Below are 72,089 nucleotides of genomic sequence, written 5' to 3'. Positions count from 1 at the left end.
AATATTAATGGAAGTAATAATAATAATATTAATATAACATTTACCTTAACTTGTAATTAAATATATTAATATTTTAATTCATTAAATATGTAATATTTAATAGTTATATAACATATATATATATATATATATATATATAATAACATACATTTAATATTTATATGTTTTAATACAATATACATATAATCATTAATTATATAGAAATCATATTCATATATATATATATATATATATATATATATATATATATATATATATATATATATATATATATATATATATATATATATATATATATATATATATTAACTTTAATAATGACTTAATTATTCTGTATATTATTTTACATTTTTAATTAAAGTATAATTTATTAATTCAAAATGTTATATATATATATATATATATATATATATATATATATATATATATATATATATATATATATATATATATATATATATATTACATATTTAATTACACACAATTGTTCGTGAATCGTCGGAAATGGTCGAAGTCAAATGAATGTACGAAAATAGTTCAAAAATTTTGAGACGCAACATAACGGACTTTGCTTATCGTGTCGAAACTATATAAAGATTAAGTTTAAATTTGGTCAGAAATTTCCGGGTCATCACATACTGTGAGTGCATTTGATTCCCTTTTACTCTTTACATTTTTGGGACTGAGAATACATGCGCTGTTTTTACAACTGTTTTATTAAATGCCTTTGAAATCTATATTTTTGAACTGAGAATACATGAGATGCTTTTATAAATGTTTGACGAGATAGACACAAGCAAAACATTCCTCGAATGAATTATTATGCAGACAGAAGTTTTGTGGATTATTATTGAATTAGTTGGACGTTATAATTGCCACTAATTGTTGTGAATATTTTTCCCCTGCTTATTATTGCTTGGTAACCTAAGATTAGAAAACGGGTATGGCCCTAATTCATGCGAATCCTAAAGGTAGCTACCGGGTTTAACACCCCCACCTAGAATGTTCACTAGACGGAAGAGCTAGTGGGCGTGGTGTTTAGTACTTCGAAGTTTATATATTATATAGACGAGATGTTCTGTTTTGGGGATATTATTGATGCGCATTATATGTTAAGGTCGGTTACCAAGCCAAGCAATGAAAGCAAAGTGAATGTTATGTATCGAGAAAATGATTTTTATACACAGGTTATGTGTATTATATTTTGTACACGAGAAATGTGTACGGTTACTAAGATTTATGAAAAATGGTTTCGTACACGAGAAAGGTGTACTGCATTTAAAAGATATCGCATGTACATTACAGGTGGGTATAGGATTTGGGCCCATTTGTACCATGCACATTTAAATCTTGTGGTCTATCAAAATTATGAATTTTATTATTTATGATAAATCTATGAACTCACCAACCTTTTGGTTGACACTTTTAAAACATGTTTATTCTCAGGTTTGAAAGAAATCTTCCGCTGTGCATTTGCTCATTTTAAAGATATTACATGGAGTCGTTCATGGCATATAGAGGTCAGAACCTCGCAATGGGACCATCTGTTGAAGACTTTGTCCAGGTGGATTAGGACAGGTCGTTACATACAAAGTAGATGCAAAATTGATCTAGTCTTCAAGGTCAAAGTCAAAGTTGAAGAAATTGGGTTTGTATATGTTTGATTGAAGATTTTGTTGTGAAATTGTTCAAGTTGAAGTCCTTTGAAGATTGATAAAAGCATTGAGGTAATCCCTTGAATTTGTCAAGTATTTTGAGTTTGTTCAAAGTTTGAAAAGTTGAAATGACCATACTTGAAATTGCAAGTTTGTATTAGTCAAAGTTGGTCAACATTATGAAGATATGGTTGAGTTTAGGCTTGCTTGAGGACAAGCAAGGTTCAAGTGTGGAGGATTTGATATTGCTCAAAATATACATATTTATCTTCGCAATATCTCCCTACATTCGTAGCGTTTCGATACAATTTGTGATGACTAGTGAGCGGTTTATGGTATATGGTCATTTCGGGACAAAAGTGGTGCAAAAGATCGTATTTATGCATGAGAAATTAGCCATTAGGCTTAAGGAATGAATCAAGTAAAGGTTTGGGGTTAAAAGGCCAAGTTTCAAGCAAGAACGACGTTCCAAATGGCCAGAACGTCGTTCCGCAGCACTAGAAAATGGGAAATCGAAGTCAGAAACTTTTCAGACTTTCTAGGGGGTTTCAAGAACGTGGTTCCACTATTAGGAACGTCGTTCCACCTTAGGAACGTCGTTCCACCTTAGGAACGTCGTTCCACCTTCCGGAACGTCGTTCCAGGCCTGTATTCAGCCAAAAACTCAGCTCGACTATAAAATGATTTTAGGGGTTTTTGGTTGAAAGAGCTGCTTCCTTAGGCTGTTTTGAAGCCCTAAAAGGGTTCCAATCATGATTTCATCAAGATGAAGGCTAATTTCAAGCTCTAAACTCCAATTCCATAAAGATTGAAGCTCCATTTTCCATCACCCATTCTCCATTTTAGTGATTCTTCTCCATTTTAGTAGTAGGTTTTCTCCATTTTAGTTATAATGTTTAATACTTCTTATTTCTTTGATTTTGTTCTTGTTTATGCAATGATTATAGCTTAGATTACTTGTGTTCATTCGATTTGTAAACTTAATGCTTGAATTTTGCCCTAATCTATGAATTGGGTGTTTGAATGAGTTGATGATTATTGTGCTTGGTTGAAGATCCATTACTTTGATTTTTGAAAGCTTTACATTGATTATAAAAGTTGCCTAGCTTTTCTTAGGGATTTGATTAGTGAAGCAATTTGAACTTCAACACCTTTGGTGATCTAGATAAACAAATTGGGGATTTCAAAGGATTGGGTTCTTGGTTTGGTTTGGTTTTCAATTGGCTTTTATTCAACATGGTAGTGTTTGATTATCTTAAGGAATTTTGATAACTAAATGATTTTAAGGGATTTTAATCCAAAACCGATGTCTCAATGATTTCACTCAAAACATAGTTTGATTTTTGAAATGAGTCTACGGGAGTTAACGAATTTCATTTGATTGAAGTTTTATGGAAGTTGACGAACGGAAATGAAACTATATGTTTAAACATTGTTGTGTAATGAATGAGTTGGGTAAACCATGATAAAAGGTTGAATAATCAAGTGGACACGTTTTTATCTTATTTGTTAATCTCTTTTAGTTTAAGTTTAGTTTAATCAACACTTAATCAAAACCCCCAACCAACTTAGGATAATTACTAGTGTTTTGAGATTTATGTAAATTGCTCCATGTGAAACGAATCTTGGTTGAATACTTGCTAGTTGCTATAATGATTAGGTTATTGTTGTCCGGGCGTTTGTGTTAATTAGTTAAGTTATTTGATCATTGTTTTTATTATTTATAAGTTGAGAACACAAACGACCGTATCAACCATAATGGAGTGAACTTACAAGTTTTACTTCCGATCTCTCATTGTTGAATGAAGGGGTTGACAAGAACCTTTTAGCTAGTATTATATTCTAAATTTGTCAAATATTGAGGGAAAAGGCGTAATTATCTCTTGTCGTGTTGAATAAAAGCGTAAAAGGTGTGTTTGTATTACCGTGTATAAGAAAATAAAAATAAAAAAGATTTAATTTTTCTGTATATATTTATATACTCCGTAATTATTAGTCGTTCATATTATAAAATCATAAGTGGACTAATTTTGAAGTATTTTTAGTGGTTCATATTATAAAATTTTAAACTTACAAATTATACGGGGTCCTACAATTATATTTAGTGGTGTCAGGTAAAACTTTTAATGATCGTTTTAAACAAATATCTGTAACTAGCGGTGTCGGACTCCATAAATCTATATTTGCCAGTGTTTGAAATTATTGCAACTTCTTCACCACATGTTTTAAGATTCTATTATAATTAGGTGTAATGTAAAAATTGAAAAGGGTAAAAAAAATGTATATATCGCAAAGTTTCATTGAAGTATTCCAGAAGCCCAATATCTTGGTCTTACATATAATCAGGGGCGGACTGTGACGACCCGGAAAATTTCGACTAATTTTAAATTAAACTCTCGATACGATTTATTATTTAAGCAAAGTCTGTTAGGTTGAGTCTCAAAAATTTTGAACTGTTTCATGTATGTAATTACCCTTCGACCATTTCTGACGATTCATGAACAATTATCTATAAATGAATATGGATATATAAATAATTATATATAAAAATTATTAATCATATTAATAAACTATTATATGCAATTGATTATATAGATAAATATGTAAAATAATATACCTTGTAATGAAAACTATTACGTATTATATATATATATATATATATATATATATATATATATATATATATATATATATATGTATATATATATAGTTATGAAAATTGATACATTGAATTTATTATAATATTATTATTATTAATGCCATTGTTATTATAATTAGTAGAAAGAAATTATGATTTTAGTTATCATTATTATTATTTATTATTATTTTCTTAATATTAATATTATTATTTATATTAGTATTTTTATTGTTAAAAGTATTATTATTATTAATATTAATTATTATTATTATTAACTATGTATAGATTAAAATTCAGATCAATGATATTAATTTGTTTAACATCACTATCCAATTTGTTTTCCTGTCTCTAATCTGGTTACCAGTCGAATTTAGATTATCAATACAAACAAATCTTCCACTGCTACTAATTGAATATTGATTGAATGATTAATGAAGTACTGTGTTTAATTGATTGATTCAAACACCCGTGATAATTAAAATGGGATTACGATGTTGAATTTGTCCTTATTGTCTTCATCTTATTAATTATGCATATACATATACATTCGGATGCATTGAATCCACATATATATCTCTCTCTCTCTATCATCCACTTTTCTTCTTCTTGAACTCACCATAGTAATCGCCACCACCCTTGTTTAAACCACCAAGAACACCATGAAACACCAGCTCGATCCTGTTTCTGTCAGACCACCGAAACTACCACAACCACCCTAAACCACCTTTAATCACCCTAAAACCGCCACCATGGTTGCTGTGGACTTCCTGTTCCGGTCAGACCCAAAGCCAAAAAAATCACCTGCTACTCTCTTTTCTCTCTACTACAATAACGAATATTGATGATAAGGTAATGATAAACAATATTGATCGATCACTACATTTTTTTTTCTTTTCTGTTGATGTACAAAGAAGAGAAACGTTATCCAGTTGTTGCTGTTAAACTGTCTATTGCAACCGACCCAAAATCCATCAAACAAACACCACAAACACCACAATTAAAAACAGTGCTGTTTATACCTTCTATTGCTATTATTGTTTACAACGCCAGAACCACCTAAACTGCTGTGTCTTTTTTTGTTGATCGAGCAAAACAAACTGAAAACCACATGTTGTTTAGTTTCTAACGGACATCACTGTTACTGCACCGTTTCTATATTTTTTTTCTCTCCTTTTTCCTTCGAACCAAACAACTGTATCTACTGCGTGTTGTTTGAAACTCAAGCCCATGAACACCCAAGGAAAACACATCTGCAACTTCTAATGTTTTCTGTTTATTTTCGCTGTAAAACAAACCCAAACACGCACATAACAAACCTCCTGCTCGACTTCAAACCCTACAAACTATCACCATAATAAACCCATGCTACCATTACAGCCACTTCTACTCTGTTTCGGTTCGAGCTCAAACCAAAAACCGCTGTATTTACTTCTGTTTCTGTCCAGGAACCCACCATCGAACCTTTCTTAAAATAATGAAGGTACAATAATTTATGATAACTACCTTTACTTTTTTCCTGCTGGCCGATAACTCCTAAAGAGAAAACCCCACTTGTGATTAATTTATACGGCAGCTAAAATCTATCAAATTATTTAAAACGTTCCATGTATTTACCTGTATGGTTGGGTCGAGAGCCTGTATTTTTGTTGGGCCATTTAGTGTTAGAATAACTTGAAACTTAGGGCCGTATTTGTTGTAATGTTGGGCTGTAAATCCAGCTCGCGTTTTCTCTTCTGTTGGATTGAACTAGTGGCCAAAAGGTGATAAAGACGAGTGGATGGTGATGATGCTTAATGATGTTAGAAGATTATAAAGATGATAGTTTAAGATATTAAAATGATGATCGTGATCACCGTTATGATCATGAAAGATGATGAATTACAAAAACGATGGTGATTACAACGATCTGAAGAAGAAAAAGAATACGAACCGAAACCCACCTGCAACCTTCTACTGTTTTGAAGTTCATGTTTCTGTCTCTAATTTTTTTTATAACGATAATGGTGATAGACTTGATAATGATGATGAAGAATGGTGATGAGGATCGATAACCTGTGAATTGTCCCTTCCTTCTCGTTGGTTACAGCTGTGATGTAGTGACCCGAACTTTTCCATGATTATATATTATATGAGATCTATATTTACATGATTAAATGTTTCCAACATGTTAAGCAATCAAACTTGTTAAGACTTGATTAATTGAAACGGTTTTTTGTTAATGTTTGACCACCCAGTTTGTCCGATGATTCACGAACGTTATAACTTGTATATGACATATATATATATATATATATATATATATATATATATATATATATATAATTAAAGTATCTCATTATATATATTAACAATGAACCTTATACAAAAAACAAGACTACTAACTTAAGAAATTCAAAACGATATCTATACGTAACGATTATCGTTGTAATAACGTCCTAATATTTATATATCATATTAAGATATATTAGTACATCATGTTATCATAATAATGTAATAATTTAACATCTCATTAGATATTATAACAATGGGATTAATTACATTTAACAAGATCGTTAACTTAAAGGTTTCGAAACAACACTTAGATGTAACGGCTAACGATGACTTAGCGACTCAGTTAAAATGTATATACATGTAGTGTATTAAGATGTATTGATACACTTTTGAAAGACTTCATGACACATATTAAAGTACTTCTACTTAACAAAAATGCTTACAATTACATTCTCATTCATTTTCATCAACAATCCTACTCGTATGCATCCGTATTCATACTCGTACAATACACAGCTCCTATATGTATATACTATTGGTATATACACTTCAATTATCAACTCTTAGCAGCCTTAATGAGTCACCTAAACATGTGGAAACCATCATTTGGTAACTAGCATGAAATATCTAACAAAAATACAAACTGATGGAGCCTTTATCTTGACTCCAAAATCACCCCTCACATGCACATCACAAACACTTTCATTTTCCAACTTCCATGCATCAAACACACATCTCTCTAGTTCTCTCTTTATGTTCTAAGTGTTCTTCATCATCTTCATCAAAATCTACATCAATCTAGCTCTTAAATCCATACATAAACCAACTTACAAAACAACAACTCAAGAACACATCAAGAACACTTTCAAGTTTACTAGCTTACTTCCAATCTTACAAATCCATTCCAAGTGTTCATACAACCTCAAGAAATATTTGTTATTTATAGTAGGTTATCATTCTAATTCAAGGTAATATTCATATTCAAGCTTTGATTCAGTTTCTATAACTATAACTATCTTAATTCGAGTAATAATCTTACTTGAACTTGTTTTCGTGTCATGATTCTACTTCAAGAACTTCCAAGCTATCAAAGATCCTTTGAAGCTCAAGTTAATTTCTCATCATTTCCAGTAGGTTTACCTACTATACTTGAGGTAGTAATTATATTCATAACATCATTCAATTCATATATATAAAACTATCTTATTCGAAGATTATAACTTGTAATCACTAGAATATAGTTTAATTAATTCTAAACTTGTTCGCAAACAAAGTTAATCCTTCTAACTTAACTTTTAAAATCAACTAAACACATGTTATATATCTTTATGATATGCTAACTTAATGATTTAAAACCTGGAAACATGATGAACACCGTAAAACCAGACATACGCCATCGTAGTGAAATCGGGGGCTGTTTTGGGTTGGATAATTAAAAACTATGATAAAATTTGATTTAAAAGTTGTTCTTCTAGGAAAATTATATTTCTTATGAATGTGAAACTATATCCAAAAATCATGGTTAAACTCAAAGTGAAAGCATGTTTTTCAAAATGGTCATCAAGATGTCGTTCTTTCGACGGAAATGACTACTTCTTTCAAAAATGACTTGTAACATGTATTTCTGACTATAAACTTATACTTTTTCTGTTTAGTTTCATAAATTTCAATTCATTATGAAACCATAGCAATTTGGTTCACTCAAAATGGATTTGTAACGAAGAAATGATGGGTAAAACAAAATTTGATAAATTTGCTAGTTTTAGCTACGAAAATTTTATAACAAATCTATACTAACCATAACTTAACTAACTTATATTGTATTATACATTTAGTCTAATATATATTATGTAATCTTGATATACCATAGACACGTATACAATGTTTTGACATATCATATCGACATCATCTATATATATTATTTGGAATAACCATAGACACTCTATATGCGGTAATGCTCGAGTTAGCTATACAGGGTTGAGGTTGATTCCAAAATAATATATATACTTTGAGTTGTGATCGAGTCTGAGACTTGTATACACTGGGTCGTGGATTGATTCGAGAAAATATATTTATTTATGTACTACTAATTGTGGACTACTAACGATAGACTGCTAACTTGACAACTTAAAACGTCAAAACGTAATAAATATGTTGTGAATATATTTTGATCATATGTTGATATATATGTATATATTTGTTATAGGTTCGTGAATTGACCCGTGGCCAAGTCTTATTCTCGGCGAATTAAAAATCTATGAAAGTGAGTTATAGTCCCATTTTTATTACCAAATATTTTCGGGATGAGAATACATGCAGTTTTATAAATGTTTTACAAAATAGGCACAAGTACATGAAACTACATTCTGTGGTTGGATTATTAAACCAAATATCACCCTTTTTAGTCTGGTAATCTAAGAATTAGGGAACAGAAACCCTAATTGACGCGAATCCTAAAGATAGATCTATTGGGCCTAACAAACCCCATCCGGGTTACGGATGCTTTAGTACTTCAATTTTATCATGTTCGATGAAAGTCCCGGAATGATGGGGATATTCTAGATGCATTTTTGTTAATGTCGGTTACCAGGTGTTCACCATATGAATGATTTTTAATTCGCAGGTTACGCGTATTATTTTGTACACGGGTTACGTGTGCGATTATAATTGAAATCTTGTGGCCTATTATTATTATGATTTATGATAAAGATTAAACCTATAACTCACCAACATTTTTGTTGATGTTTAAAGCATGTTTATTCTCAGGTGATTATTAAGAGCTTCCGCTGTTGCATGCTAAATTAAGGACAAGAATTGGAGTCAGCATGCTTGTAATATTTTGTTTAAAAACTGCATTCGGAGAATTAAGTCGATGTGTAATATTATTGTAAACCATTATGTAATGGTCATGTGTAAAACGTTATCTTTTAGATTATCATTACTTGATAATCTACGTTATGGTTTTAAACCTTTATCAATAAAATAAAGGTTATGGTTTGTTTTAAAAACGAATGCAGTCTTTGAAAAAACGTCTCATATAGAGGTCAAAACCTCGCAACGAAATCAATTAATATGAAACGTTTATAATCGTTATGAACTGGACATTTCATGTGAAGGCCAAGAACCTAATTTTTTTTATTTGAACCGATAAAAAAGGCTGGATCAATTAATCTGTAATGAGATTAGGTCGTTTGATATTGATCCAATTAACATTTAAATGGGTTTCATTTTGTTAGGCCGTAAGATAGTTTTTCTGTTGGGCTTCGGCTTCTCTGTTGGGCTGAAGGATATTTGGACCAGATTATGAAAGTGAAGAAGGAAATGGAAAACAGAAAATGGGTTAAATAAATTAGGCTGTAATTTAAATCAGAAAAGTATCAGATAGTCCATTGGTTATGGGAGTTGTTGGGTTTCGAGAGGTCACGGGTTCAAGCCCTGGCAGAGGCGTTTATTTTTTTAAAGCTTGTTACAATGAGGTAGCTATTTTATTATTTCTATTATTATTATTACTACTATTATTTCTATTATTATTATTATTGTTATTATTACTATCTTTAATAAAATTATTAATATTATTATCATTAATAGTAAAATTATTATTATAGTTATTATTATCAGTAGTATTATTATTATGATCCTTATTACTAAAAGTATTTTATTATTTATCATTTTATTAGTATTATTATTGAAATTAACATTTTATTTAAACTATCATTTTTATTATTAAAAGTATCACTTTTATTATCATTAGAATTATCATAATTAGTATTATTTTTTTATCATTATTATTATTAGTATTATTAATATATCAGATAAAGATTTTCTATATAAAAATATATTTAAGACATAAAACCCAACCATATTAATACTTTTGTAATAAATGTTGATTATCTATATAAAAATAAATATATCTAATTAAGTTATTAATAAAACACATGATATAAAATAACAAATAAAATCACTAATAAAATATATATTTGTTTGATTACCATTAGATGTGTTAATATATATAAATGATATAGGTTCGTGAATCCGAGGCCAACCCTGCATTGTTCAGTTCCGTCGTATGCATATTTTTACTATAAAATATCGTATCGTGAGTTTCATTTGCTCCCTTTTTAAATGCTTTTGCAATATATATTTTTGGGACTGAGAATACATGCGATGCTTTTATAAATGTTTGACGAAATAGACACAAGTACTCAAAACTACATTCTATGGTTGGATTATTATACCGAATATCACCCCTTTTTAGCTTGGTAGCCTAAGAATTTGGGAACAGACCCCCAAATTGACGCGAATCCTAAAGATAGATCTATCGGACCCAACAAGCCCCATCCAGGTTATAGATGCTTTAGTACTTTGAGGTATTATTTAGTATATTAGCTGCGCGCTGTATACTGGGGGATATTCTATATGCATCTTGTTAAGATCGGTTACCAGGTGTTCACCATATGAATGGATTTTATACAGATGAGTGTTCCTGTATGATGATTTTATACAGATGAGTGTTCCTGTATGATGATTTTTTGCAGATGAGTGTTCCTGCAGTTAACTATGAAAATTAAATCTTGTGGTCTATTAAAATTATTGAAATGATTGTTATGATAAACCTATAAACTCACCAACCTTTTGGTTGACACTTTTAAGCATGTTTATTCTCAGGTATGAAAGAAATCTTCCGCTGTGCATTTGCTCATTTTAGCAATATTACTTGGAGTCATTCATGACATATTTCAAAAAATGTTGCATTCAAGTCATTGAGTTCAATAAGACTGTTATAAAAGATTAGTCATTCATATTAGGAGAATCATATATCATTTGTATCGAAAGGTTATATTTTGAAATGAGTTGTCTTTCAACGAATGCAATGTTTGTAAAACATATCATATAGAGGTCAATACCTCGCAATGAAATCAGTTGAGATGAATCGTTTATAATCGATATGAACGGGTCGTTAAACGGACGTACATGCAATAGTATGGTAGCACTTGCCACCATTCCAAAAATCCCATGTAGTGTAAAAAAAACTGGGCCCCTTAATAGTGAACCCAGTAAATTATTGGTGTGCTCCTTCAGCCCATTTAAAAATTACAAGAGTGAAGTATTCTTTTGTTGAATTGTTGGGTTTCAGCTCAAAAGTCTTATAACTTGTTAACTCTTAATTGTACGTAATCACTTGTCACTTTTCAGTCGTCAGTACTCGTCACTCATCCGATCGGCGATAGTCATACTTGATGCTTCTGTCATCCGATTTCAAATTCAATTCCAAAATAACTTCAAGGCATTTTATATAATCTTATTATAATTTTAATTAGCATTTAAAGATGATAAGCTTTATAAAATTTTAATTATCGTGTAGTACTCTGGTACTCAACTAGTCCCATTTAGGGTTTAAAATTGATGTGTCTATTTGTTAATTCATATAAATCAAAGTGAACGGAGTTGAGACTTTTTAAGGTGAGTCAATAGAAATATAAAATACATCGGACTATCGGAGGAAATTTTTTTCTAGCCAATGAGTATAATGATTTGAGTGCTTCCTGTTGGACAACTTATTCATCAGATTTTGAGAAAGCGTAATTGACTTTATTATTGAAACACTCATATAAAATTGAATAGAGAATAGAAGTATGATACACCACCCTTTTTAACAATAAATATAAATAACTTGAGTATTTGACAATAAATAATACTCCGTAGAAAACTGTAAACATGGGCTGCCATTATTTTGTAAACATGGGCCGCAATTATTTTGTAATTGTTCAATTTTTTAGCTTTGTAATTAACTTGGTCGCATTCACATTGTCTTGGATCCTTTGTTTCTGATTTGTGTAGTTATTTATTTTGTATAGTAATTGCGTAACTGAGTTTATGCACTTACTAGAAATTTACATGTTTAAATGAAAAGATATTTTAAAAGAATTATATCATCGGTTGATGGAGAAACTTCAAGTCAGTACATTTCACAACCTAACTTGGCACCTTCAATGCTCAAAAAATCAATATAAATGATCTTCCATGGGATCACACATTTGATTTTTTGTTCTATTTGCACTCGATGTCACGAATTTTAGGCCTAACAAATGCATTGTCCCAAGCACTTAAAAGAAAAGATCAAAATATTGTGGAAGCGATTTCATTGGTGAATGGAACAACAAGTTCATTGCAAAAGTTAAGAGAAGATGGGATTGATGAGATATTGGAGCGTGCATATTGCTTTTGTGAGCAACATAAGCTTGAACGTGTGCATATGGATGAAGTTTATATTACATCAAGAAACCGAAAGACCAACATGACCAATCGCCATTATTTTGCATTTGATATCTTCAATACTGTTTTGTGAGACGACCCGTCCTAATCCATAAGGACGAATACAATAATATATGATTAAATCGGGAGGTATTTGACCTCTATATGATACATTTTACAAACATTGCATTAGTTTTTAAAAGACAATCTTTCATTTCATCGACAGTTGACGGCATGCATACCATTTCATAATATATCCAACTATAATTGACTTAATAATAATCTTGATGAACTCAACGACTTGAATGCAACGTCTTTTGAAATATGTCATGAATGACTCCAAGTAATATCTCTAAAATGAGCAATTTGCACAGCGAAAGGTTTCTTTCATACCTGAGAATAAACATGCTTTCAAGTGTCAACCAAAAGGTTGGTGAGTTCATAGATTTATCGTAAACATTAAAATTCTTCATTTTGATAGACCACAAGATTTCAAATACAGTACACCTATCTCGTGTACGAAATCATTTTTCATAATGCCTAGCAGAGTAGGTTCGTATCCTTTTCTCCCCCGTAGGTTGCCTCGCGATTTTTAAATAATCGTACACATATCTCGTGCACAAAACTAATACACATAACCTGTGTATAAAATCATTCTCTTGATACATAACATTCACTTTTCATTCATTTCTTGGCTTGGTAACCGACCTTAACATATAATGCGCAAAAATAATATCCCCAAAACAGAACATCTCGTCTGTATAATCAATATATAAACCTCGAAGTACTAAACACCACGCCCACTAGCTCTTCCGTATAGTGAACATGCTGGGTGAGGGTGTTAAACCCGGTAGCTACCTTTAGGATTCGTGTGAATTAGGGCCATACCCGATTCTAATTCTTAGGTTACCAAGCAATATTAATCAGGGGAAAAATATTCACATCAATTGGTGACAATTATCATGTCCACATAATTCAATAATAATCCACAGAACTTCTGTCTGCATAATAATTCATTCGAGGAATGTTTTGCTTGTGTCTATCTCGTCAAACATTTATAAAAGCATTTCATGAATTCACAGTTCAAAATATATTTCAAAAGCATTTAATAAAGCAGTTATAAAAACAGCGCATGTATTCTCAGTACCAAAAATTTAAAGAGTAAAAGGGAATCAAATGAACTCACCATACTGTATTTTGTAGTAAAAATACATATGACTAAATTGAACAATGCAGGGTTGACCTCGGATTCACGAACCTATATCAATAATATATCTATTAAAACATTTAATTGAAATCTCATAATTTCATTCATTAGTTGTATAGATTTTTAGATATGTGTAGTTATATAGAATTCATACTAAAATCTATTTAAATATATATACTTTATTTAGGTATAATATATCTTATGTTATATTTGTATATTTTGTATATATATTTAAAATTATTTTTTATCTATACATTTAGTTATATGTAAGTATTTATATAAAAATATTAGTATGTTTGATATATTATTATATGAAATATAATTATAGTATATATAGTAAGTATAATTTTTGTACAAAATACTTATTTGTTAAAAATGTTAGTTTTGATAATAATGATTTACTAATGATAATAACTTTATTAATAATGATAATAATAATAATAATAATAATAATAATAATAATAATAATAATAATAATAATAATAATAATAATAATAATAATAATAATAATAATAATAATAATAATAATAACGATATTATTAATAATGATACTTTGTAAAAATATTAATTTTACTTTTAATGACAGTTATGATACTGACTTTGATAATTACATAACGATAATATTTGTGATAATATAATAATAATACTTATGTTATTATTAACAATTCTATTATTTATAAAAAGATACTAATACTAATATTTATGAAAATAATAATAATTTGTATTATGTTCATAATAATAATAATAATAAACCTATTCATCATAATGATGATAATATTAAAGTTATAAAATTAATAATAAATAACTTTAATACTAACAATGATAATGATGATAATTTCGTTTTATAACAATTATGATAATAAAGTAATACTTATAATTATAAATTGTAATACGTATAATTATGATAATAATAACAATTATGATACTTATAATAATAATCTTAATACTAACAATTGTTATGATACTAGTAATTGTACTAATATTAATACTAAAATTTATAATAATCTCAAAACTATAATACTAGTCATGATAATAATTTATATTCAAGTAATAATAACAATAATAATAATAATAAAAATTTAGTATTGAAAAACTACCTCAAATAAGCTTAAAAAAATTAGTTGCCACTAGCAGGGCTCGAACCTGAGATCTCTCGTATACCCGTCATCACAACAAACCAGCTGGGTTGTTGCCCCTTTTTCCGAAATGTTACAGACCCCTTTGTATTTAACCCATATCTATTTATTCATCTATGTCTCCTTCCTTTTCCCAACACAGATCGACCAGAGGACAACATAATCCTAACAGTTTATTTTTGGTTTCGTTTAGAACAATCATTATGAAACAAAGACAATCTGACCTGGTGATTTTCATTTGTCATACACAAAATAATTAATTTAAAACATCTGCAGCTGTGTTTGAAGAAAAGAAAAAAAAATTAATAACTCAAATCGATCAAACCAAAATTCATCACTACAATTAAGTTAATTGTTTGGTTTTAATACATTCAAGTGAAATAGAAACGTTTATGATTAAATTGAATTGGATTTTTATAATAGGAAAACCGAAAAGAATAAACTAACTGTCACGTTTGAAACTTATGAACTCCAAGATTGAAATTGACTTTTTAATATGTTTTTGACCACACTTACAACATGAAATATGTTTATAATCCCTTCTATAAACTTTATCAATTATCAATTTCAACAAAAGCATTAAAACGAGGACGAATTTTGTGATGAACGCCAGGTTGACTTTTTTTGAAATTAAGTTTGACTTCAAAAATTTGAATTCGATAATTAAAATTGTACCTTGAAACCTTCCAGATAGTTTAAACATCTGATTTGTATCTGAACTTCATTTAAGGATTTTAAAAATTGTTAAGAAATTGAATTTTTGGAGAATGGAAGCAAGAACAGGGGACGGTTGTGTTCTTCCCCTTTTTCTGTTTAAAATTCGATAAAATAAAATAGCTGAGAGTGATATTGATAAAGAGGATGTGCGAATGATTGAATGTGATCATAATTCTGAATAGTTCATTTATTTTATAGCAAATTGGAGTCGACAAGGAGATTGAGAAGCAGACGTTTTTCTAAAAAAAATATATCCTCAGATATTGAAATCTAACAGAATCGTACTAATTTATGGATTAATTTCAGTAATCAGATATTGAGAGTACAAATCAATTACAGTTAAAAAGTGATGGAAATTAGGATTTGATTCATGAAGTCGTGTAAAAGAAAAAAAAATCGACAGAAGGTACAAACATGATGTATCAGTTAAATAAAAAAAATTAACACAGGTAGCTTGATTCCAAATCTGAGTTGGTACGTAAAAGGAAATGTGAAGTCGACTTTTAACAGAATTTTAGACAGGAAAATAAGTTTTGATGTTGATGTTAAACAAAGAGTACGTATTTTCTGTATTTATATATGTATATCATGTATTTATATATTTATATATCTATTTATAATCTGTATATGTATTTATTTATATAGATTATCTATATTCAGAACATGTATATGTATTTAATTATAACTGTATTTATATACATTAATTATATATATATATATATATATATATATATATATATATATATATATATAATTCTTATTTATTTATTTAATTTTTTTTACTTAACTAATATATTGATATATATACTACTAATATTAATAATACTAATAATAATATTACAAATAATATTACTAATAAAGACTAATAATAATAATAATAATACTATAACAATTTACATTCATCACGCTTCATATCTATATAACAAAATAATAATACCCTACTACTGATTTTAATATTAATGGTAATTTTTATAATAATGAGAGTAATAATATTGATATAACAATTTTATTTAACTTGTAATTTTCAATATATTAATATTACATGTTATTGTTTATGTAATTTTATATTTTATATTATGTAATAACTTTTATTGAGTAGTAATTTCTTATATATATAACACAATATACAAATCATAAATATTAATAGAAATCATATATATACATATAGATTCATAATAAAATCATGTATCTATTTATATATAAATAATTAATTGTTTATTATTTTATATGTTTACTTTTAATTGATTAAAGTTTATTTTATTAACTCAGAGTATCATATATATACTTTTATAATTATATGTTTTATTTACAAATTTACTTACGCACAATGGTTCGTGAATCGTCGGGAATAGTTAGAGGTCAAATAGTTTCATAAATTCAAAAATTTTAAAACTCAACATTACAGACTTTGCTTATCGTGTCGAAATCATGTAAGAATAAAGTTTAAATTTGGTCGAAAATTTCCGGGTCGTCACAGTACCTACCCGTTAAAGAAATTTCGTCCCGAAATTTGAGTGAGGTCGTCATGGCTAACAATAAAAATGTTTTTATGACGATTATGAGTTGATAAAAAGAGTTTTTATCATCATTGAGTAATATGGAATAAACAATTCAATGAAACGAAGAGTGTAAGTGAAGTTATCGCAAAATAGTGAAATGAAGAAATAAAGAAATAAAGATTTATCTTAACTATTGACGTAGTCACTGTTGAATTCCAGAATTTAAGGGATTTAGAGAAAATCTTCGTAATAAGATTTGATTCTTCGGTAATTAAAGAAATTAGGATCTTCTTTGGTTAAATACAATAATCTACTTCGATTACTCTGTCGAATATTTCACTATAATTCCACTCCCTTCATTTCATTTATATTTTGGAGATCCATACTTTTATTTTCTTTTTCCGACTTTAAGTCAAACGAATAATGATCCAGAATTTGTAGGTATGAAGTTCCGAATGAACATGACTAATGTTCTAAGAGAGAAATTGGAATAGCACGATCTTGATTGGTTAATTTACCAGAATTCAAAAGAAAAGATAAAATTATCAGGAAGATATGTTCTCTAATGTTTGGAGATTAGGTAGAATGTAAGAGTCGTGTAATATGGCACATGATGACGTTAAGGTCTGTGAATCATCACATTCCATTTAGAAACTCAGCATGACTTACTGTAATATAATCACGTTGATCAAGTGTCATTATATTATACTAACTCATGCATCAATTTCCAACACTACTTCAAAAGCATTCATAATTTAAATTCAAAGATTTACATAATATAGAACTAAAATAGTTTCCTTTTATGAGATAATACAGATAGTGCGGAGAGATAATTAATATCGGATGAGAATATTTATGAAGATATCTTCAGAAATATTGAGGATATTAATAAAGAAAGATACGATGATATCTTAGAATTTCGGAATCAAATTGTGATGAAGAAATTCATTCACGATGATTTAGAGCGATTAAGGAGTAAGGTATTCGTTAAAGATTTCATCAGAAACAGAATCATCAGGATTCTTTATGTACAAGTTTAGTCCTTGTGATTTATTCAGAGTCTCCTTCATGGTTCGCTCAATCCAATATTCAGTTTCAACTTTTCTGAGCATTGCCAACATACTATTCTTTATCATCACTTTCGACTATTAAGGTCGTTTACGGTTGTCTACAGTTTCTGTTGCTTCATTTAGCGTTTTCAGAATTTAGAGTATTGATTCGTTCACTGGGTGCTTTTCAGAATTTCAAAATGGAAGATCATAATTCTAAGAGATAAATGTTATATGTATACATATAACTGTTGATGTAGAAACGCTGCGAGATTCAAAATATTGATTACTGATTCCCGGTAGTTGGTATGGCAATTCTCGTTACAAGATGTGGATGAGTAAATGATAGGGTTTTGATTAACATAATGATTTTTTGGAAAGTCAAGTTCAACAAAGTTATTGGTAAGTTTACTGTAAATAAGGCAGAATGCAAAAGGTTCCCCGATAACGATAAAGGAAAAGGCAATTATATATATCAAAGTTATAATATGGCCAATACGAATGAAAGTCGAAGTTGATTTGCTGGAGCTGTGACAAAATTGGCTAATTTGAAAAGGAATTGTAAAGTTATTTTCGGTAATAACAACGCCAAAGGAATTAGCACAGCTACTCGTTGAACGTTTACTCAGTTTCTGAGAGTTTTTTAGGTGCATAACTATATGCATAAATCTTTTCTTCCGTAGATGAAGTGCGGTTGGTTCATCCTCTCGATTGAGGTGTTTCAAGAATCATGAAAGGTTTGAACATAGATTGTAATTGTCAAGATATAAATGAGGTTTAAGATGAAATCAAGTGGCAAATTTGAAGAATTGTTTAGTTTCATATGTTATAATCAATATTCTAATTCATTTTAATTGTCCAATGTTGGCAGTCCACGGTTAGCAGTCCACAATTAGTAATTCAATAATTCATATATAGTTTAATATATAATATTCGAATTAATTAATATGTGTCGTGACCCATTATATACATGTCTCAGAAACGATCACAACTCAAAGTAAATATATTATTTGAGAAATCAACCTCAACCCTGTATAGAAAACTCGAGCATTACAGCATATAGAGTGTCTATGGTTATTCCAAATAATATATATAGATGCGTCGATATGATATGTCAAAACCTTGTATACGTGTCCCGATATTTAAAGTGCGTAAAATAAATAACAAAAATTAAATGACGATAAATAAAATTGCGAGAATTAAAATTACGATAAATAAATTGCGACAAATAAATGTAATAAGGAATTAACAATTAGCTAGGGACAGTTAGCTAGGATTTTGTTAGCGTGGATTCTTAACAAATTTCTCATATTTAATTTGTTTGTTTCTAAAAATTTTATTTTTATCCAATATTTTCTTCTTTATGCCACTTGTTGGATTCTGATAAGTCAAAATCTAAATATGAAATTGAATGAAAATAGTTATTATGTGGTGAATGGATTCGTATCTGTGGATGTAAGTAGGATAGTAAATGACTTTTGAATCAGATTCGAATAATGTACAGTGTAACTTATTAATGTGAAATTTAAATATTCCTCGGGTATTACATACCCGTTAAAATATTTTCATCATCAATAGTTTGTACAAAAGAATTTTTAATTACAATCATTATGAAAATATATATACATATATATTTTCTTCAGATGTAATCATTGATTTAATGAGTTAATATGATATTAATCTCAGTTGCTTTTCAGTTTGAGCTAGAATAAGTAATCTCTAAAACTATTAGGAACCACATATTCTTCGCAGAATATTTCTTCAATGAGGTTATGGATCAATACTTCATCGTTCATTGTTGTTGGTACTCCTTGGTATCTATAGTGCATATGATGTTGATGTTCGAGGTATAGATTGTGATGTCAAGACGTGTGATGCGGATGTTGCTGTTGGCGGTGGTGATGGTACTATTGGTGTTGTTGTTGGTAGTACTGTTGTTGTTGGTGCTGCTGCTGGTGCTTGTAACCTTTGCACCATATTCTCCAAAGCCACTACCCGAGCGCGAAGTTCGTTGACTTCTTCTATTACACCGGGGTGACTGTCGGTTCGGACGAGCGGATAAATAAAATCTAGAATTTGGTATAGTATATGATCGTGACGAGATACTCTGGAAATGAGAGAGAAAATGGTGTTTCGGACAGGTTCTCTGGTAAGTGCTTCAGGTTCTTCGCCAAGAAGACAATGTGGTGGATAGAAAGGATCGCCTTCTTCTTGTCTCCAATGATTGAGGAGGCTACGAACCCATCAGATGAATTGGGGATGGCTGATTGGTTGATTCATTCTGGTGACGCTGCTTTCGGAGCTCGAGTGAAACTCTATATCGGAATCCGAGGAACTTGAACTAATAACGAATTCCATTTAGTACGATTTAATAAAGGATTTTTCGATATGAAATGATTTTTCCGGCTACCGGGTGGTATTCTAATTACATAGAATATCTATATATATAGAGCAAAAGATTTCGTAGATTATGGAGGAATTTACAAAATATGTCAGGCAAAGTTTACAGTAACAGATATGCTAAGATATGAATTAGCAGATACGCTAAGATATGAATTAGCAGATACGCTAAGATATGAATTTTATCTGTACACTATGCATGCAACCAATACAATAAGATGTGTCTAGACTAAGAATGATAAGCAGGTAATTTCCGACAAAAATGATAAGCAAAACTTTTGACATGCAGACACGGTCGAAGTCCAGACTCACTAATGCATCCTAACGACTATCAGTTAGACACACTAATGCATACCTGATTCGCTAAGACCACCGCTCTGATACCACATGAGACGACCCGTCCTAATCCATAAGGACGAATACAATAGCATATGATTACATCGCGAGGTATTTGACCTCTATATGATACATTTTACAAATATTGCATTCGTTTTTAAAAGACAATATTTCATTTCATCGACAGTTGATGGCATGCATACCATTTCATAATATATCCAACTATAATTGACTTAATAATAATCTTGATGAACTCAATGACTCGAATGCAACGTCTTTTGAAATATGTCATGAATGACTCCAAGTAATATCTCTAAAATGAACAATTTGCACAGCGGAAGGTTTCTTTCATACCTGAGAATAAACATGCTTTCAAGTGTCAACCAAAAGGTTGGTGAGTTCATAAGTTTATCGTAAACATTAAAATTCTTTATTTTGATAGACCACATGATTTCAAATACAGTACACCTATCTCGTGTACGAAATCATTTTTCATAATGCTTAGCAGAGTAGGTTCGTATCCTTTTCTCCCCCGTAAGTTGCCTCGCGATTTTTAATAATCGTACACATATCTCGTGCACAAAACTAATACACATAACCTGTGTATAAAATCATTCTCTCTATACATAACATTCACTTTTCATTCATTGCTTGGCTTGGTAACCGACCTTAACATATAATGCGCAAAAATAATATCCCCAAAACAGAACATCTCGTCTGTATAATCAATATATAAACCTCGAAGTACTAAACACCACGCCCACTAGCTCTTCCGTATAGTGAACATGCTGGGTGGGGGTGTTAAACCCGGTAGCTACCTTTAGGATTCGCGTGAATTAGGGCCATACCCGATTCTAATTCTTAGGTTACCAAGCAATATTAATCAGGGGAAAAATATTCACATCAATTGGTGACAATTATCATGTCCGCATAATTCAATAATAATCCACAGAACTTCTGTCTGCATAATAATTCATTCGAGGAATGTTTTGCTTGTGTCTATCTCGTCAAACATTTATAAAAGCATTTCATGAATTCACAGTTCAAAATATATTTCAAAAGCATTTAATAAAGCAGTTATAAAAACAGCGCATGTATTCTCAGTACCAAAAATTTAAAGAGTAAAAGGGAATCAAATGAACTCACCATACTGTATTTTGTAGTAAAAATACATATGACTAAATTGAACAATGCAGGGTTGACCTCGAATTCACGAACCTATATCAATTATATATCTATTTAAACATTTAATAGAAATCTCATAATTTCATTCATTAGTTGTATAGATTTTTAGATATGTGTAGTTATATAGAATTCATACTAAAATCTATTTAAATATATATACTTTATTTAGGTATAATATATCTTATGTTATATTTGTATATTTTGTATATATATTTAAAATCAATTTTTATCTATACATTTAGTTATATGTAAGTATTTATATAAAAATATTAGTATGTTTGATATATTATTATATGAAATATAATTATAGAATATATAGTAAGTATAATTTTTGTACAAAATACTTATTTGTTAAAAATGTTAGTTTTGATAATAATGATTTACTAATGATAATAACTTTATTAATAATGATAATAATAATAATAATAACGATATTATTAATAATGATACTTTGTAAAAATATTAATTTTACTGTTAATGATAGTTATGATACTGACTTTGATAATTACATAATGATAATATTTGTGATAATACAATAATAATACTTATGTTATTATTAACAATTCTATTATTTATAAAAAGATACTAATACTAATATTTACGAAAATAATAATAATTTGTATTATGTTCATAATAATAATAATAATAAACCTATTCATCATAATGATGATAATATTAAAGTTATAAAATTAATAATAAATAACTTTAATACTAACAATGATAATGATGATAATTTCGTTTTATAACAATTATGATAATAAAGTAATACTTATAATTATAAATTGTAATACGTATAATTATGATAATAATAACAATTATGATACTTATAATAATAATCTTAATACTAACAATTGTTATGATACTAGTAATTATACTAATACTAATACTAAAATTTATAATAATCTCAAAACTATAATACTAGTCATGATAATAATTTATATTCAAGTAATAATAACAATAATAATAATAAAAAAAGTTTAGTATTGAAAAACTACCTCAAATAAGCTTAAAAAAATTAGTTGCCACTAGCAGGGCTCGAACCCGAGACCTCTCGTATACCCGTCATCACAACAAACCAGCTGGGCTGTTGCCCCTTTTTCCGAAATGTTACAGACCCCTTTGTATTTAACCCATATCTATTTATTCATCTATGTCTCCTTCCTTTTCCTAACGCAGATCGACCAGAGGCCAACATAATCCTAACAGTTTATTTTTGGTTTCGTTTAGAACAATCATTATGAAACAAAGACAATCTGACCTGGTGATTTTCATTTGTCATACACAAAATAATTAATTTAAAACATCTGCAGCTGTGTTTGAAGAAAAGAAAAGAAAATTAATAACTCAAATCGATCAAACCAAAATTCATCACTACAATTAAGTTAATTGTTTGGTTTTAATACATTCAAGTGAAACAGAAACATTTATGATTAAATTGAATTGGATTTTTATAATAGGAAAACAGAAAAGAATAAACTAACTGTCACGTTTGAAACTTATGAACTCCAAGATAGAAATCAACTTTTTAGTATGTTTTTGACCACACTTACAACATGAAATATGTTTATAATCCCTTCTATAAACTTTATCAATTATCAATTTCAACAAAAGCATTAAAACGAGGACGAATTTTGTGATGAACGCCAGGTTGACTTTTTTTGAAATTAAGTTTGACTTCAAAAATTTGAATTCGATAATTAAAATTGTACCTTGAAACCTTCCAGATAGTTTAAACATCTGATTTCTAACTGAACTGCATTTAAGGATTTTAAAAATTGTTAAGAAATCGAATTTTTGGAGAATGGAAGCAAGAACAGGGGACGGTTGTGTTCTTCCCCTTTTTCTGTTTAAAATTCGATAAAATAAAATAGCTGAGAGTGATATTGATAAAGAGGATGTGCGAATGATTGAATGTGATCATAATTCTGAATAGTTCATTTGTTTTATAGCAAATTGAAGTCGACAAGGAGATTGAGAAGCAGACGTTTTTAAAAAAAAATATATCCTCAAATACTGAAATCTAACAGAATCGTACTAATTTATGGATTAATTTCAGTAATCAGATATTGAGAGTACAAATCAATTACAGTTAGAAAGTGATGGAAATCAGGATTTGATTCATGAAGTAGTGTAAAAGAAAACAAAATCGACAGAAGGTACAAACATGATGTATCAGTTAAATAAAAAAAAAACACAGGTAGCTTGATTCCAAATATGAGTTGGTACGTAAAAGGAAATGTGTTGTCGACTCTTAACAGATGTTTTAGACAGGAAAATTAGTTTTGATGTTGATGTTAAACAAAGAGTACGTATTTTCTGTATTTATATATGTATATCATGTATTTATATATTTATATATCTATTTATAATCTGTATATGTATTTATTTATATAGATTATCTATATTCAGTATATGTATATGTATTTAATTATAACTGTATTTATATACATTAATTATATATATATATATATATATATATATATATCAAATTCTTATTTATTTATTTATTTATTTTTTTACTTAACTAATATATTGATATATATATACTACTAATATTAATAATACTAATAATAATATTACTAATAATATTACTAATAAAGACTAATAATAATAATACTATAACAATTTACATTCATCACGCTTCATATCTATATAACAAAATAATAATACCCATACTACTGATTTTAATATTAATGGTAATTTTTATAGTAATGAGAGTAATAATATTGATATAACAATTTTATTTAACTTGTAATTTTCAATATATTAATATTACATGTTATTGTTTATGTAATTTTATATTTTATATTATGTAATAACTTTTATTGAGTAGTAATTTCTTATATATATATATATAACACAATATACAAATCATAAATATTAATAGAAATCATATATATACATATAGATTCATAATAAAATCATGTATCTATTTATATATAAAAAAATTAATTGTTTATTATTTTATATGTTTACTTTTAATTGATTACAGTTTATTTTATTAACTCAGAGTATCATATATATACTTTTATAATTATATGTTTTATTTAGAAATTTACTTACGCACAATGGTTCGTGAATCGTCGGGAATAGTTTGAGGTCAAATAGTTTCATAAATTCAAAAATTTTAAAACTCAACATTACAGACTTTGCTTATCGTGTCAAAATCATGTAAGAATAAAGTTTAAATTTGGTCAAAAATTTCCGGGTCGTCACAGTACCTACCCGTTAAAGAAATTTCGTCCCGAAATTTGAGTAAGGTCGTTATGGCTAACAATAAAAATGTTTTTATGACGATTATGAGATGATAAATAGAGTTTTTATCATCATTGAGTAATATGGAATAAACAATTCAATGACACGAAGAGTGTAAGTGAAGTTATCGCAAAATAGTGAAATGAAGAAATAAAGATTTATCTTAACTATTGACGTAGTCACTGTTGAATTCCAGAATTCAAGGGATTTAGAGAAAATCTTTGTAATAAGATTTGATTTTTCAGTAATTAAGGAAATTAGGATCTTCTTTGGTTAAATACAATAATCTACTTCGATTACTCTGTCGAATATTTCACTATAATTCCACTCCCTTCGTTTCATTTATATTTTGGAGATCCATACTTTTGTTTTCTTTTTCCGACTTTAAGTTAAGCGAATAATGATCCAGAATTCGTAAGTATGAACTTCCGAATGAACATGACTAATGTTCTAAGAGAGAAATTGGAATAGCACGATCTTGATTGGTTAATTTACCAGAATTCAAAAGAAAAGATAGAATTATCAGGAAGATATGTTCTCTAATGTTTGGAGATTAGGTAGAATGTAAGAGTCGTGTAATATGGCACATGATGACGTTAAGGTCTGTGAATTATCACATTCCATTTAGAAACTCAGCATGACTTACTGTAATATAATCACGTTGATCAAGTGTCATTATATTATACTAACTCATGCATCAATTTCCAACACCACTTCAAAAACATTCATAATTTAAATTCAAAGATTTACAGAATATAGAACTAAAATAGTTTCCTTTTATGAGATAATACAGATAGTGCGGAGAGATAATTAATATCGGACGAGAATATTTATGAAGATATCTTCAGAAATATTGAGGATATTAATAAAGAAAGATACGATGATATCTTAGAATTTCGGAATCAAATTGTGATAAAGAAATTCATTTACGACAATTTAGAGTGATTAAGGAGTAAGGTATTCGTTAAAGATTTCATCAGAAACAGAATCATCAGGATTCTTTATGTACAAGTTTAGTCCTTGTGATTTACTCAGAGTCTCCTTCATGGTTCGCTCAATCCATTTTCCAGTTTCAACTTTTCTGAGCTTTGCCAACATACTATTCTTTATCCTCACTTTCGACTATTAAGGTCGTTTACGGTTGTTTACAGTTTCTGTTGCTTCATTTAGCTTTTTCAGAATTTGGAGTATTGATTCGTTCACTGGGTGCTTTTCAGAATTTCAGAATGGAAGAACATAATTCTAAGAGATAAATGTTATATGTATACATATAACTGTTGATGTAGAAATGCTGCGAGATTAAAAATATTGATTACTGATTCCCGGTAGTTGGTATGGCAATTCTCGTTACAAGATGTGGATGAGTAAATGATAGGGTTTTGATTAACATAATGTTTTTTTGGAAAGTCAAGTTCAACAAAGTTATTGGTAAGTTTACTGCTAATAAGGCAGAATGCAAAAGGTTCCCCGATAACGATAAAGGAAAAGGCAATTATATATATCAAAGTTATAATAAGGCTAATACGAATGAAAGTCGAAGTTGATTTGCTGGAGCTGTGACAAAATTGGCTAATTTGGAAAGGAATTGTAAAGTTATTTTCGATAATAACAACGTCAAAGGAATTAGCACAGCTACGTGTTGAACGTTTACTAAGTTTCTGAGAGTTTTTTAGGTGCATAACTATATGCATAAATCTTTTCTTCCGTAGATGAAGTGCGGTTGGTTCATCCTCTCGATTGAGGTGTTTTCAATAATCATGAAAGGTTTGAACGTAGATTGTAATCGTCAAGATATAAATGAGTTTTAAGATGAAATCAAGTGGCAAATTTGAAGAATTGTTTAGTTTCATATGTTATAATCAATATTCTAATTCATTTTAATTGTCCAATGTTGGCAGTCCACGGTTAGCAGCCCACAATTAGTAATTCAATAATTCATATATAGTTTAATATATAATATTCGAATTAATTAATATGTGCTGTGACCCATTATATACATGTCTCAGCCTCGATCACAACTCAAAGTATATATATTATTTGAGAATCAACCTCAACCCTGTATAGCGAACTCGAGCATTACAGCATATAGAGTGTCTATGGTTATTCCAAATAATATATATAGATGCGTCGATATGATATGTCAAAACCTTGTATACGTGTCCCGATATTTAAAGTGCGTAAAATAAATAACAGAAATTAAATGACGATAAATAAAATTACGAGAATTAAAATTATGATAAATAAATTGTCACAAATAAATGTAATAAGAAATTAACAATTAGCTAGGGACAGTTAGCTAGGATTTTGTTAGCGTGGATTCTTAACAAATTTCTCATAGTTAATTTGTTTGTTTCTAAAAATTTTATTTTTATCCAATATTTTCTTCTTTATGCCACTTGTTGGATTCTGATAAGTTAAAATCCAAATATGAAATTGAATGAAAATAGTTATTCTGTGGTGAATGGATTCGTATCTGTGGATGTAAGTAGGATAGTAAATGACTTTTGAATCAGATTCGAAGAATGTACAGTGTAACTTATTAATGTGAAATCTAAATATTCCTCGGGTATTATCTACCCGTTAAAATATTTTCATCATTAATAGTTTGTACAAAAGAATTTTTAATTACAATCATTATGAAAATATATATACATATATATTTTCTTCAGATGTAGTCATGGATTTAATGAGTTAATATGATATTAATCTCAGTTGCTTTTCAGTTTGAGCTAGAATAAGTAATCTCTAAAACTATTAGGAATCACATATTCTTCGCAGAATATTTCTTCAATGAGGTTATGGATCAATACTTCATCGTTCATTGTTGTTGGTACTCCTTGATATCTATGGTGCATATGATGTTGATGTTCGAGGTATAGATTGTGATGTCGAGACGTGTGATGCGGATGTTGCTGTTGGCGGTGGTGATGGTACTGTTGGTGTTGTTGTTGGTAGTACTGTTGCTGCTGGTGCTGGTGCTGGTGCTGGTGCTTGTAACCTTTGCACCATATTCTCCAAAGCCACTACCCGAGCGCGAAGTTCGTTGACTTCTTCTATTACACCGGGGTGACTGTTGGTTCGGACGAGCGGATAAATAAGATCTAGAATTTGGTATAGTATATGATCGTGACGAGATACTCTAGAAATGTGGGAGAAAATGGTGTTTCGGACAGGTTCGCCAGTAAGTGCATCAGGTTCTTCGCCAAGAGGACAATGTGGTGGATAAAAAGGATCGCCTTCTTCTTGTCTCCAATGATTGAGGAGGCTACGAACCCATCAGATGAATTGAGGATGGCTGATTGGTTGATTCATTCCAGTGACGCTGCTTTCGGAGCTCGAGTGAAACTCTATATAGGAATCCGAGGAACTTGAACTAATGACGAATTCCATTTAGTACGATTTAATAAAGGATTTTTCGATATGAAATGATTTTTCCGGCTATCGGGTGGTATTCTAATTACATAGAATATCTATATATATAGAGCAAAAGATTTCGTAGATTACGGAGGAATTTACAAAATATGTCAAGCAAAGTTTACAGTAACAGATATGCTAAGATATGAATTAGCAAATACGCTAAGATATGAATTTTGTCTGTACACTATGCATGCAATCAATGCAATAAGATGTGTCTAGACTAAGAATGATAAGCAGGTAATTTCCGACAAAAATGATAAGCAAAACTTTTGACATGCAGACACGGTCGAAGTCCAGACTCACTAATGCATCCTAACGACTATCAGTTAGACACACTAATGCAGACCTGGTTTGCTAAGACCACCGCTCTGATACCACATGAGACGACTCGTCCTAATCCATAAGGACGAATACAATAACATATGATTACATCGCGAGGTATTTGACCTCTATATGATACATTTTACAAACATTGCATTCGTTTTTAAAAGACAATCTTTCATTTCATCGACAGTTGATTGCATGCATGCCATTTCATAATATATCCAACTATAATTGACTTAATAATAATCTTGATGAACTCAACGACTCGAATGCAACGTCTTTTGAAATATGTCATGAATGACTCCAAGTAATATCTCTAAAATGAGCAATTTGCACAGCGGAAGGTTTCTTTCATACCTGAGAATAAACATGCTTTCAAGTGTCAACCAAAAGGTTGGTGAGTTCATAGGTTTATCGTAAACATTAAAATTCTTCATTTTGATAGACCACAAGATTTCAAATACAGTACACCTATCTCGTGTACGAAATCATTTTTCATAATGCTTAGCAGAGTAGGTTCGTATCCTTTTCTCCCCCGTAGGTTGCCTCGCAATTTTTAAATAATCGTACACATATCTCGTGCACAAAACTAATACACATAACCTGTGTATAAAATCATTCTCTCGATACATAACATTCACTTTTCATTCATTGCTTGGCTTGGTAACCGACCTTAACATATAATGTGTAACGACCCGACCAAAACCGTCATTGACGGCGCCGCTACTTAGGTCCCGTTGCGTGGTCATAGTCCCTATATGAGACGCGTTTGACCAAAATTATGTCGCATTCATTTGAAACGTGCATGACTTGCAGAGTTTAGTTCACCAAACGGATCGACAACAAGTTTAAGTTTACAAAAGTAGTAAAGTACAAATGAAATATCTTGCGACATAATTAGTTTAAAATCACAGTTGCTATAAATAGCGTAAGTATGTAAACAATATGTTTGAATCCAAAGGTGCTATCACTAGCGTATGCATGTATGTATGCTTGACTCCAAGCAAGAAATCAGAGTGTATACATGTATGCTTGACCCCAAGCAAGTATGAATGTACGCGGAAGCATGTATCAAATAGCCAAGTATGAACCTGAGAAACATATAGAAAACTGTCAACGAAAAACGTTGGTGAAATCATAGGTGTTTTAGTAAACGTTGTATTTGAACCACAAGATTTAGTATAAGATGATTATCAAAATCATTTGCATTCCAAAGTTGTTGTTTGTATCCCGGGCACCCAATTATCAAACTTAACTGTTTTGCACCCTTTGCGTAGTGTTAGAACATACACTAGACCCGAAAATATATTTCATCCGCTAACGGTAGCGAACCGTCCGAATGAGGCTCGTCAAGCCCATGTGATCACATAATATAAGTTCACGTTTACACCCTGCAAGTGTAACTAATGATAATTGAATTGAGGCTTTTTGTTCAAACCCGTACGTGGAATGTTCGTTTTCGTACTTGTGTTCAATGTATAAAAGTATGATACGTATATGTTTCTCATCCCATAGTTTAAAGCATAAAAGTTGTTTGAAAGATGGGACTATGATCTCACCTCGAGTGCACGAGTATAAAAGTACTTCACAAAGTAAACGTGTGCATGATAGTTGCTTAGCCTTGACCTAAACAAGTAAGTTGTATCAATTAACTAGTTACGACACAAGGTCGGGCGAAATGTGTTCAATTAGTCCTATGGCTCGTTACGACTCGATTAAATATAGCATGTGAATCAATTTGTCAAGTTTCATACAAGAATCACGTATAAAAGCATGTTAGAACGATTGCATAAAAGTTTGGTTAAGTTTGACTAAAAGTCAAACTTGGTCAAAGTCAACGAAAAAGTCAACACGTTCGGGTCGAGTCCCGAACTATTTTTCTGAGGTTTTTAATCATATATGAGCATGTTGTCCAAGTTTCATGTTGATCGGGGGTGTGTAGCATAGCAAACTTTATTCAAAAATCGACAAAATTGGACAGGCCACTTTGGCGCGCCGCGCGGGTATATGGCGCGCCGCGCCATTACCTGTGCAGAGAATTCTGGCAGTTTTTAAGTTTTATGCACGAACCTAACTTCAACCAATCACCATTTATGACTCGCAAACAACCAAAGTATGTATCTTATATCATCGGAAAGCTCTTTTGACAAGGAATACAATTAACTACCTTTCACAAGCAAAAACATCAATTACAATAACCGAAAACTCGTCAATTGATCAAGAAAGGTTTATTTTTAAAGTTTCAAGTTCGTAAAACGTATTTTATGATTCGGGAATCCAATTTACACATACGATATGCCGTTTTGAAGGTAATGAAACATACATTACAACTAAACACTTACTAATAACATTTCATGGCATTCGAAACATCAAAAGCTCGTTTTAAGTCTATCAAACCCTAACTAAAATCCGCAAAAATCAATATTCATGTTTTTGAAGTTTTCTTAATAAACCTACGCATCAAAACCAAGCTAGTGATACTAGTAACACAATTAAAACATGAACTTTAACAATTTAACAAAAGTAACTCATCCAAAATCAAAGATTTAGCACACCCATTTCAAATGTTCAAACTAGTTACTCAAAACAACGAATCGAGCAAACAAAACATATATTCATGTTACACACGAGCCATAGACACTAACTAACACCATTTTAAGTCAAAAACACGAATTTAGAGAAATCTAGAGTTTTAGAAATGTTACCCAAGCGAGATGAAATTGGTACCAAAATGTAGAGGATGAAGAGAGAATCACGAAAATGTAATTTGTTTTGATGTTCACTTCTTGATCCGGATTTAGATGATGATTTTGTGAGTTGGGGTTTAAGTTCCAAAAATGGAAGTAAGAAGAGAGAAAGAGGAGAAAGAGAATGAGAAGGTGGGTGGAAATGAATGGGTGGATGAGGTGGGTTGACTAGTTGACCTAGTCAACTAGTTTGCCCACTTGGCAACTTCGGTCCCTCAAGTTTCAAAGCGGGTGCGGGAATTAACCAAACGAATATTTTAAAAACGCTCGAGTAAACGAGTGATGTTATAATTAAATGACGGAATTATTATGAACGTTAGTCAACGGAAACTACGAATTTAAATAACGAAAGATATTATTTAAAAAAAAAAGGCGGTGTTAAAATAAATTTAACGGAAAAACGCGGGATGTTACATTACCTACACCTTAAAAGAAATTTCGTCCCGAAATTTAGTTGGAAGTAGTAGTCGTTGTTTCTTCCTCGAGATCTTGCGTTGTCGGTTCTACGAATAAGTGAAGGTACGTCCTTGGGCATTTCAACGAACTTCGACGGTCGGGATTTTTACGTTGGATTGAAGTTTGGTTTCACGATTCATAATTTCAACCGGTTCTCCTAGGAAGTGGAGTGTACCATCGATAGCAAGCTCATCGAAGGGAATAGCAAGTTACGTCTTCAGGTTCTATGTAGGATGAACGGAGACTCAAATGAGTCGGAAAATCTAGATGACAAGCAACGGGTACAATAAGCTCCATGGTTTCAAAAAGGATTAGTATATCGCGGATTTAGCATTCCTATGTTTCCCGAAACGGTTTACACCTCCTCAAGGTGCGACTTCTAACGTGACGCGGTTTCCCATGGAATTCAAAAGGTTTACGTCTAACATTGGCAAGCTCTCTGGGCGACTACGAGTCGTGTTGGGTCTTTCTTGAATATGAATAAATTTTCTCAGTTGCTCATGAATAAACTCGGCCCCGGTGAATTGATCATCGTTTACTTTGTTCGACAAAAGAGAATGACGTTTCCGGTCACATGTGGTTTCAAAAGGTGTGACGTTAAGAATCGAATGATAACTATCGTGGTAAAAGATTCTGGTTAAAGGCAAGACTTTTCTCAAGTGGTTTGAAGTTGGTAACACAAATTCGTATTATGGTTTCCAAAGTTTGAATCATATGTTTGCTCGGTCCGTCGGGTTGTGGTTGATGTGTTGTACTCATGTTTAAGCGTGGTCCCGAGGCTTTTTGTAAGGCACTCCGAAATCTAGAAGTGAAATGAGAATCTCGATCCAAAACGAGGTACATTTCTTTAAGGTATATTTGAAAAAGTTTGTTAGGACTTGAAAACGTTAGATAGAACAAGTTTCTGTTTCTCAAGAATTTTGCGCCGCGGAAGATTTATCGGTTTCCGAAAATGTTCGATAGGACTATTCACCCTCGAGGCGAATACTAGTATAGTGTGAAGAGTCTCTCTCCCCATTGAGAATTTAGATAAAATATTTCCTTAAACGGAAGTACGAGTGTAAGGCGAGAGAAGTTTTCACCTCGATGTGAGCATACCAAGCATTTTGTGGTTCGTCTATAAAAACTATAAGAAAACGAGATAGTACACACGTGTAACATATGTTTGAAGTCGAAAGAATTTGTCATTCATTCGGAAGCATAAATATGGTTCGATAATAATCGAAGATGTGTCCCGGGTATGGTTGTTATCAATATTCTCAGAGTTTTCGGATATCCCAAACAAGAAAAATAAAGTCATGTACATGGCACATGGTGGTGATTAGGTTGATCGAGTCCAACCACCATCATGTGTCATTAGAACTTTGGTATGAATTACCGTAATATAACCACGTTGATCGAGTGTCGTTATATTACGCTAACTCATACCTCCATCCCCACATCACTCCATAGATTCAGGTTCGTGTAATCGTGAAGTTTTAAAATGAACAAAGCATAGCGACATCACCAACGTGACTCGTATTGAATCGAAAGAATTAGTGCAACTATAAAGAAGCGTTCCCCGAGGGAAGTGTATAAATGATTGTTCACGTCATTGCGGTTCAAGTCAAGCGATAATGCCCTTACGCACGAAAAGAGTAACGAATCATGATAACAAAAAGTACGCAACCGTAGTGATAATTAGCGATGACGATACTCACCTAGAGTAGTGATGGTAGTAACAAGAAGTGGTAGATAGTAAGGAACACTGGTGTGACACCGATAGTAAGTTGAGACGGTGGCGAATAACAACGTGGGAGACAGAGTTCCCGAATAAGTGTGACTAATGAAGTCGTCGTCATCCATACGCATATGAATCTTGAATTTACGTGTGTTACCAGAAAGTGGCAGAATACGGATTCGTATGATGAAAGCTTGGTACCATTAAGAGGTTCACCTAAGAATGATTCAAGTATAATGCACAAGTAGTCAAGTAAGTGCTATCTATAGCAAATGCAAGTCAGAATGCAATGATTAACTATCCGGTTGTAGTCTAGATTCACTAATGCGTCCTAACGACTCTGTCAGACACACTAATGCATATCCTAGTTCCCTACAACCAACGCTCTGATACCACTTGTAACGACCCGACCAAAACCGTCATTGACGGCGCCGCTACTTAGGTCCCGTTGCGTGGTCATAGTCCCTATATGAGACGCGTTTGACCAAAATTATGTCGCATTCATTTGAAACGTGCATGACTTGCAAAGTTTAGTTCACCAAACGGATCGACAACAAGTTTAAGTTTACAAAAGTAGTAAAGTACAAATGAAATATCTTGCGACATAATTAGTTTAAAATCACAGTTGCTATAAATAGCGTAAGTATGTAAACAATATGTTTGAATCCAAAGGTGCTATCACTAGCGTATGCATGTATGTATGCTTGACTCCAAGCAAGAAATCAGAGTGTATACATGTATGCTTGACCCCAAGCAAGTATGAATGTACGCGGAAGCATGTATCAAATAGCCAAGTATGAACCTGAGAAACATATAGAAAACTGTCAACGAAAAACGTTGGTGAAATCATAGGTGTTTTAGTAAACGTTGTATTTGAACCACAAGATTTAGTATAAGATGATTATCAAAATCATTTGCATTCCAAAGTTGTTGTTTGTATCCCGGGCACCCAATTATCAAACTTAACTGTTTTGCACCCTTTGCGTAGTGTTAGAACATACACTAGACCCGAAAATATATTTCATCCGCTAACGGTAGCGAACCGTCCGAATGAGGCTCGTCAAGCCCATGTGATCACATAATATAAGTTCACGTTTACACCCTGCAAGTGTAACTAATGATAATTGAATTGAGGCTTTTTGTTCAAACCCGTACGTGGAATGTTCGTTTTCGTACTTGTGTTCAATGTATAAAAGTATGATACGTATATGTTTCTCATCCCATAGTTTAAAGCATAAAAGTTGTTTGAAAGATGGGACTATGATCTCACCTCGAGTGCACGAGTATAAAAGTACTTCACAAAGTAAACGTGTGCATGATAGTTGCTTAGCCTTGACCTAAACAAGTAAGTTGTATCAATTAACTAGTTACGACACAAGGTCGGGCGAAATGTGTTCAATTAGTCCTATGGCTCGTTACGACTCGATTAAATATAGCATGTGAATCAATTTGTCAAGTTTCATACAAGAATCACGTATAAAAGCATGTTAGAACGATTGCATAAAAGTTTGGTTAAGTTTGACTAAAAGTCAAACTTGGTCAAAGTCAATGAAAAAGTCAACACGTTCGGGTCGAGTCCCGAACTATTTTTCTGAGGTTTTTAATCATATATAAGCATGTTGTCCAAGTTTCATGTTGATCGGGGGTGTGTAGCATAGCAAACTTTATTCAAAAATCGACAAAATTGGACAGGCCACTTTGGCGCGCCGCGCGGGTATATGGCGCGCCGCGCCATTACCTGTGCAGAGAATTCTGGCAGTTTTTAAGTTTTATGCACGAACCTAACTTCAACCAATCACCATTTATGACTCGCAAACAACCAAAGTATGTATCTTATATCATCGGAAAGCTCTTTTGACAAGGAATACAATTAACTACCTTTCACAAGCAAAAACATCAATTACAATAACCGAAAACTCGTCAATTGATCAAGAAAGGTTTATTTTCAAAGTTTCAAGTTCGTAAAACGTATTTTATGATTCAGGAATCCAATTTACACATACGATATGCCGTTTTGAAGGTAATGAAACATACATTACAACTAAACACTTACTAATAACATTTCATGGCATTCGAAACATCAAAAGCTCGTTTTAAGTCTATCAAACCCTAACTAAAATCCGCAAAAATCAATATTCATGTTTTTGAAGTTTTCTTAATCAACCTACGCATCAAAACGAAGCTAGTGATACTAGTAACACAATTAAAACATGAACTTTAACAATTTAACAAAAGTAACTCATCCAAAATCAAAGATTTAGCACACCCATTTCAAATGTTCAAACTAGTTACTCAAAACAACGAATCGAGCAAACAAAACATATATTCATGTTACACACGAGCCATAGACACTAACTAACACCATTTCAAGTCAAAAACACGAATTTAGAGAAATCTAGAGTTTTAGAAATGTTACCCAAGCGAGATGAAATTGGTACCAAAATGTAGAGGATGAAGAGAGGATCATGAAAATGTAATTTGTTTTGATGTTCACTTCTTGATCCGGATTTAGATGATGATTTTGTGAGTTGGGGTTTAAGTTCCAAAAATGGAAGTAAGAAGAGAGAAAGAGGAGAAAGAGAATGAGAAGGTGGGTGGAAATGAATGGGTGGATGAGGTGGGTTGACTAGTTGACCTAGTCAACTAGTTTACCCACTTGGCAACTTCGGTCCCTCAAGTTTTAAAGCGGGTGCGGGAATTAACCAAACGAATATTTTAAAAACGCTCGAGTAAACGAGTGATGTTATAATTAAATGACGGAATTATTATGAACGTTATTCAACGGAAACTACGAATTTAAATAACGAAAGATATTATTTAAAAAAAAAGACGGTGTTAAAATAAATTTAACGGAAAAACGCGGGATGTTACATAATGCGCATAAATAATATCCCCAAAACAGAACATCTCGTCTGTATAATTAATATATAAACCTCGAAGTACTAAACACCACACCCACTAGCTCTTCCGTCTAGTGAACATTCTGGGTGGGGGTGTCAAACCCGGTAGCTACCTTTAGGATTTGCGTGAATTAGGGCTATACCCGATTCTAATTCTTAGGTTACCAAGCAATAATAATCAGGGGAAAAATATTCACATCAATTGGTGGCAATTATCATGTCCACATAATTCAATAATAATCCACAGAACTTTTGTCTGCATAATAATTCATTCGAGGAATGTTTTGCTTGTTTCTATCTCGTCAAACATTTATAAAAGCATTTCATGTATTCACAGTTCAAAATATATTTCAAAAGCATTTAATAAAGCAGTTATAAAAACAGCGCATGTATTCTCAGTTCCAAAAATGTAAAGAGTAAAAGGGAATCAAATGAACTCACCATACTGTATTTTGTAGTAAAAATACATATGACTAAATTGAACAATGCAGGGTTGACCTCGGATTCACGAACCTATATCAATTATATATCTATTATCATTAGTAAAAATACTAATGATAATAACTTTATTAATAATGATAATACTAATAATAATAATAATAACGATAATATTAATAATGATACTTTTTAAAAATATTAATTTTACTGTTAATGATAGTTATGATACTGACTTTGATAATTACATAACGATAATATTTGTGATAATACAATAATAATACTTATGTTATTATTAACAATTCTATTATTTATAAAAAGATACTAATACTAATATTTACGAAAATAATAATAATTTGTATTATGTTCATAATAATAATAATAATAATAAACCTATTCATCATAATGATGATAATATTAAAGTTATAAAATTAATAATAAATAACTTTAATACTAACAATGATAATGATGATAATTTCGTTTTATAACAATTATGATAATAAAGTAATACTTATAATTATAAATTGTAATACGTATAATTATGATAATAATAACAATTATGATACTTATAATAATAATCTTAATACTAACAATTGTTATGATACTAGTAATTATACTAATACTAATACTAAAATTTATAATAATCTCAAAACTATAATACTAGTCATGATAATAATTTATATTCAAGTAATAATAACAATAATAATAATAAAAAAAATTTAGTATTGAAAAACTACCTCAAATAAGCTTAAAAAAATTAGTTGCCACTAGCAGGGCTCGAACCTGAGATCTCTCGTATACCCGTCATCACAACAAACCAGCTGGGCTGTTGCCCCTTTTTCCGAAATGTTACAGACCCCTTTGTATTTAACCCATATCTATTTATTCATCTATGTCTCCTTCCTTTTCCCAACACAGATCGACCAGAGGCCAACATAATCCTAACAGTTTATTTTTGATTTCGTTTAGAACAATCATTATGAAACAAAGACAATCTGACCTGGTGATTTTCATTTGTCATACACAAAATAATTAATTTAAAACATCTGCAGCTGTGTTTGAAGAAAAGAAAAAAAAAATTAATAACTCAAATCGATCAAACCAAAATTCATCACTACAATTAAGTTAATTGTTTGGTTTTAATACATTCAAGTGAAACAGAAACGTTTATGATTAAATTGAATTGTATTTTTATAACAGGAAAACAGAAAAGAATAAACTAACTGTCACGTTTGAAACTTATGAGCTCCAAGATTGAAATCGACTTTTTAGTATGTTTTTGACCACACTTACAACATGAAATATGTTGATAAACTTTATCAATTATCAATTTCAACAAAAGCATTAAAACGAGGACGAATTTTGTGATGAACGCCAGGTTGACTTTTTTTGAAATTAAGTTTGACTTCAAAAATTTGAATTCGATAACTAAAATTGTACCTTGAAACCTTCCAGATAGTTTAAACATCTAATTTCTAACTGAACTGCATTTAAGGATTTTAAAAATTGTTAAGAAATCGAATTTTTGGAGAATGGAAGCAAGAACAGAGGACGGTTGTGTTATTCCCCTTTTTCTGTTTAAAATTCGATAAAATAAAATAGCTGAGAGTGATATTGATAAAGAGGATGTGCGAATGATTGAATGTGATCATAATTCTGAATAGGTCATTTGTTTTATAGCAAATTGGAGTCGACAAGGAGATTGAGGAGCAGACATTTTTCTAAAAAAATATATCCTCAGATACTGAAATCTAACAGAATCGTACTAATTTATGGATTAATTTCAGTAATCAGATATTGAGAGTACAAATCAATTACAGTTAGAAAGTGATGGAAATCAGGATTTGATTCATGAAGTCGTGTAAAAGAAAAAAAAATCGACAGAAGGTACAAACACGATGTATCAGTAAAATAAAAAAAAATAACACAGGTAGCTTGATTCCAAATCTGAGTTGGTATGTAAAAGGAAATGTGAGGTCGACTCTTAACAGAATTTTAGACAGGAAAATAAGTTTTGATGTTGATGTTAAACAAAGAGTACGTATTTTCTGTATTTATATATGTATATCATGTATTTATATATTTATATATCTATTTATAATCTGTATATGTATTTATTTATATAGATTATCTATATTCAGTACATGTATATGTATTTAATTATAACTGTATTTATATACATTATATATATATATATATATATATATATATATCAAATTCTTATTTATTTATTTATTTATTTATTTATTTATTTTACTTAACTAATATATTGATATATATACTACTAATATTAATAATACTAATAATAATATTACTAATAATATTACTAATAAAGACTAATAATAATAATACTATAACAATTTACATTCATCACGCTTCATATCTATATAACAAAATAATAATACCCCTACTACTGATTTTAATATTAATGGTAATTTTTATAATAATGAGAGTAATAATATTGATATAACAATTTTATTTAACTTGTAATTTTCAATATATTAATATTACATGTTATTGTTTATGTAATTTTATATTTTATATTATGTAATAACTTTTATTGAGTAGTAATTTATTATATATATATATATAACACAATATACAAATCATAAATATTAATAGAAATCATATATATACATATAGATTCATAATAATATCATGTATCTATTTATATATAAATACTTAATTATTTATTATTTTATATGTTTACTTTTAATTGATTACAGTTTATTTTATCAACTCAGAGTATCATATATATACTTTTATATTTATATGTTTTATTTACAAATTTACTTACGCACAATAGTTCGTGAATCGTCGGGAATAGTTAGAGGTCAAATAGTTTCATAAATTCAAAAATTTTAAAACTCAACATTACAGACTTTGATTATCGTGTCGAAATCATGTAAGAATAAAGTTTAATTTGGTCGAAAATTTCCGGGTCGTCACATTATAGACAGGAAAATTCAATAGTTTGGTGATCGTTTTGGTGAGGTAAGCACTAAATTACTTTCTAAAATTTTCGCTTTACGCCCGCGTGATTCATTTTCAATGTTTGATAAGAAAAAGTTGATGAATTTGAGTAAGATGTACCATTTTGATTTTACTCATACGGACAGGGAAAAACTTGATGATGAACTTGACGTATATTATGATATTATACGACGGGATGAGAAATTTGCTAGTTTGAATGGGATCACCGACCATTCTAGATTAATGGTGGAAACTGGAAAACATATTTCACATCGTTATGTTTATCGATTGCTAAAGCTAGCTTTAGTTTTTTCTGTTGGAACTACAACTGTTGAAAGATGTTTTTTTGGAATGAAGTTTGTGAAATCCGAATTACGAAATCGAAGGGGTGATGATTTTTTGAATGACTGTCTAATTGGTGCCATAGAAAAAGAAGCATTTTTTAATACAAAAGATGATGCCGTAATGAAACGCTTTCAAAAGGTGAAAGATCGAAGAGTACAGTTGAACTAGCTATGAGGCTACGTGTTATCTTTTGTATTGAAACCCTAGTGTTAATATTGTTATTTTGATCCTTCCTATTTGTTTTTGCTCCTTGTATTTTGAACTCGTCTTCAACATATGGTCTGTTGTATATAACCTTAGTTATATTGTTAATAAAGTTATAGTTTCTTTTCTTAACTATTATGTGCAATCCGTGTGTGTAGTGTGTATGATTCCTAAATCTGCCACTACTTATAATTTCATATGAAGCCCAAACTGAAGGGCCCAATAAAACTGGGCCGATTTACGACACCTATATAAATGCAAAATCAATGTGATAACGAGGGGTTTAATTCCAACTTGGTGAAAACGGAACTATGAGAAGAGGCGGCAGAAGGGGACCAAAATATCGCCAAAAAAACGTTGACGACGATAATTTGAGTTCTAGACCTTCAAATTCTCATTCGGTTCATAAACCAACCAGACGGGTGTCAAGAAATCAAGATTCTGGAACTGAATCTGTTAAAAAATCGCAAATTGATTCTGTGAATTCTCACCCAGAACAAGAGGAAAATAATGATGGAAACATAGAGAAAGAACTGGATAATAAGAAGGATTTGATTGAGGAAATTGATGACGTGGAAGATGATGATGATGACGATGACGATTTAGTGAAAAGATTTGGAAAGTTGAGATTTTTAAATCAAGAACCTGATTTATCAGAGGAAATAATTAGGGATAATGATCAGTTACAAGAAGATGAGGTAATCCTTTCTTCATATGTTTTTTTTAGAAATATGGTGTTTAGTTCAATTTAATATATGAATTTTTGATTATTGATGCAAAGTTATTGGGTGATTTTTGTGTCAATATTGGAGGGAATTTTTTTTGTTTCAATGTCTAAGTTTTGTAGTTGTAGTCTAAGATTTAATTATAATTATGATTATGATATAGTATAGTATGTATTTTATACTTTTGACTTTAATAGTTGATTGTTTGGGGATATAATTTGTTAGTTAGTGGTTGGTTTTAGTGATGTTCTAGTATTGTTCTTTGTTGAATTCTTAGTTCTTGATTGAATGATGATCTTGTTACTCTTATATATGTTATTGATGTGTCTAACTAATGGTGCGTTTGTTTACCTCTCTAGTGCTGAATGGCTTCAACATCATCACGTTTGTTTCTGACCTTTGAATGACAAATGGTTCAGCATTTTAAATTACCATTGAACTATCTCTTAACCATTAATATGCTTTTTAAATATGTCAAGAACACTTATTAAACAACTATATTGTAATTTTATTAATGTCTGTTAATATGGTAATTTTACATCATTCACATTATATGTTCAAAATGATTATCAAACACGTTATTTTCATTCAGAAGCAACTTCATATAGAACTTCTGAATCATTTAGACAATGAACCATTCAGCGCTAAATCATTAAGTTTTATCAAATGCAACCCAAGTGTAATAGCTTAACCTTACAAGCTCACATCATGATTCTTTTGGTATGGAATTATATATGCTGAACATTATTTGTATCTACTTTTCTTGATTGTGTATCTACATTAGGATGTACAGAGTAGTTTAGTAGAAATGATACCATTGGTTAAGTTACATATATCAAGTCAATAGCCTAGTGGTTTAGGGACTCTCTTCACAAGGGTCAGTAACGGTCGAGGGATAACCTGGTTAGGCCACGTACATCTAGGAACAAATACTCGGAAAACCTTATCCGTTTATATATCAATTCATGATTACTGATCGACAAAGAGTATACTTATGTTTTCAAAATACAAAGAACGTATAAATATCTTTTAGCAACTGAAATCACCCTTATCTCTCAATATCAAAATTTTATGTATAGGTACTGGCTATGGAATCTATTTATGGTGAGAATATGTTTATCCTCGACAAGCAAAATGGACTACGATGTTTTCAGGTGCTATATTGTTTTTAAGGTGAATTTGATTCTATTTAGCCTAAAACATTTGATACTAACATTAAACTTTAAACTTATAAATTATATTGCAGATTCATATCCACTTTGAAACTCCCGAACAACTAACCTTCTCCACAAAACTAAATTCTCCGCAAAATTTAAATACAGATACCGATAATTCAGACGATTTTTCATATTCTTTTGAAGTCAAATATATTCCACCAATAATTTTGACATGTTTGTTACCTAAATCATATCCTACACATCTCCCACCTTATTTTACAATCTCTGTAAAATGGTTGAATTCTTCAAAAATTACTAGTTTGTGTTCCATGTTGGATTCAATATGGAAAGAACAACATGGGCAAGAAGTAATCTACTCTTGGGCCGAATGGTTGCATAGTTCTTCTCTTTCGTATCTTGGATTTAATAAAGATATAATACTTGGTCCGTATGGTTTGAAACGTGAGGGCGATCCACGTGCAATTTCCGGATGTGTCTCTCCGGATGTCGATATTCCTTCATTGAAGAGTTACAATGACGAGCAACGGGTTGAAGATTTTTGTAAAAACTTTCAAGAATGTTGCATTTGCTTTAGTGAATTTGCGGGTATTTCTAAACTTTTTTTTATTGAAATTAGATTATGCTAAACACTATACTACAACGGATAAGTTTTTCCCTGTTCAGGGTACTTGGGGAAGGAGGGTATTTTTACTCAGTTGCACGGGTCTAACCAGGTTAACCCGTTTTTGACCCTTTTCCCTGACCACCCCAAGATATGCTGCTAGCAGTGGCGGAAACAGGTGGGGGCAGGGGGCACCTGCCCTCAGTGGATTTTCATTTTTTAGTGCAAAAAAATTGGGTTTTTTTTCATTTTGCCCCCGATGGATTTTTTTTGCCAAAAATCTTCATATTTTGCCACCACACCCTCCAGATTTTGCCCGAAAACCTTCATATTTTGCCCAAATGCCTCCATATTTTGCCTCGAAGCCTCCATATTTTGTCCAAAAACCTCCATATTTTGGCCAAAAAAAGTTGCTACGTTTTTTAAAAAAAATTCGCCCCCGGTGAAAATAATTTCTGTGTTTTCGCCACTGGCTGCTAGTGGGGTTTGAACCCGAGACCTCTTGTAAGGAAATTAGGATTTCAACACTAGACTATTCTCTGTTTTCCACAAGAATGATATTGTTTTTGTGCGTGTTTGCTACATTTTCTTCTTATTTTGCAGGCACGGAATTTATAAGATTGCCATGTCAGCATTTCTTTTGTGAAAAATGCATGAAAACTTACGCAAAATTGCTTGTACAAGATGGCAATGTGACTAAGCTTTCTTGTCCCACTACAAAATGTGGGGGCATGATCCCGCCCGGTCTTTTGAAACGGTTACTCGGTGAAGAAGAATTTGAAAAATGGGAGTCACTAACATTAATGAAGACACTTGAGTCGATGTCTGATGTGGTTTATTGTCCAAGATGTGAAACACCGTGTATCGATGATGAAGACCAACATGCTCAATGTTTTAAATGCTTTTATAGTTTTTGCACACTTTGCAGGGAGAAACGCCATGTTGGAGACATGTGCCTCACACCAGAACAGAACCTCAAAGTATTGCAGGTAATAAATTTTATTTTTCAAATAATAAATTTAATTTTTATATAGGAATAAAGATGATGTTATTATATTTGGTGCAGGAGAGACAGGGATCAAGACAAATGAAAGATAAACAAAGGCAACGTGAACAAGATATGATACAAGAGCTTCTTAGTGTCAAAGAAATACTTGGTGATGCAAAACAATGCCCGTCTTGTAAAATGGCGATTTCGAAAACTGAAGGTTGTAACAAAATGGTGTGTCGAAATTGTGGCAGCTATTTTTGTTATCGATGTAACAAGGCCATTAGCGGATATGATCATTTCAGGTCTTTTTTAAACCCTGATAATTATCCTTTTTTTTTTTCTTTTTCTTGAGAAAGGCAAACTCACACACACCAGTATCACGAATTATTCCATGAAATATATATAATATATTAGGTTTCCATAACAGGACTCGAACCCTCAACCATTCTGATTGAAAGGGCCACCTGGATACCTCTGGGCCAAATGGCCCATTAGTCACGCTGGTGGCAATTTTGACTCATTTACTTATGAATAGGTGGACTATATTGTATCTCCAAGGGTAAAACGGGTAAAAAAAGGATTAAATGGAAATAGGACGAAGTTTTGCCAGTGTAACATTTAGTTAGTGTATAGAACCTGCTAATTAGCTTATTAATTGTTGAAGGAATGGAAATTGTGAACTTTTTCCACAACAAGAAGTTCAAAATTGGGAGAATATGATGAACCAGCGACAAGTAATGGGCCAGGTTCAAGCCGAACTCTTTGGTGATCGCCGTCATTCGTGCCCTCGATGTGGTCAAATCAATGCGAAGGTGAGTCAACATCTTTTTGTCTTATCTGCCATTGGGGTCTTGTCTTTTAGCCTAGCTGCACTCAAGGTGCCCCAATTCCCATTTGATATAAGTTTTTGGTGTAGTTTTAAATGGTGCACGACTACATGAGCTTGTTGTTATAAAATATTAAAAACAAAAAAGATTTTTCTAACAACAGGCTAAGGTTATCGTTAAGGTACATAAAAGTCTTGTATGTAATGGTTATTTATTTAAATTGAAGTGTCGGTTATGGAATTGTGCAAGACTTTTATGTACATTAACGACAACCCCTAAAAAAATATATGTCCCTTCATGATTTTAAGGGTATTTGGGATTTTTATTGCTTATTATTGCTTGTGTTTAGTGCAAATATATATTTCAAAACACTTGTTTAAACTGCGTATATAGAATTGATCCATCTATTGAATAAACACTTGAAATATTATTCAGATGATAGTTCTTGATCATTATTTAAGCATATGTGCACTTTAAATTTTAAAATATTATTCAGATTATAATTTGATGTGTTTTTATTTGTGTGTGTGTGTGTGTGTGTGTGTGTGTGTGTGTGTGGTTAGGTTGGAAATAACAATCACATATTTTGCTGGGCATGTCAGTGCCACTACTGCTATCTATGCAGAAAGGTAGTCAGGCGTAGCTCGGAACACTACGGCCCAAGTCGCTGCAAACAACACACTGCCGGATAATTTCGATATCGTTCTAAACGTACGACTCATTTATCTGAACCTAACTTGTGTTGGTCTTGTGTGATAAGAAGTTATGCAACTTCATTGTGTAGTTAAAAATTTCATCTTTAAGTAGTAGATATTTCATATATTACTCACATGATAAAGTGCAACAGAAAAGGTTGAGTGAATGTTGATTGGTAGTAGTATTTGTGCAATTTTCTTAATATTTCTTTGTTTTAATATTTGTTTTGAGGATCTTTTATGTAATCATATGTTTTCTCTTTTTTAATATACTGATGCTGATTTTTTTTTGTGTAGTGATAATGCATGAATATGTGATGTTTCCATCACAATTTTTTTCTGGATAAATCTACCTGTAATGTGTTGTATAAATGAATTACTGTATTTAAATAAAAGTTATGATTAATCAAATGATATTTTTGTTCCAGCCTTTTCTTTTTCCTCTAAATCAAACTTTTTTTTTGTCGCTCTTATTAGTATCCATGATACTTGTCGGATCATAGATGTATAAATATAAGAAGTTGGATCCCTTCATCGAAAGAAATAAAGCCTTAACATATCCCTGTTCCATGGTGTAAAATAATCAAAATACCCTTTAAATAAACAAATGGAATGAACAGTAAAATTATGTTGTCTCACTTGTCTATTAACAAGAATGTGTGCCGTCCGCTTCGCAGGGCCTAGGAGACTTGTTGGGCCATGGAAATAAGTTGTAGGAAAAAAAAAAAAACAAAAAAAACAAAAAAAACATTCTTGATCTCGAACCGGTGACCTCCCTAAAATGGTATTAATCGCCAAGCAACTAAGGTGGCAATTCATTTGTGAAATATATTAGATTAGATGACTGAATATATATACCACTTATCGAGCTTTTACAACGGACAAAATAGGAGAAACTACCCCTCAAGTTGAATTATTTTACATGGGAGGACTAATTGAACAATGACAGTTTTTTGTTTTTTTCTATTTTCTCTTTGAATCTATATACAATATATTATTACCCTTTTTAAATAAAGAAATGGAATGAACAGTAAAACTATGTTGTCTGTTGATATAATATTAATATTAATATTAATATTAATATTAATATTAATTATTAATTATTAATATTAATATTAATATTAATAAAATATGATTATTGCTGGTATAAAACATTAATATAATATAAAAAGGTGAATCTCTTCTTCATCGAAAGGAATAAAATTATTGCCAATACAAAACATTCCAATTTTGCATAATGTAGAGGTAGTAAAAAAAGTTGCATAAGTAAATATATAAATTACAGAAAAGTGGGTTAATCCAAACAATCTTACTTGTACAATGGAAAGTGCCACTAGTTTATCTCTCCAACGAATTAAATTGGCCAAATTTGTGCGTTCATGAGCCCATGCTAGCTTCAATAGCAGCCAAGTCTAGAGAGAAATTGTGAGCATTATGTTCATGCATAATAATAGCTTGGTCTACGATGAGATTAACCGCATTTTATATGTGTCGGATTTGTTTACTTACTTTAGAAGGACATTTAAACATTCATTTTCAAAATTACATTGGCAAAAAGAATATTCCATTATATTCAATATCCCTATGCGGTAAAGAATTACCAAGTATGTATAAAAAAAATTAGATTCTATTTTCTCTTCTTTATGGTTTCTCCTCTGGTTGAAAAGGAAAGTTAATATGTCATTCTAAATCTCCCTATCTCTCCCCGAGATCTCGTTTTTGAAAATCCTCTGAAACGAGATGTCCATCTCTCGAAATTTCTCGGTCAACTGGGTCAAACTTGGTCAAAGCCACGATATCTCGAAATTTTTCACGCATTTCTCGAATTTTCTCATAGAATCTTATAATTTTTCAGATTTTCTCGCTCAGTTTTTGGATTATCTTGTACAATCTTATAAAAATGTATATAAATATACATGTATTGATTTATTTGTATATATTTATATTATAAAAACTAAAAAGTCAACGTAACTCAACGTCCAAGATCTCCCCGAGATTTTTCCGAGATACCGTGATCTCCCAAAAAATGTCCAAACGAGATCTCCCATATATCCGAGATCTCCAAAATTGGTCATACATATACATATTCGAAGGTTATGATAACAAACATTTGTATTTTAAATTTTATAGTTGTATTATTTTAATAAAAGTTTAGTTTTGAATTGCAAATAGCTATCGAATAATTTGTATGTTATACATCGACGTCGCAAACTGAAAAGAACTGAACCGGTCAATAATCGATTCAGAACCAATAAAAACCGATTCCGAACATCAAATATTGAAAAAAATTGACCCGTAAAACCAAATCGAACTGAAATCGGATATAAAAAAACCGGTTTTTCAAACCGAATTTTTTAAAACCGGAACCTATTTTAACGAACAGATTTGCACCTCGAATTAGAGGTGCACAAGAACCGGTTTTAACCAGGTCCAATAAAACATGTTTTATAAAACTGGTTCTGGTTTCGATTCCAGTTTCAGAATTTTCGCTCCTCAAACATTTTATTTCATAAAACGCCTAAAGATGGGCCCAATGAAAATGGTCCGAATAACGATACTGTATAACCGAATCGAAATGAAACCAGATATGTAAAAAGGTAGTTTTTCAAACCGGTTTTTAAAAAGCTGAAACTACTTTTAACCAATAGACTTTTAGAGGTGCACAAAAACCGTTTTTAACAACCAGTTTTTTCTAAAACTAAAAAGCTAATTCCCGGTTCCATTTTTCGTTACTCAGGCATTTAATTTCGAGAAATTGATAAAAATTCCCTCATTTCTAAAAAATTTTAACGATATACCCTACAAATTCGTAATTACAAAGGGAGGTGATATTCACATACCTAAAATTGATCCATCTACACTTTTTAGCACAAAATTGACAGTTATAACCCTGAGTTTATTTAGGTAGTTGAACCTTCATAATTATAAATTAAGGGTATAATAGTAAGTTTGTGTGTATGGATCAATTTTTTGTGTGTGAGTATCATCTCCCAATTACAAATCATCAAAAATTTCACCACTATAGATGGGCCCAATGAAAATGGGCCGTTTTACAATACGTATAAAGACAAAATTCCCAAATTAATGAGATGGCTGGGGCTTTAGTTCCAACTTGGTCAGCACGGGAACTATGAGAAGAGGCGACGATAATTTGAGTTCCAAAGCTTCAACTTCAAATTCTCATTCCGTGTCAAATTATCGTGGAACTGATTCTGTTAATGATGGAAAATTGGATAAAGAACGAGAAAATTATAAGGATTTGAGCGAGAGAATCGATAAAGTTGAAGATGATGATGATGATGATGATGATGATGATTTAGTGAAAAGATTAGAAAAGTTGAGATTTTTAAATCAAGAACCAGATTTATCTGAGGAACTAATTAGGGATAATGATCAATTACAAGAAGATGAGGTAATTAATCCTTTCTTCATATGTTTTTTTTAGACATATGTTGTTCAGTTAAATTAAATGTTAGATATTTTAATCATTAAATAAATGTTAATGATGTGTCTAACTAAGTTTTATAGCTCAACCTTACATGCTCACATCATGATTCTTTTATTGGTATGGTTTTATATGTTGAACATCATATGTATCTACTTTTCTTCATGGCCGTCTCAATGATTTTGAAGGCCCTGTGAGAGACATAAAAATGAGCCCTCTTATATACATCAAAATTTTTATTACATATAAAAATATAATACTACTAAAATAATTGTTGGGAAATTACGGTCTCACTAATTCTCACCACCCAGCCCAACAATAATAGTAAAGAAATAAGAACAATACACAACACAAGATTTAACGTGGAAACTCCAAAACAGGAGAAAAACCACCGGCCCCCAAAGAGAGAAATACACTATATCACAAATTGTTACAATGATATAGACGACTCTCTTAAGCCAACTACACTCTCCAAAATATTTAACTAATACAACTCTCAAACAAGGGTAAGAAAGAAAGAAATAATCAAATACTTAAAGTGTATTGATTGGTGCGATTTGGAATGAAGACTTAGCCCCTCTTATATAACCAAGTCACTCACCCCTCACATCTTCCTCCCACCAATGTGGGATAAACATATCTTCTACTAGCCAAAATAAACCAACAAATCTCCATCTTTTGGATAGAAGAAGATAACCATGCTTCCACATTGCAAGGATAACCGATGTAGACGCTTCCTCGACGACAACTTCAAGATCCTCATCTTCATGCCGTTGACATTATCTCCCAACAGACAAAACTTGCATCTTCATCGAACATTGTCTAAACCGACAATCATTGTCATCACAGACAATCATAACTCTTAACAAGAATTATCATACTCCACCATTAAGAGTATAGCACTTAGAATATCACATTCCAAGAATTTCACCTCGGCACATGTTGTTGAACAACCAGCTGAAACTTTATGGTGCAACTTCCTTGTTTGGCTTTCCCGAAAGTCCCATCAGCTACAACATCAGTTTCCACCACACAGCCTGCATCAACGCCAAACCAATGCCCATGTGTAATTGTGGAACCGCTAACGAACATCCCTTTCCACGGTGGCGCGGACACACCATGAGGATGACGTGACTTCAGAGGAATTCGTCACTCTCCGTAACAACGGAGACAATGTTAGCGTCTTTGGAGCCATTTGCCGGATTAGCTCCACCGGGACAATTAACCCTTACATGTCCAGTCTTCCCGCACTTCCAGCATGTCAGATTCTTTCTAGAGTTTCTCTTCTGCCTATCCGAACACAACACTATCGTATCTCCTGATGACGAGACCCCGTTACCTTCCAGTCTTTTCTCCTCGGATAGGAGCTTGCTAGTAACGTCTTCAAACTTCAGAGTTTTCTTCCCATACATCAAAATAGGTTTCATGTGTTCATAAGACGATGATAAAGATAATATCAACCTCAAAGCTTTATCTTCATCATCCGTTTTAACTCCAATAGCCTCCAGTTCTGAAACAATACCGTTAAGAATACTTAGATGATCTGAAATCTTTGAACCCCCATCCATACGCAGAGTATGAAATTGTTCTTTAAGACACAACCGATTTGAGATGCCCTTGCCCTGGTACAACTGCTCTAGTTTAACCCAAAGCTCCTTTGCCGTTGATAACCCGTGCACATTTGCAAGCACGTTCTTTGCAAGACACAAACGAATCGCACTTGCTGCCCTCAAATCCATATCATCCCATTCTTCTTCATCGAACTTACTGCTAGAATCACTGCCAGGAACAAGGGTGGGTTTACCCTTCAAAGCCTTGTGTAAACCGGACTGAATCAACACATCCTTGACTTGAACCTGCCATAAGCCAAAATTGATCATCCCATCAAATTTCTCTACATCAAACCTCATTGGACTGAACTTCGACATCGTATCCGTATCCTATAGACAACAACTTTCTCTGATTTTGATCACGTTTCGAATAGCCAAAAGATGTAGCACGTAGCCAGGACCCTTTAAATCGGAAATCCACAACTAGGCCACTAACAAATCCAACTATTACTACGAATCAGAAAAAATATTGTCTAACCAGATACCCTATACGATCAATAGAACTCGTTTCTTATGTGGACGATCCACTCACGTGGCAACCACAGAGCATACTTCGACTCCTATAACCGAGACCCCCGTCAAACCTGACGCTCTGATACCAGTTGTTGGGAAATTACGGTCTCACTAATTCCCACCACCCAGCCCAACAATAATAGTAAAGAAATAAGAACAATACACAACACAAGATTTAACGTGGAAACTCCAAAACAGGAGAAAAACCACCGGCCCCCAAAGAGAGAAATACACTATATCACAAATTGTTACAATGATATAGACGACTCTCTTAAGCCAACTACACTCTCCAAAATATTTAACTAATACAACTCTCAAACAAGGGTAAGAAAGAAAGAAATAATCAAATACTTAAAGTGTATTGATTGGTGCGATTTGGAATGAAGACTTAGCCCCTCTTATATAACCAAGTCACTCACCCCTCACATCTTCCTCCCACCAATGTGGGATAAACATATCTTCTACTAGCCAAAATAAACCAACAATAATCATTACAAAAAACGTTCTCAAAACAAGCATAACAAATTATCTTATTCACAAATTATTGTCATTACATAAAAGAAAAAACTTAATGGTAAATATGCGCAATCTAATAAATAGCTATTAACGTCAACCCATTAAGTCTTTCTTGTATTGAATTACAATAGCTACAGGTCAACTCTTTGTTTCAACAAAATTTGGCTCCTGTATTATACATTATTATTTTTTCAAAATTTTGGGCCCCTACAAAACTTTGGGCCCTGTTCGGTTGCACACTTTGCACATGCGCCGAAGACGCCCCTGCTTTTCTTGATTGTGTATCTACATTAGGATGCATTTTAGTAGAAAATATTCAAATTTCAAGTTACATATATCAAGTAGTGATTATTAATCGTCAAGCAGGAGACCCATGTCCGAATCTTGGTAACGCCCAAGATCGAATTAAAAGTGGGTTCTTGACCTGAGGGAGGCGCCAATGTACACAATTCAGTCTCGTCGCTCGGGGGCTCGTCACCCAGGGGTTCTACTCGCGTGTGGGGACCAAATGTGGTTGTCGCTAGGGAGGTTTCCTGTTCGAACCCCAAAAAAATGTTAGACGTATATATGTACAGTCTTTGTATATAAATAGTATTGTTAGATGTTCGACTTGGTATATAATTAGTATTATGGTTTGATTAGGTTTCATTGTAATAAATAATTGATGAATAACACATAATAACCTATCGTGTCTACATTATTCTAAAGAACATATAAATATCTTTTAACAAATAAAATCCTGCCTTAAAACTTGATTTCAAAATTTTATGTCTAGGTACTGGCTATGGAATCTATCTATGGAGAGAATATGTTTATCTTCGACAAGCAGAATGGACTACGATATTTTCAGGTGATTTATTGTTTTTATTAAGGTGAATTTGATTTGTTTAGCCAAAAAAAAGTTGATATTAATGATACATTTATATATTTTATTGCAGATTCATATCCCCATTGAAACACCCGAAGAACTAACCTTTTCTGCAAATCTAAACTCTCTGCAAAATTTAAGTACAGATACGAATAATTCAGACGATTTTTCGTATTCTTTTGAGGTCAAATATATTCCACCAATAATTTTGACATGTTTATTACCTAAATCTTATCCTACACATCTCCCACCTTATTTTACAATCTCTGTAAAATGGTTGAATTCTTCAAAAATTACTAGTTTATGTTCCATGTTGGATTCAATATGGAAAGAACAACTTGGGCAAGAAGTTGTCTACTCGTGGGCCGAATGGTTACATAGTTCTTCTCTTTCGTATCTTGGATTTAATAAAGAAATAATACTTGGTCCGTATGGTGGTGTTAAACAAGAGGTCGATCCACGTGCAATTTCCGAATGTATCTCCCCGGATGTCGATATTCCTTTTTTGAAGAGTTACAATGATGAGCAACGGGTTGAAGATTTTTGTAAAAACTTTCAAGAATGTTGCATTTGCTTTAGTGAATATGTTGGTAATTAATAATCTTTTTATTTAATTTACATTATGTTAAACACTATACTACTGGCCACCGGGGAAGGAGAGTATTTTTACTCAGATGTATGGGGGTTAACCAGTGGCGATTTCAGGATTACAACTCAATGGGGTTCTGAATTTTTTTTCAGTACTAATTATATTAGAATGCTATTTTAGTGATAGTTTACCTTCAAAAAAATTATAAATTTGAAAATTATATGGGGTCCGAGTAGTATAATTTAGTGATGTACTATACAATATAAAAGAAAAACTATAGATTTGAAAAATATATGAGTCATACATTTAAATTTAGTGGTGTCCTATACAATTTAGAGAGTATTTTCTACTAAAAAATTTCAAACTAGCGGTGTCCTATGACCCCACGGGTCTCTACTTAGATTCGCCTCTAGGTTTAACCCGTTTTCAACCCTTTTCAATGGCCACCCCAAGATAGGCTCAGGATATGCTGCTAGTGAGGTTTGAACTTGAGACCTCTTATAAGGAAATTAGAACCTCTAATATTCTCTGTTTTCCACAAGAATAATTTTGTCTTTATGTGCGATTGCTCGTCTTTGCAGGCACGGAATTTATAAGATTGCCATGTCAGCATTTCTTTTGTGAAAAATGTATGAAAACTTACGCAGAATTGCTTGTACAAGATGGCAATGTGACTAAGCTCTCTTGTCCTAGTACAAAATGTGGGGGCATGATCCCGCCTGGTCTTTTGAAGCGGTTGCTCGGTAAAGAAGAATATGAAAAATGGGAGTCACTTATGTTACAAAAGACACTTGAATCGATGTCTGATGTCGTCTATTGTCCAAGATGTGAAACACCATGTATCGTTGATGAAGACCAGCATGCACAATGTTTTAAATGCTTCTTTAGTTTTTGCACACTTTGCAGGGAGAAACGACATGCTGGATTTTTGTGTCTCACACCCGAAATGAAGCTCCAAATATTGAAGGTAATAACGTTATAATATGGTTATTTTTTCATAAATCAATTCTTTAAATTATCTGAATTCACTAAGGGCATGTTTGTTTACCTCTTAATTGAATGGTTCAGCGTTAAATGCCGAACCATTCAGCATTCAATGCGTTTGTTTCTGACCCGACATATGATGTTGAATGATTTATCATTCATTGTTGAACCATTCAGAGTTGAAACACTTTGTTAACCATTAAGCACCTAAGTTTTCTGTAATTTCATCCTCAAATCATATCCTGAACACTTAACAAACAAGTATATTAAATTTTTTATTTATGTAACACTTTAATAAGGTAATTTGTTCAATTCATATCGTTCATTCAATATGATTATCAAACATTTTATTTTCAATCAGAACCAAGTTTATTCACCATTCAGCACTAACTCATTCTGTTTTATCAAACGCAGCCTAAAAAAAATGTCACAACTTTATTCCTCAATCACTAAAATCATCAAACGAAAATCCATTATAGTAATAGCAAACCGTGATACAATGGTTAGACGTATATTTTGCTTATGTTCGTTTAACCCATGGGTTAGAAAAATTGCTTTGATAAAAAATCAAGAAACGTAAGAGTAGTGTGGTATTGGTTTCTGTTTTGACCCATTTACATACTAATAAGTGAATTTGGGTAAAATAAAATGTTAACTATAATGGAAATAATCAAAAGGGTTGCTGGGTTGGAAGTCATTATTTTCTTATGTTTAATATCTTTTGTCAGCATATATGACATGTTAATTGTCTTTAAATAAAATAACATTATTGGTAAAAAAAGTGATTCAAACCAACCAAGAATGAAACTGCACCAGTATAACTATAATAATATTACCTACCTAAACCCATTTTGACCCTTAGCAATTACCCACCTGCCCTGCCCTTCCCATTCTTTATTTCTAATAGTAAATTTATAGAATAAATGCGACGTGGGGTTTATTTTTATTATTATTATTATTTATTTTTATTTTCTTGAAATAAAGATGTTTAATGTATAATTTGGTGCAGGAGAGACATGGATCAAATCAAATGAACTCACGTTATCAAGATATGATGCAACAGATTATTAGTATCAAAGAAATAAGTCGTGTTGCAAAGCAATGCCCGTCTTGTAAAATCGCGATTGAAAGAATCTCTGGTTGCGACCATATGCGATGTAGAAACTGTGGCATGTATTTTTGTTATCGATGTAACAAGGCCCTTAACGAAGAGCATCCTAGGTATTTATTACACTCTTGATAGTTATTTAATTCTTCAATTTTACCTTATTGTGTGCGGGTTTCATATTTGTTCCTCTTAAAAAGAACCCGTGTCAAGCTTTGGTTTTCCTGGCATAAAGGTGGCTACTTTAACCCATTTACTTATGAAAAAAGAAATTATTCATGGGAACCCCAGTTTATTTGTATTTATAAAAAATAACAAATTATTTGGATAAAAAACGATTTGGGTAAACCAAAAGATTACCCGTTTTGAACAATCACACGAGTCACCCATTTTGTCACCTTTCCACATGACACAAAAAATGAACATGTTTTCTTTATGGCATGCAAGGAAATGTTGCGTTCTACTAATTAGCAAATTAATTGTTATAGCAATTGCGAACCTGCTCCACAACAAGAAGTTCAAAACCGAAAGGAATTGACGAACCGAAAGGAATTGATGAACCGACGACAATTAATTGGACAACATCAAGCCGAATACTTTGCTGATCGTGGTCATTCGTGCCCTATATGTGGTCAAATCAATGTGAAGGTGAGTCATTATTTTATGTCTTATCTACCGTTGAGGTTGGTCCCTTGTCTGTTACCCTAGCAGTACTCAAGGTGCCCTAATCCCTATATAAGTTTCGTGTAATTTTAGGTGGTGCATTAGTTTGTTACAATAAATAAATAAATAAATAAATATCGCATGTCAATTTATGATTTTGGGGTGTTTGGAATTTTTGTGCTTATTGCTTCTGTATACTGCAAGCAAGATAACATAGTAGTTGGGGGCCAGGTACATACCTTACTGGTTGCATATCATTTGTGGCCAGGGAAACGGGTCAAATGGGTAAGAAACAGTCACGGGATAACCAGGTTAGGGCACTTATGAATAAAAAATACTTCACGGATAGCATGAACAGGGAAAATCTTATCTTATCCGTTTACCTGTGTGATTATCTGCTTATTGCTTGTGTTTACTGCAAATAAGCAATTTAAAACACTTTTAAACTGCGATATGGTTATTTTATAATTGGTATATTGAATAAACACTTGAAAGATCATCAGGGGTGGATAATACTTGATCAATTTTTAAACATATATGCACTTTGAAGTATAAGTTAAGCAATCCTGAATGTAAAATCTGTTGGTTATTGGCTTGATTATAATTTGATGTTTTTTCTTCTTTTTTTTTTTTTTTTTGGTCAGGTGGGCAATAATAATCACATATTTTGCTGGGCATGTCAAAGCCATTACTGCTATATATGCAGAAAGATGGTCAGGCGTGGCTCGCAACACTTCGGTCCAAAGGGCTGCAAACAACACACCCCCGGATGATAATTTCGTCAATTTTCAAATAGTAATAGTGTTATTTTTCTGAAGCTAACTTATGTTGAGGTCTTGTGGTCATAAAGAAGCTATGCAACTTCAGTATGTAGTTAATATTGTTCTTTATCTTTGTTTTAATACTTAGTTTTGTGGATATTTTATGTAATCATATACAACAACAACAACGAAACCCAATACCACATGAGTGGTGTATGGGGAGGTGAGATATAGACAATCCTTCCCCTATCCAAGAATAAAAACAAATCATTTCTCCATCCGGAGTGAATAACACTCTCAAAAGTAGAGAAAGACATCCCTCTCTCTATTCGACGACGGATAAATAGATTGCTTCCGAGTGGACCTCCGGCCAAAAAGTAGAATATATATATATATATATATATATATATATATATATATATATATATATATATATATATATATATATATATATATTTTAATAGTATAATAAAATAAAAAAATAAAAAAGAGACGCCATGAAAATGGTAGAATCAAATTTCCATGGGTTTAAATGTCTGCCTAAACATCAATTTAGGCTCTAAGCGGCAGTCAAGTCGTCAATTAATCGACGCTTGGTGTTGCCTCAATAAAAAAGCCAAGGGACCTTCTAATCATATGTTTTCTTTTATGTAATAATAATATATGAACCCAATTCGTGTTTCGACTTCGCTCCCGTTCGCTCATTTGATATTTTGATAATTGATTGCTAATTGCCATTTTTAGAGTTATAGTCTTTTGTATGTAAGGAGGAGTTACGGAGTATCTATTATTAAGGTAACAAAAAAATAGGCTAGTTGGAAAAGAGTTTAAAATTTTATGTGTATATGTTTGTGCGAACTGGAGTATATTTTTTGTGCTTTCCTATTTGTAGCATAGTCCCTTCTGCTGTAAACTGTATTCTTGAAAGGCTCACCTCTAGTGGGTCTTAAGGGCGTGCTTGGTAGAAGGTTTTGGTAGGTAAGGAATGGTAATCATAACCATTGAAGTAGCTTGGTTGAATTTAAAGTAATTAATCATTATAGAGTATGGGGTAATAGACCATTACCCACTAATTTGGGGGTTATGGGAATCATTGTACCATGTAACTTCCGTTTTTTCACCTTCTAGTATTACTAACCAAATTAATCAGTTCCAGTTAATTTTAATAATTGTAATTTATTTTCACTTATTCTTCTCTTCTATAATTTTATATTCCATCGTCGCATTTGACTCTTTAGAAATAAAACAATACCATATATTAAACTACATTTTTGTATGAAACGATCGGATTCGTAAAAATCATGATTTGAATTTCTATTTTAATGTCTTTATTAAATATTAAATCAATATAATAATTTCTTTTTTATGATTTTATTCTTCTAATATTAATATTAAAATTGTTCATAAATTTTTTCTTTGAGTTTGAAAAAAATAAAAATAATTGTATTTGTCTAAAGTACTAGTCTATAGAATTCAATATAAACATTTTTAATAGTGACATTTTTTTTCCATTTAACACTGTAATTTCTTGAACCAAGCACTATCAAAAGTAATGAGTATACCCATTTCATTCCTATAATATTCCCTTTGTCATTCCCTTTCTCATTCCTTTGTTTGAACCAAGCATGCCCTCGAATTACACCAATCTTTCCTAATGTTTACTATTACTTTCACTCTGGACCCTAAAGCTTTATTTTTGCATGGTAGTCCCTAATATTTACATTTGGTTTCATAATGATCCCTAGAACTAACTTCTGTTAACTCATTCTTGTTAGTTTGAATCACAGGAGGGCAAATTGGTCATTCTAACATCGATCTTAGTGAATGAACAGTAAATAATTTCGAAGAACGGTGATCGAACTTCTATGGAAACCTGCAATTGAATGTTCAGTAAGTTTGTTGATGTAACAAAACGGAATGATGATTTTGCCATACACACAATGATAAGTCTTGGAGCCAAAGCTAAATACTGAAAAGAAGTTATATGTGTTTCAGTGTTTTCTAGGGGTTATAAGTGTGCACAATGCCACAATTTAGAGTTAATGAACTGCAATCTTTTCATGAACTAAACATAATTTATATAGGGGCATAAGCTGTGGTGGCAAATTTGAGGTGATTACTGATGTGCGTGATCGTGTCCTTTTATTTTAAACGGATTTGAATTTATTTTATTACACGAATTGGTTGTGATTATATGGCGTTTTTATGATTTCGGATTGATTTCACACATATAGGCAACTAGTCCTATTCGTATAGTAATAGTTCGTTGGTAAATCCGGTTCGTTCCACAGGGAGATTGCGTTTTCAAGATTTTTAATTGCTAAAAGTTAAAATATTAAAACAGGGGGATTTTGAATTAGGCTTTAATTATAACTAAACGCAATTTAAATTTAACTAAAATTAAATAACTAAATGAACGAAAATAAAAATACAATTTATACTAATTTGACAAAATAGAAGAAATAAAGTTTTTCATGGCAATATAGTAAAATAGTAAAAAGTAATACGGTAAAAAGTAACTAAAATTTATCTACGTAGCAAAAAGTGAAATTGGTGAGATTTAAAATAAAGTAAAGTAATGGCTACTAAAATATATCCCCTCTGAATTATTGTCATAACCCGTCCTTAATCATAAGAACGTGTTAGATAACGTATGATTTCATTGCGAGGTATTGACCTCTATATGCGACATTTTTAAAAGAAAAACTGCATATATTATACATTACAAACCATGATCCTTATTTTTGATACAAGCTTTGGACAAAATAAAGATGATTATCGTTTAGCGATAATCTTCGACTTACAAACTTTACAAATGATAATAACAACCCGATTTCTAGCATATTTTACAACACAAGTTCTTGGATATGCAGTTTTGTTTTTGACACATATATGCGTACGCAAGATCTTGCTCAAATTCAACATAATGCAGCGGAAGCTTCTAATTATCACCTGAGAATAAACATGTTTAAAACGTCAACATAAAGTTGGTGAGATATAGGTTTAGTGCCGGCAGCAATATATATATATATAGACCACAAGATTTCATATATAAACATTTTCATAAAAATATTCTAAGTGCTTGAGCACTTGGTAACCATACTTAACATTTAATCACGTCGCATATTCCCTTTAATATGAAATCTTACTACACCGTACCAAGTGTAGTCACAAAACGAAGTACTGTGCAACCGTTGAATACTGATCGTCCAGTCCGGTTGGGGTTGTCAGGCCCGATAGATCTATCAACAGGATTCGCGTTTACAATACCGCTGTAAATATTAGTTACCAAGCTACAGGGAAGTATGCCAGTGGTACAACTCAACGTAGAATATATTTTCAGTTACTTGTGTCCATAACGTAAAACATAAAATACATGTATTCTCATCCCGAAATATTTAGAGTTTAAAAGTGGGACTATATACTCACTTTCGTCTTGAAGATATATATAATTTGACTTGGTCTCCGGTTGATATCACGAACCTATCCATATATAATATATCAATACCTTTTCTTTTTAAACAAACGTCACATATATATACTTGTTATACTTTTAATACTTTTAATAATTCCTTAGTCCGTAGTTAGCAGTTCGTTGTTAGTAATTCAATTTTAATGGTTCATTTTTAGATGTTTAATATACCCGCAATGAAATAAATAAAACCCCCAACGAAATAAATAAAACCCCATCGTATATGTATTGGTCGAGATTAATCTTGACCCATGGTACCGGTGTTGTCAAATGACGTGTTGCGTACATAAAGTACCGGTGTTGTCAAATGACGTGTTGCGTACAATCATGGGATCTTATGATTAATCTTCTCGTATTGTTTACGGGTGATCCTGAACCATATAAAATTAAATTATGAGTACATATATATAAAATATCATGTTATTTTAAAAAAAAATGTGATTTATTTAATTTTCTCCAATTATTTTCGTAGCTAAACTAGTCTTAGATATCCGATCTCGTTTTGGTCATAGTTTCTTCGTTACAACTCCGTTTTCGTTGATTCAACTAGCAACTTCCTTGGATCGAGTCCCTCTTTAAGACTATGAACTGTAAATACCTTAGTTTGTATTCGAAATCACAGGTCATAGGTCAAACTTTAGTGAAACTTATGAAGTTAATCATTTTCCATCATGTAAACAACCTTAAATGATTATTTTTCTAAAAATACTTATACTTTGAGTTAAATCATGAAATTTTTATGTGTTATCATATTTATAGTAAAAATCATTTTTCCAGAAAATAAACCTCCAATTCAAAGTTTAAGATGGTTTTTAATTATCCAACCCAAAACAGCCCCCGGTTGCACTCCGATGTCGTAAATTCAGTTTTTAAGGTGTTCTTTGAAAAACCAAGTTATACCTTGTTAAATTAGCATATATTTAAGATATATTACAGGTCTTGAAGTATTTTAAAAGTTAAGTTAGAAGGATCTATTTAGTTTGCAAACAAGTTTGAAAACTTTCAAACTATGTTCTTGTTGTTAAACTTTTATACCACAAAATAAGATAGCTATATATATATGAATCGAATAAGGTTATGAACATAGATTCTACCTCAAGTTCCTTGGACAAGGTTTCTGTAAAAGAGGAGTAAGAACCTAGAACCAAAAGGGTGATGGAAGTGGATGAAAGATTGGAAGTAAGTTGGTGTTCTTGGAAGGATTTCTTGAAGTGTTTTTGTAAGGTTTTCTTATGAGGTTTAAGTGTTGTTTTTGAAGCTAAATGATGGGGAAAATGCTTGGAGATGATCAAGTATGAAGTTAAGAGTATTTTGAGAGAGAAATGGAAGTGTAAGTATGAGAAAATGGGGTGAAGAAATGGTGTGCATGCATAAAAACGTTTTTAGGTTATAAAGGAAAAAAAAGATACCTAACTTTGTTTTCTTGCTAAATAATTCATGCTACTTGACAAATGGTTGGTTCCACATGTTTCTTAATCATTTAAGGCTGCTAAGGAGCAGATTTTTATTGGTATATACCAATAGTAAATACATCTAGAAGCTGCGTATGATACGGGTACATATACCCTAGGTATACGTATAGAAATATTTGAGAAAACGGAACGAGGATTCAAATATAGCTATCTTTTGTAAATATACTTATATTGTTTTATGTATGTAAGCCCTTTAAAAGTGATTAAATACATTACTTATACGATATATGTATAAACATTATAGGTTATAAGTATTTAAGTCAAATAACGTTACGTATGGTTATCGTTTTGAAAACTTAAGTTAGTAGTTTCAAAATATACTTATAACTTATTGTTATTAATACAAAATGAGATATTAAAACATTCTTAGATCATGTTAAATATGTATATATACATATATATACACAAACGTATAATTATCATATATTGTATAGTTCGTGATATCATCGGTCAAACTAGACGGTCAAACGTTGTGTAAAACTCTTTTCGAAAACATAAGTCTCAACAATTTGGATTGCTTATCATGTTGGTAAGGTTTAATTTATGTAAATATTAATCTTATAAGTATAGAACGATCGAAAAAGTGCGGGTCGTTACATTACCTCCCCGTTAAATAAATTTCGTCCCGAAATTTTAAAATTGTACCTATTTTGCGTCATCGAGAAACAAGTGTGGATACTTTTGTTTCATCTGATCCTCTCGTTCCCACGTAAACTCGGGACCTCTTCTAGCATTCCAACGAACCTTAACTATCGGTATGTTGCTCTGCTTGAGCTGTTTAACTTCACGATCCATGATTTCGATTGGTTCTTCGATGAATTGTAGTTTCTCGTCGACATGGATTTCTTCAAGAGGAATGGTGAGATCTTCCTTTGCAAGACACTTCTTAAGGTTTGAGACGTGAAAGGTATTATGTACTCCGGCGAGTTGTTGCGGTAACTCGAGTCGATAAGCTACCGGTCCAATGCGTTCGATGATCTTGAACGGGCCTACATATCTTGGGTTCAGTTTACCCCTTTTTCCGAAGCGTATTACACCTTTCCAAGGTGACACCTTTAGCATAACCATGTCCCCGATCTGAAACTCTAATGGTTTCCTTCGGACATCGGCGTAGCTCTTTTGGCGACTACGGGCTGTTTTCAATCTCTCCTTGATTTGTACTATCTTCTCAGTCATTTCGTGTATGATCTTGGGACCAGTTAATTGTCGATCTCCTACTTCATTCCAACAAATAGGAGATCTACACTTCCTTCCGTACAATGCTTCGAATGGCGCAGCTTTAATGCTCGCATGATAACTATTATTATACGAGAATTCTGCTAATGGTAGATATTTATCCCATCCGTTTCCAAAATCGATCACACATGCCCTGAGCATGTCTTCAAGAGTCTGAATCGTTCTTTCACTCTGCCCGTCGGTTTGCGGATGATACGCGGTACTCATATCCAAACGAGTTCCTAGTGCCTCCTGTAGTGATTGCCAGAACTTTGAGGTAAATCTACTATCACGATCGGATATAATGGAAATAGGTATTCCATGTCTTGAAACAATTTCCTTTATATACAATCGTAATAGTTTCTCCATTCTATCCGTTTCCTTTATAGGCAGGAAATGTGCAGACTTGGTGAGACGATCAACAATCACCCAAATGGTGTCGTATCCCCAGGCAGTCTTTGGTAACTTCGTGATGAAATCCATGGTAATACCGTCCCATTTCCATTCTGGGATTTCTGGTTGTTGAAGTAATCCTGACGGCTTCTGGTGTTCTGCTTTGACTTTGGAACAAGTTAAACATTCCCCAACATATGTTGCAACGTCTGTCTTCAAATTAGGCCACCAATAATGCGTCTTAAGATCTTGATACATCTTTCCAACTCCAGGATGTATCGAGTATCTTGTCTTATGTGCCTCGTTCAATATCAACTTCCTTAATCCACCCAACTTCGGTACCCAAATACGATTTGCAAAATATCGAATTCCATCTTCCCGTATAACGAGTTGCTTCTCATACTTCTTCATTATTTCATTTCCTATATTTTCTTTAGTAAGTGCTTCTCGTTGAGCCTCTTTGATTTGTGAGTTGAGATTCATGCGAATTTTTATGTTCATCGCTCGAACTCGAATTGGTTCTCGTTCCTTTCTGCTTAAAGCATCGGCCACCACGTTCGCCTTCCCGGGATGATAACGAATTTCACAATCATAGTCGTTTATTAACTCGACCCACCTACGTTGTCTCATGTTCAGCTGTTTCTGATCAAAAATATGTTGAAGGCTTTTATGATCAGTAAACACAGTGCATTTAACCCCATACAAGTAGTGTCTCCATATCTTCAATGCAAACACGACTGCTCCCAGTTCTAGATCATGCGTCGTATAATTCCGCTCGTGAATCTTTAATTGTCGGGTTGCGTATGCAATAACTTTCTTCCGTTGCATAAGAACGCAACCAAAACCTTGTCGCGAAGCGTCACAATATATTTCAAAATCATCGTTCCCTTCTGGTAATGATAAAATAGGCGCCGTAGTCAACTTCTTTTTCAGTAATTGAAATGCACTCTCCTGCTCGGAAGTCCATTCATATTTCTTCCCTTTTTGCGTTAACGCTGTCAACGGCTTAGCTATTCGGGAAAAATCTTGAATAAACCTTCTATAATAACCGGCTAAACCCAAAAATTGGCGTATCTGCATTGGTGTCTTAGGAGTCTCCCATTTTTCAATGGCTTCAATTTTTGCTGGATCAACCTGAATTCCTTTGCTACTAACAACGTGGCCAAGAAATTGCACTTCTTTCAACCAGAAAGCACATTTAGAAAATTTAGCATATAGCTGTTCTTTTCTCAATAACTCTAATATCAACCTTAAATGCTGTTCATGCTCTTGCTCACTCTTGGAATAGATAAGAATATCATCAATGAAAACGATAACAAACTTATCTAAATATGGACTACAAACTCGATTCATGAGGTCCATGAATACAGCTGGCGCATTCGTCAATCCAAACGGCATGACCAAAAATTCGTAATGACCGTAGCGTGTCCGAAAAGCAGTTTTCGGTATATCTTCTTCTTTGACACGTAATTGATGATAACCCGATCTTAGGTCAATTTTCGAGTACACACATGATCCTTGGAGTTGATCAAATAAGTCGTCAATTCTCGGTAGTGGATACCGATTCTTGATAGTTAACTTATTTAATTCACGATAATCTATACACATTCGGAAAGATCCGTCTTTCTTCTTGACGAATAAAATTGGAGCTCCCCACGGTGAAGTACTTGGTCGTATGAATCCACGGTCTAGTAATTCTTTTAACTGACTTTAAAGTTCTTTTAATTCGGACGGTGCAAGTCTATATGGAGCACGAGCCACTGGTGCAGCTCCTGGTACTAACTCTATTTGAAATTCTACAGATCTAAATGGAGGTAATCCCGGCAACTCTTCCGGAAATACTTCAGGAAAATCTCTTGCCACAGGCACGTCATTGATGCACTTCTCTTTTTCTTTCTTTTCGACTTTATTAACATGTGCTAAGATAGCATAGCACCCTTTCTTCAAGCACTTTTGAGCTTTCAAATAACTAATGAGTTTTAGCTTTGAGTTACCCTTCTCTCCATAAATCATTACTGGCGTTTTATTCTTACGAGGAATGCGAATTGCCTGCTTGGCGCACACAACTTCAGCTCCTATTTTGGACATCCAGTCCATGCCGACTATTACATCAAAACTTCCTAATTCTACGGGTATTAAGTCAATTTTAAATGTTTCTCCGGCTAAATTTATTTTACAATCACGGCAAATTTTATCGGTTTTAATTAGTTTACCATTAGCTAACTCAATCATGTACTTAGCATCTAGAGGTAATGATGAACAATTCAATTTAGCGTGAAAGTCTCTACACACGTAACTTCTATCAGCACCAGTATCAAATATAATAGATGCGGATAAGTTATTAATGGTAAACGTACCCGTAACAAGCTTCGGGTCTTCACATGCCTCTCTAGCATTAATAACAAATGCTCTCCCACGTGCAGGTCCGATATTCTTCTCTGGATTCGGTCACTGGCTCTTATAGTGACCTTGTTTTCCACACCCAAAACAAGTAATGGTAGCCAAAGCAGTTCTATTTGCATTGGTGGCAGGAGTCTTGGTACCATTTGTATTTGTAACGAGAGCCCTACAATCTTCAGCAAGATGACCCTTTCGATTACATTTGTTGCATACCACATTACAGTAACCAGAGTGATGTTTGTGGCATCGGTTGCATAAAGGATTTTGTCCTTTATAACCAAAGCTTAAACCACTACCCGTACCTTGCGTGTTTTCTTGTTTCTTAAAAGATTGTTGTTGGTTACCTCGATCATAATTTCCATTCCACTTTCTTTTGTTACCTGATACCTTCACATCAGTATTGGATACTTTCTTATCCATGATGACCTGATCCATTAGCTCGTTTGCCATAGTTATAGCTTCATGAATTGTCTTAGGTTTCGATGCTGTAACATTTGCCTTGACCTTTTTGGGCAAACCATCTTTGTACATTTCAATCTTCCGTTCTTCGGTTGGAACCAATTCAGGACATAGCAAAACTAATTCCATGAATCGCTGATTGTAGTTGGTGATTTCAGTACCAATAACCTTCAGACTTCGTAACTCATCTTCCAACTTCCTAACCTCGTTCCTTGGACAATATTCGTTGATTAACATTGTTTTGAATTCTTCCCATGGAGTATCATAAGCTACATCTCCTCCTACAGCCTTCACATAATTTTTCCACCACGTGAGTGCACTATCTTGTAAAGTGCACGATGCATACTTGGTCATGTCCTTTTCAACACAACCACTGATTTTAAACACAGTCTCCATCTTTTCTATCCACCGGGTTAAACCGATCGGTCCTTCTGTTCCACTGAATGATGAGGGCTTGCAAGCTTGAAAAGTTTTGTAAGTGCACCCCACACGAGGATTTGGGTTAACTGCAGCACCTCTTGCAGCCTCGACCCATAACATTCTGTCGTTCACTCGCTGATTGATGAGTTCCTGGATTTCTTGTTCCGTCATTCGGTTCAATCGCGCCATATTCTTCTATAAGAATGAAAAGAAAATAATTATTCACATGGAATATTATAGATGTAGTGTATATTTACAGTACATTATAGCTTATTAATAATATGAACCAGGTATTATTATAAAAGCCTTTTCTTCTTATTAGCGTTTTATAATTATATCTAGGGTAGTACCTACCCGTTAATGTCCATACTTAATAGCTTAGTACAGAATCAATTACTACCATCTAAATAATACTTAACCATGGAAAATTATTGCATTTCACACTTCACTATTTTACATATGCTTATCTTACATCGAACATTAAACAAACCACACTAATAATATTATACAAAACATTATATGATCCCATGGTTTAATACGGCAGCGCATCGTTTGGTCTATTTTCTAGGACGTTTAGGTTCAAAGAATCGCTTAACGCTTATCCTGGCTGTCTGCCTATATTTTGGCTGTGGGACTGAAGAACTGGATGCCGGGATAGAACGAATAGGAATAGCGGGAATAGGGGTGGTAGTGTCTAGTGGAGTTGGTGCCACATCATCCTTACTAAACTCGGGATTTGAATTTTCTAATTCATTAGCCTTTCGTTTCTTTCCTAGTTCGAACTCGTCTTTTGTAATTTCCTGTATTTCTTCCTCGGGTTCACTTTCCTCCTCGGGTTCACTTTCCTCCTCGGGTTCACTTTCCGGGTTCTCTATAGTCGGTTCATCCGGAATTTGTGAGTCTTCCCCAAAGATATTATTTTCGTCATCGGATAGGTTAATGACTGGAACATCATCTGAAGATTCTGGTTCGGAGTCGCTGAATGTGATAACAAGTTTTGAGCCCGACATCTATCACACAACAACTAACCCATTAGTACTACATAATATTTACATATAAATTTTAACCAACAATGATAAGCAATGGTTTTTAAATCAGACCCGGTCAAAGTCCAGACTTACTAATGTATCCTAACGACTTATCAGTTAGACACACTAATGCAAACCTGGTTCGCTAAGACCACCGCTCTGATACCACATGTCATAACCCATCCTTAACCATAAGAACGTGTTAGATAACGTATGATTTCATTGCGAGGTATTGACCTCTATATGCGACATTTTTAAAAGAAAAACTGCATATATTATACATTACAAACCATGATCCTTATTTTTGATACAAGCTTTGGACAAAATAAAGATGATTATCGTTTAGTGATAATCTTCGACTTACAAATTTTACAAATGATAATAACAACCCGATTTCTAGCATATTTTACAACACAAGTTCTTGGATATGCAGTTTTGTTTTTGACACATATATGCGTACGCAAGATCTTGCTCAAATTCAACATAATGCAGCGGAAGCTTCTAATTATCACCTGAGAATAAACATGTTTAAAACGTCAACATAAAGTTGGTGAGATATAGGTTTAGTGCCGGCAGCAATATATATATATATAGACCACAAGATTTCATATATAAACATTTTCATAAAAATATTCTAAGTGGTTGAGCACTTGGTAACCATACTTAACATTTAATCACGTCGCATATTCCCTTTAATATGAAATCTTACTACACCGTACCAAGTGTAGTCATAAAACGAAGTACTGTGCAACCGTTGAATACTGGTCGTCCAGTCCGGTTGGGGTTGTCAGGCCCGATAGATCTATCAACAGGATTCGCGTTTACAATACCGCTGTAAATATTAGTTACCAAGCTACAGGGAAGTATGCCAGTGGTACAACTCAACGTAGAATATATTTTCAGTTACTTGTGTCCATAACGTAAAACATAAAATACATGTATTCTCATCCCGAAATATTTAGAGTTTAAAAGTGGGACTATATACTCACTTTCGTCTTGAAGATATATATAATTTGACTTGGTCTCCGGTTGATATCACGAACCTATCCATATATAATATATCAATACCTTTTCTTTTTAAACAAACGTCACATATATATACTTGTTATACTTTTAATACTTTTAATAATTCCTTAGTCCGTAGTTAGCAGTTCGTTGTTAGTAATTCAATTTTAATGGTTCATTTTTAGATGTTTAATATACCCGCAATGAAATAAATAAAACCCCCAACGAAATAAATAAAACCCCATCGTATATGTATTGGTCGAGATTAATCTTGACCCATGGTACCGGTGTTGTCAAATGACGTGTTGCGTACATAAAGTACCGGTGTTGTCAAATGACGTGTTGCGTACAATCATGGGATCTTATGATTAATCTTCTCGTATTGTTTACGGGTGATCCTGAACCATATAAAATTAAATTATGAGTACATATATATAAAATATCATGTTATTTTAAAAAAAAATGTGATTTATTTAATTTTCTCCAATTATTTTCGTAGCTAAACTAGTCTTAGATATCCGATCTCGTTTTGGTCATAGTTTCTTCGTTACAACTCCGTTTTCGTTGATTCAACTTGCAACTTCCTTGGATCGAGTCCCTCTTTAAGACTATGAACTGTAAATACCTTAGTTTGTATTCGAAATCACAGGTCATAGGTCAAACTTTAGTGAAACTTATGAAGTTAATCATTTTCCATCATGTAAACAACCTTAAATGATTATTTTTCTAAAAATACTTATACTTTGAGTTAAATCATGAAATTTTTATGTGTTATCATATTTATAGTAAAAATCATTTTTCCAGAAAATAAACCTCCAATTCAAAGTTTAAGATGGTTTTTAATTATCCAACCCAAAACAGCCCCCGGTTGCACTCCGATGTCGTAAATTCAGTTTTTAAGGTGTTCTTTGAAAAACCAAGTTATACCTTGTTAAATTAGCATATATTTAAGATATATTACAGGTCTTGAAGTATTTTAAAAGTTAAGTTAGAAGGATCTATTTAGTTTGCAAACAAGTTTGAAAACTTTCAAACTATGTTCTTGTTGTTAAACTTTTATACCACAAAATAAGATAGCTATATATATATGAATCGAATAAGGTTATGAACATAGATTCTACCTCAAGTTCCTTGGACAAGGTTGCTGTAAAAGAGGAGTAAGAACCTAGAACCAAAAGGGTGATGGAAGTGGATGAAAGATTGGAAGTAAGTTGGTGTTCTTGGAAGGATTTCTTGAAGTGTTTTTGTAAGGTTTTCTTATGAGGTTTAAGTGTTGTTTTTGAAGCTAAATGATGGAGAAAATGCTTGGAGATGATCAAGTATGAAGTTAAGAGTATTTTGAGAGAGAAATGGAAGTGTAAGTATGAGAAAATGGGGTGAAGAAATGGTGTGCATGCATAAAAACGTTTTTAGGTTATAAAGGAAAAAAAAGATACCTAACTTTGTTTTCTTGCTAAATAATTCATGCTACTTGACAAATGGTTGGTTCCACATGTTTCTTAATCATTTAAGGCTGCTAAGGAGCAGAGTTTTATTGGTATATACCAATAGTAAATACATCTAGAAGCTGCGTATGATACGGGTACATATACCCTAGGTATACGTATAGAAATATTTGAGAAAACGGAACGAGGATTCAAATATAGCTATCTTTTGTAAATATACTTATATTGTTTTATGTATGTAAGCCCTTTAAAAGTGATTAAATACATTACTTATACGATATATGTATAAACATTATAGGTTATAAGTATTTAAGTCAAATAACGTTACGTATGGTTATCGTTTTGAAAACTTAAGTTAGTAGTTTCAAAATATACTTATAACTTATTGTTATTAATACAAAATGAGATATTAAAATATTCTTAGATCATGTTAAATATGTATATATACATATATATACACAAACGTATAATTATCATATATTGTATAGTTCGTGATATCATCGGTCAAACTAGACGGTCAAACGTTGTGTAAAACTCTTTTCGAAAACATAAGTCTCAACAATTTGGATTGCTTATCATGTTGGTAAGGTTTAATTTATGTAAATATTAATCTTATAAGTATAGAACGATCGAAAAAGTGCGGGTCGTTACAATTATGGATTGTTTTTAAGTCCGATTACGATGTTTTAATATATATCCTTATATTTTATCTTTTGATTTATAAAGATTTAACTAACTAAAATTAAATCTAACTTTCGCTAGATCTTGTTTTAGCGAATTAAATTATACCCCGACTATTCAAATTGAGATTTAATCCGGTTTTAACTTCCGCTAATACCAAAATTATAACGGTCTTCCCTTTTTATAATTACACGATTATATAAACTATAATATTACCCAAACCACCGGATCACACTTCTAAATTGTTGTCAATAATTTGTCCATATGTCCGTCTAGATCACTGAGGTGTTGAAGCATAATTTACGTAAATTTAGTTAACTTTCGCTTATCAATTTAATAAATTATGTGATAGGGGTGAAAATATCAAATTATATAACAATGGTTCGGTAATTAAACTCAATGTTAAAAATAGTCAAAGTTACATCATAATATTATAATATGGTTCAATCCATTTGTCCAGAGGTTCTACATTTTAGCCACCACTATGGGTATTTAGTTGGACATTATAACGACATAAAAATATAAATTATATAAAGTGGACATGATAACAATAATAATAATAATAAATGATAATGATAATAATAATAAATAACAATAATAACGACGATAATAATAAATATAAATTACGATAACTAAAAAATAACAACAATAGTAATAACAATAGTAATAACAACGATAATAACGATACTTAAATATAATAACGAAGTTGGAATGTGTAGACTTACAGCGAGTTGGAATGGTAGAAAAGTAGTACTACAATACCCGTAAACTTGAATTACACCACAAACTACTACTTAGAACTTGGATTAAAATATAAAACCTAAAATATTAAAAATATGAAAAAGGAATGAAACTTGAGAGTGAATTGAGCTACTGATCCGTGAATGAGTGCCTTTTTATAGGCAAT

The 72,089-nt window shown here is 31.9% G+C and overlaps 3 protein-coding genes across 3 annotated transcripts; all 3 read left to right on the top strand.

The window, feature by feature from the left end:
- Positions 1-40,650: 40,650 nt before the first annotated feature.
- Positions 40,651-41,085, top strand: LOC139850063 (uncharacterized). The gene has a single exon (XM_071839658.1). It carries the CDS (start codon positions 40,651-40,653, stop codon positions 41,083-41,085), a length of 435 nt encoding a protein of 144 aa, XP_071695759.1.
- A 329-nt stretch (positions 41,086-41,414) lies between these two features.
- LOC139847201 (uncharacterized) lies at positions 41,415-46,436 on the top strand. The gene is made up of 7 exons (XM_071836837.1): positions 41,415-41,819; positions 42,926-43,000; positions 43,093-43,609; positions 44,229-44,614; positions 44,692-44,918; positions 45,281-45,428; positions 46,007-46,436. The coding sequence occupies exons 1-7, from the start codon at positions 41,433-41,435 to the stop codon at positions 46,133-46,135; spliced, it is 1,869 nt and encodes a 622-aa protein (XP_071692938.1). The 5' UTR covers positions 41,415-41,432; the 3' UTR covers positions 46,136-46,436.
- Positions 46,437-49,268: 2,832 nt separating this feature from the next.
- Positions 49,269-57,283, top strand: LOC139850062 (uncharacterized). The gene is made up of 7 exons (XM_071839657.1): positions 49,269-49,550; positions 52,998-53,072; positions 53,161-53,680; positions 54,261-54,646; positions 55,673-55,884; positions 56,257-56,416; positions 57,076-57,283. Exons 1-7 carry the CDS (start codon positions 49,269-49,271, stop codon positions 57,202-57,204), a joined length of 1,764 nt encoding a protein of 587 aa, XP_071695758.1. The 3' UTR covers positions 57,205-57,283.
- The last annotated feature ends 14,806 nt before the right edge of the window (positions 57,284-72,089 follow it).

This window comes from Rutidosis leptorrhynchoides, chromosome 5, assembly GCF_046630445.1.
Source record: "Rutidosis leptorrhynchoides isolate AG116_Rl617_1_P2 chromosome 5, CSIRO_AGI_Rlap_v1, whole genome shotgun sequence".
Taxonomy (NCBI): domain Eukaryota; kingdom Viridiplantae; phylum Streptophyta; class Magnoliopsida; order Asterales; family Asteraceae; genus Rutidosis; species Rutidosis leptorrhynchoides.
The sequence above is the reverse complement of the archived record's forward strand: the minus strand, read 5'-3'. Positions and strand labels throughout refer to the sequence as shown.

Excerpts from the sequence above, each read along its gene's own strand:
- LOC139850063 (XM_071839658.1), top strand. The coding sequence starts at position 40,651 with ATGTTTGATAAGAAAAAGTTGATGAATTTGAGTAAGATGTACCATTTT.
- LOC139847201 (XM_071836837.1), top strand. The coding sequence starts at position 41,433 with ATGAGAAGAGGCGGCAGAAGGGGACCAAAATATCGCCAAAAAAACGTT. Across the intron at positions 44,615-44,691 it reads AGAACCTCAAAGTATTGCAG|GAGAGACAGGGATCAAGACA; the intron begins GTAATAAATTTT and ends TATTTGGTGCAG. Across the intron at positions 45,429-46,006 it reads GTGGTCAAATCAATGCGAAG|GTTGGAAATAACAATCACAT; the intron begins GTGAGTCAACAT and ends GTGTGTGGTTAG.
- LOC139850062 (XM_071839657.1), top strand. The coding sequence starts at position 49,269 with ATGAGAAGAGGCGACGATAATTTGAGTTCCAAAGCTTCAACTTCAAAT. Across the intron at positions 54,647-55,672 it reads TGAAGCTCCAAATATTGAAG|GAGAGACATGGATCAAATCA; the intron begins GTAATAACGTTA and ends AATTTGGTGCAG. Across the intron at positions 56,417-57,075 it reads GTGGTCAAATCAATGTGAAG|GTGGGCAATAATAATCACAT; the intron begins GTGAGTCATTAT and ends TTTTTTGGTCAG.